This window comes from Hyaena hyaena, unplaced genomic scaffold (genome assembly GCF_003009895.1).
Source record: "Hyaena hyaena isolate Hyena2069 unplaced genomic scaffold, ASM300989v1 scaffold_1053, whole genome shotgun sequence".
Taxonomy (NCBI): Eukaryota; Metazoa; Chordata; class Mammalia; order Carnivora; family Hyaenidae; genus Hyaena; species Hyaena hyaena.
This window is the reverse complement of record NW_024081687.1, coordinates 442,733-514,821: the sequence shown is the minus strand read 5'-3', so window position 1 is coordinate 514,821 and position 72,089 is coordinate 442,733. Positions and strand designations below refer to the sequence as shown.

The 72,089-nt window shown below is 48.1% G+C and overlaps 1 long non-coding RNA gene and 1 pseudogene across 1 annotated transcript; one reads left to right on the top strand and one right to left on the bottom strand.

Moving 5' to 3' along the window:
* Positions 1 to 24,660: 24,660 nt before the first annotated feature.
* LOC120223846 lies at positions 24,661 to 46,998 on the bottom strand (annotated as a pseudogene).
* A 5,176-nt stretch (positions 46,999 to 52,174) lies between these two features.
* Positions 52,175 to 54,917, top strand: LOC120223850. The gene is made up of 3 exons (XR_005526386.1): positions 52,175 to 52,273; positions 53,225 to 53,379; positions 54,700 to 54,917. It is a non-coding gene; the product is annotated as an uncharacterized LOC120223850 (long non-coding RNA).
* Positions 54,918 to 72,089: the final 17,172 nt, after the last annotated feature.

The following is a 72,089-nucleotide window of genomic DNA, read 5'->3' as shown; positions in this document are numbered from 1 at the left end:
CCACCCCCACAGAGCACTCACACTGCAACAAATCCTAAGTAGGGCCCAGCAAAGGCCTGGTGCGTTGGCATGACTGCTAGTGGAATAACTGAGTGATGAATTTAAGTGTTTCCTCTTTTTTTCTAAACAAACACACCAAGCAAGACTTGAAAGGTATAGAAATGGTTCAGAAGGTTCTCCTCACCGCATTTGTCCTCAGGTCCTCCGCACGCGTGACCAGAGTGGGGTCAGCGGACCCAGAAAGGGAGCCTTGGACAACATGACCGACCGAGCCACACCCCTTGTTCAGACGTCACCAGGTTTTCCGCTCGTGTCCTTCTCTGCCCCAGGACCCCATTGGGACCCCCCGTTGCTTTATTTTTAGCGGGCTCACCTGGTCCCTTCCTGTCTGGAAGGGCTTCTTGTACTTTCCCTGTCTCTCACACCCTTGGTGCTTTTGGAAAGTGCCCATTAGTTATTTTGTAGAATGCCCCGCAGTTTGGGTTTGTCTGAGGTTTCGTCAGGAGTGGCCCAAAAGTGTGCCTTCGGGGCAAGAACCCCACAGAGGTGATGCTGTACCTTGTTCATGCCTCGTGCTGGGGGTTCACGGTGTCCATGTCCTGTCACGGTGACGATGCCCTTGACGGCTGGCCGACGAGGCCTCTGCCAGGCTCCTCCACCGTCAAGTTCCCATCTTTTCTACACAGTCCTTGGGGGAGGTACTTTGAGACTCTGCGAATCCTGTTTCTTCTTAAACTTCCACCTGTTAGTTTTATTTTTATTTTTTTATCATTTATTTGTTATTGAGAGACAGAGCATGAGCTGGGGAGGGGCAGAGAGAGGGGGAGACACAGAATTCGAAGCAGGCTCCAGGCTCCGAGCTGTCACACAGAGCCCGACGCAGAGTTTGAACTCACGAACTGCAAGATCGTGACCTGAGCCGAAGTCGGATGCTTAGCCGACTGAGCCACCCAGGCGCCCCTGCTTTTCTTTAGTTTTAGCATCTGTCAGTGGATCTTGTCTCCGGCAGTTACTGCTGTGAAGTTTGCCTAATGGTGATTTTCTTAATTCCTGCTTTCCTCCCGCATTTACTACTTGGAAATTATACCGTAAGAAAGAACTAGTCCTTCTCCCCCATGTGTGTATGCATGCGATTATTTATTTCTATCAGTATAGACTCCTAGGTATTTCATTTCTTCTGTGAATTCCAGTCTGATAACAGTGATTATTTTCCATCTCAGATTGTTTCAGACTTAGCCTAATATTAGGATCTTTTTCAGATTTGTGCTGCTGTCTCTGGCCAGCCCATGCCCTCTGGTCTTTCTGGGGGCATATTCTTGCTTTCTCGAATCACAAGGTGTTCAAGGCTCATCTTTTGTATTCCTTTCCCCAGCCCTGCAATCAGCCACTTCTCCAAGGAGCCCTGGAGCACTGAAGCGTGGTGCATAGAAACCAAAGCCTGGGAGCTGAGTGTGCTCATTGCTCCTGGGGCATCCCTGCTTCTAGGCCCCTTTAGGGGACAGAGCTGGGATGACATGGACGTGCACCAACACATCATGTGTGTTTCTGCATCTGCCGACCTAAGTGTACATTGACAACCAGGAGTCAGCTCTGAGCTCTCAAATTCTAGTCCCAACAGCAGCAGCCCCACGTTACCCTTCTCCACCTTTCTTATTTGTAACTTCTTTCTCCAATTGGGAGAGACTGTTCTCAGTAGCTAAAATGTATTTTCTTAATTCAAGAATGCGTGAGTTCCGAATTGCTAACCCATACCCCTGTGGTAAACACTTTCCCAGTCGGTGACCAGGTGACAGTATCTGTGTTCAGTGTTTTGTCTTTGGCTCTCCACTGTTTGGTCAGGATACTGTTTTCCAGAGTCTCTTTGGAAGTGAGTGTTTTTTCTCCCCCTCCCCTTCTGTGTGGGTAAGCTACGTATTTGTACTGGTTTGGTCCATTCATTGGTATGTGTACTTCGCATTGGGTTTCCCTCACGTTTTGGGTGGTTATAATCATTTTTTGTGTGCTGGGTGTATGAAGGCCACATGGAACAGTACAGTGCTTTGAAGGCAGATCTGTACTGAAAGATCTACTCCAAGGGAGGTCACTCGGATGTCCTCTGCCATCCCGATCCCATCCCCAATCCTCCACCCCTTTATTTCCCTACCCCCGTAGATCTTCCATATCTGACTCCTGCCCTCTAAAGAGCAGGTTATGTATTTTGTAACCCTTTCTTATGTGAAGGGTAACATATCATGAGTACTCTTTCACTCTTTGCTTTTCTGACCAGATGGTATATTGTGGAATTCTCTCCACATCTGTTCACATCACGCTTCCTTTCTTTACAGCAGCACGGTGTTCCATTGTGTGTGGGTACCAGAGTTTATTGAGCCACTCCCCTATGTTTGGGCAGTTAGGTTGCTTCTATTTTTGCGTTTACAAATGATGCTTAGATAAATAAATTTGCATGTGTATTTTTTGTCGAGCTGGGGGGTTAACTTCATGGTAGAGTCCAAGGAGTGGAGCTGCTATGTTGGCCAGCCAGTGCGTATGGACTTTTGTTAGGTGTTGCTCAGTTGCCTTTCTGGTAAGTTTTTTGCTCAACTGTTGGAAAGCATGTGTTTCTTGTTATAAGTCAACGGTTCGTGTCCATCCTGAGTCCATTACAGATGAGGACTGGAGGGGGCGGGCCATGTGCTTCAGTGACACACTCACTGGGGGCCAGTCAGGAACCCAGAGCTAGATGTCTAGAGTCCCAGGCTCCTTCCCTATTTCCTGCTGGTCCTGGATAATGGGGGTGGAGTCTACTGGCAGGTGGGGTCCATGGCCAAGTGGATGCTTGGTAGATGCGATGTTGCTGGTGGGGCTGGTGGGCTATACCACTAGCCTGAGTTCTCGTTTTCACCGCTTGGTTTAAGCCAGCTCATTGCAGAATTACCTCATGACTTGGGCTCCATGGGGAAGTCTAGGCTTATATAATTAATTTTCCCCAAAACTAAAAAATGTGCTCTCATCTGAGCATGGGAAATAGTGATTAATTTACTTTTAAGTGTTAGTACAGGGAGCTGGTTTTTCTCTTTGTAATCAGTGTTTAAACTTTCCTTACTCCACACGCAGTAAACCAAGCCTCTTTAGTGAGGGAAGAAAGAGGTCTGCCGAGGGCCCTTGTACCTTAGCATCTGCTCTCCTTGGTCACATGACCAAACTGAGCCCAGGGAGATGTACCCGGGCTCTTTCCCACATAGGAGCAGAGCGGGAGGGCAGGTTCCACTCTGTCCGGGGCTCTGAGTGTGACCTGCTAGGGCCGGAGTGGCCCCTCTGACCTGGCCTCAGAGCAGAGGACCCCTTCCTTGGTCTCCCCACCAGGAGTCCACAATCAGCACCCCCAGCACATACACACTAGCCCAGCCTGCCTACCCTGGCGGACCCCTGCTTGGAGAGCCAGGTAAGAGGGCATGCCCATTTGCCCACAGATTCTTCTCACTGGCCGTCTCTTTCTAGTAAGGGCCAGCTGGCTGGGCTGGACCATCCCTGTCCTCCATTCAGCTGCCTCCCATGACTTTCCCTCCCCCGACCTGAAAGCTGGGCCTCCCCAGGCTCACTTGAGGTCCATCTTTTCATTCACCCAGTACACTGGGCACCATCACTGCTCCAGGCATAGGGGCAGGGGCGGGGGGACAGGGAGATGAATCGGATCCGGGCCTGTCCCTCCTGAGGAACTCACAGTTCAATGGGGAAGACTCCAGATAAAGGGAGAGTTACAGGCTCGAGCAGGAGATGCTCAGATGGAGTCCGCAGCAGGCCTCCTGACATCAAGAGGGGGTCCCTGGAGATGCTTCCAAGCGAGCTGAGCCTGGAAGGACGAGCATAGTTGTCCAAGCCAAGGAGGGAGTGTGAGCAAAGGCACTGTGGCAGGAGCTCAGCATTGGTAGGGGGCGGGGACACAGTAAGATGGGATGCGGGTGCACCTGAGGGCAGGCAGGAGATGGGCAGCTTTGGGCAGCAGAACCAGCTCCTGGGTCTGAACCTGACTCTGTTGTTTGAGTTCTTTGTTTTATTCACTGCAGTATCCCCGCTGCCTATCACGGGGCCTGGCGCCTTGTAGGTGTTGAGTAATTCATTTGAGTCTCAATTCCTTATCTCTGAAATAGGAATACCACTTATTTTTGTCTGCATCCCAATGTTCTAGAAAAGGACCCAGAGTGGAGCAGGTGCTGGATAAAGCTCTGTTGCGTGGGTGGCTGGCCGAACGGCACGGGGCTTGGCCCATGCGGTGTGCTTACTAATTAGCAGCTATGATTGGCATGGCCGTGTGTGGCTGGAGGAGCATCTGCGGGCCACAGCGTGACAGAGACGGGCCTCGTGTGCAAAGGCAGACCCGGCAACATCTTGGCAGTTAATGACGGACAGCGCTCTACTTGTTCAGAAGAAGAAGAAGAATCGTGAACTTTTGTTGAGCTGATTAAATGCTTTACAGATGTTCTTTCTCTTCAGTGACTCTTGGGGACTCGGAGTTAATTTCAGTACCCGGGGCTGTCCTGTCTGCCACTCCATTGAGTGGCCATCCGTGGCCCCCAGGCCATTCTGTGGCCCCCAGGCTGGCATGGGCATATGTGGAGGGATTCACCCTCCCGACACATGCCCAGCCCCTCCAGGACCTCACCTGGGGGAGGGGTTCCTGTCCCTTGGAGAGAGGTTCTTGGCAGATTTCCTGAGGCCCAGGAAGGCAAAGAGCAAGACCTCAAATGGTGGCAGATCTAGGAGCCACTGGATGGAAACGTTCCATCTAGAACGTTCCATCTGACCTGGAAAGCAGGTCACCAGCTTCCACTTAATGTAATCTGATTTTAGGAGCCAAATGGGTTTTTTTAAATTGACGATGAGATATCTCAAGCATCCAAAAGAGTATACATGCATACACGTACCGTTGAGAAAGTAAATACGAATTGAACATCACGGATGCATTGCATCTGTTGAATCCCAAAATTCTTTTGCGTCGTTTGCAAGAGCTCCCATGCTGGCCTCTTCTCCACCTGCAGCCTCAGCTCTTCCCACGCTCACCAGGAAGCCTCATCACCCCGACGCGCTGTAGCCTTCCACACTTCTGCTTTTCCCCTGAACCTGCTCGTCTCCTGAGTGCACGCCCCTCCTCTGCCCCCATCGCCGAGCTGGTCCCACTGGACTTGCACGTGTCAGTTTCATCGCTGCCCATCTTCAGGGACACTTCCTTATGTGCCCTTCCAGGCGGGTGGGGACTCCTGCATTCTTTGTGCCCGCCAGTGCCCGCCGCTAGCATTGCCACAGTGATTTGCCTGTCTTATCCCCTCTCTGGGCTGTGAGGTTCTTGAACGCCAAAGGCCTCGTCTGTTGGTGTTTCCCTGTGGCTTAGTCCGGAGCTTGGCTCAGCATGGGCGCTCCGGGCATATCTGTTGGAAGCACGGCCCTAGGTTCCCCAGGGGCGCTGTGTTTAGGCAGCCACGGAGATTTCTCTCTGGGGCGAGGTTCCCGCCGCATCCCTTCAATGGGCCACCCCAGTGATTTTGAATTTCCAGGCAGGAGTGGATCAGAGTGACTCTTTTCTTCATCCCAAAATACGGAAATCTTCTCGAGACCGAGAAGCACTTGGAGTGGTGACTGAGCCTGTGTCACACCAGGAAGAACACGGTCAGCGAGCTGTGGAAAGAATTTGGATGACACGGTACCTCCCCTTGTCTTGACTATGTGGTACCTTTCAGTGCAGATGAAGTTCCCAGACTGGCATCGTTTTGAAAAACAAGTTTCTCCTAGAATTCGATGAAACCAAAGCCGACTCCTTCCTGCAGGTCTCTGCTAAGTTCTGCAAAGGCTGTCGGGAACTTTATCACTTTGCCTTCTCATACACAGCCACCACCGCCCCCTTTCCAGCTCAGATGCCCACGGCTGCAGCAGAGATGTCCCCTAGCATGCTGCATTGGACGGTTTTTTCTTTTTTGTGTGTTTATTTATTTTGAGAGAGAGAGAGAGGGAGGGAGAATCCCAAGCAGCCTCCATGTTCCACTTTGAGCCTGATGTGGGGCTTGATCTCACGACCTGAGTCAAAACCAAGAGTCGGACACTTAACCAACTGAGTCACCCAGGCCCCCCCCTGGATGCTCTGTTCTTGTCCCTGGGGCGGTGAGGTTTTTCCAAAGATTGTAGGAGAGCAGGAGCATCTGGAATCTTCCAATTTTTATTTACGTAAATGTGTGCTTTGAACGTCAGGAAAGTAAAATAACACCAGTGGCTGCATTCCAGATAATTTCTGGATTTTCTCCCGTACAAGTGAGGTTTTGACAGTAATATTTGCAAACCCTAAGTGGACCTGAATGTTATCCTGGGTTTTTTTTCCCCTTCTCAGAGCGTGGGCATCTTCCTATGTGCTGTGTGGTTTCTGTTACCATCATTTTTAACTGCTGTGCAGTGTTCAGTAAGTAGGTCATAATTCCATGATTTTTTTGTCTATTCCTTTTAACTTTTTTAAATGTTTATTAATTTTTGAGAGAGACAGACAGAATGTGAATGGGGAAGGGGCAGAGAGAGAAGAAGATGCAGAATCCAAAGCAGGCTCCAGGCTCGAAGCTCCAGGCTCCACAGAGCGGAGCTTGAACTCACAAACTGCGAGATCATGACTGGAGCTGAAGTCGGGTGCTCAACCGACTGAGCCACCCAGGCGCCCCTCATCTGTTTCTTATTGATCATGAAGTAGCTTGTCGAAGGAAGCTCTTTGACTCCTAGTAAGCGTGGCTCTGGGAAGTAGGTGTAGAGAAGTAGCAAATAGGGACCCACAAGCCCACAGAAGGTGCAGAGTGTGCCAGGACCCTGCGTGGATTCCTGAGCCGGGACACCTCTCAGCCATGTCTCTTTATGGCAAAGTCAACCACCCAGTGGACCTAGAAGGCCTAGCCGGACTTCACAGCACCTTGTAGAAAAGACGGCGGAATGTGGACAGGAGGAGCAGGCAGACAATGGAGTGACGACATCAGGAGCTTGCTAATTGATGAGTTTGTATTAACTGGATTCTGGGTCAAAAGTGAGGAGGGAGTCAGCCAGACAGAAATACAGACGGTATGTGCACCCAGCTGGTGAAAGGAGGGGATTTTCAGCAGACATGTTCGGCTAGCAGCCAAGATGAACTAACGGGCTGCCAGGGAGCAGAAGTCACCGGCTGGCTGGCCCAGGGGTCGCTGGGTGGCTCAGTTGGTGAAGCGTCCAACTTCGGCTCAGGTCATGATCTCACAGTTCCTGAGTTTGAGCCCCTTGTCTGGCTCTGTGCTGACAGCCCTGAGCCTGGAACCTGCTTCTGATTCTGTGCCTCCATCTCTCTCTGCCCTTCCCCTTGCTTATGCCCGTGCTTGCTCTCTCTCTCTCTCTCTCTCTCAAAAATGAATAAATAAAAACTTAAAAAAAAAGTCAGCCTGCTGAAATGTAACATGATCCAAATACACACTCCTGTTCTGGGGTTCAAAACACGCTCCCTTTTGTCCACCAGGAAGGGAGCAAGGTGGCTTTGTAGTGTCGTGAATCCTCAGTGTGGCGTGGTGGCCCCAGGGCCCACGTGCTTCCTGGCAGCCTCAGTGGGTGGGCTACAGTGGGTTGGGGGGGAGATGGCCTGTCCCCTTTGGGGTGGGGACCCCTTTCCTGCAGTAACGTTTTCCTGATGTATGCTGGGGTTGTAGAAGGGGCCCTTCATTGGGAAGGGGGGTGCATGGCTGGTGGAAAGAAGGCTCGTGGGACCGTGAGATGACATTCTGTCAATTGAGCAGGGCAGTTTACAGGCAGTATCTCTAATCCTACAAGCTAATTATTTACTCCTACTTTACAGATGAGGAAACTGAGTCTCAGAGAGCTGAAGCAGCTTGCCCGAGTCACACATCTAGTGACCCACAGGGTCAGGGCTGATGTATTTGAAGCCATTTCTTCACACTGCTCAGTGTTTCAAAACCTAAGTGTTGCCTTTCAGAAAATGAGGATTTGTTTTTGTTTAGTTACCAGTTATACCCGTGATTCCAGTGGATGTCGGTTACAGCGAGGATGTGCCATTAAAAATTTTTTAAATGTTTGTTTATTTGAGAGAGAGAGAATGAGAATGAGTGGGGAGGGGCAGAGAGAGAGGGAGACACAGAATGAAAGCAGGCTCCAGGCTCTGAGCTGTCAGCACAGAGCCCAATGTGGGGCTCAAACCCACGGGTTGTGAGATCATGACGAGCTGAAGTCAGATGCTTAACTGACTGAGCCACCCAGGCTCCCAGAGGATGTGCCGTTTGAAAGCCAAGTGAGAATGTTCCGGACTGAGCTGTGGGCGGGCAAAGTAAGCTGGCCTGACAGTGGTTAGTTCCAGAATGACAGGAGGTATTCAGAAAGTATGTGGAGCTCCTGCAGTGGGGATTCCAAGGTCAGAGGACGAAGCAAACAGAATGTACTTGATGCCTATTCTGTACGAGTGAAAAAGTTCCTTGGTCGTAAGTGGCAGATATGGGTAAGAAACGGGTTCTGACTACCTTCAGCAAAAACAGTATTTCTCGGGGTAGTTCTAGGAGGTCATTCATGGGACAGAGGAGACGGGCCACAGAACCTGAAAAAGGGCAGAAGTCAGGTTGGCTCCAGGCCCTCGGGCGGTGGCCGAGATGACCCAGCATCTACAGCAGACCCGCCCTTGGCGCCCTGCCCGGGTTTGGGCTCCGGGAGCTTCTGATGGGCTCAGCCTGGGTGGAGACGTGACCAAAAGAAGGGCATGGACGCCGAGCAGGCCAGGGGGCCAGCGACCTCAGTGCCTGCTGGCCTTGATGCTCTGCGGCTCCAGGGGACACAGGGAGCCCTTGACTTCTGTCCAGGCCCCCCCATGTGTGGCTCTGCACCCCCCATACCCGGGCCACACCCAGCACTCTGTACTCCTGTGGCCTCTCTTCCAAGGCCCTGTGGCCCTACTGGGCTGACTATGAGTGTGATTTTCAGAAGCAGCCCAGAGGTGCTGCTTCTGACATTTAGCGGAGCACTCATACCACCAGTCTTTAGACGACCATTGTTCTTGCTGTTGTTATTAATACTTTGTTATCAGTATTGTTTACTGTTAATCAGTTACTCCGCTATAATAACAACGAATTCATTGATTGGTTATTAGATAACAGAAGCATCCTTAGTGTGAAGCATAAAGAATAAACTCCCCTGTACCCACTCTCCAGCTTAGGAAGTATTACCTCTATTTCTGGGGTCCCTGAACACCCTTCCCCGACCCCATCCTCTGCCCCTCACTGCTCACTAGTCCTGGCTGCTTTCTTTGCCTTTGTGTTTGTGATTCTCTCGCGTTTCCTTGTAATTTGATCACATTTATGTCTCTGGATAATGTACGGTGGTTTCCAAACTTTCTATAAAGGGAAACACTTTTCGTGCGGTCTTTGGCCGCGAGCCTTTTCACACGCCCTGCGTTCGTGATCCACACACGGGCGTGATGGCATTTTCACTGCCGCTCGTCATTTCCGTGCATGAGATGGGACAGCGGGTCGAGGCCGCCATGGATGGGCGTTTGCATTGTCTCCTGCATGTTGCTCAGGCTGTCTGTGAGCGTTCGTGGCTGTGTCACCGGGTGCATAGCTGCAGGTGTATTCAGGGTGGGCGCCCCAAGGGCGATGGCGGGTCATCAGGGTCCGAGTACGTTCGGCTTTACGAGACGATGTCGTCCTGCTTTCCAGAGTGACAGCGTCCAGCTCACACTCCTGTGACTGGAGCCTCAGAACATGTGTTGTCAGTGTTGGGTGGATCTTAACGCTCTTGGGAAGCTGATGACTGTTGGGTAGTAGCTCGTTGTATTTTAACTTGCGTTTCTCTGATTACTGAGGTTTAACTTCTTTATTTGGGGAAGTTCCTGAACACGGTTTTTGCCCAGTTTTGTACTGGAAGTTTATCATCTTCTCACTGACTTGACTATAACATGATATGTGTGATATCCAGGGAATATAGGGTATATATAGGGTACATGTACATCCTGGTTTGTGATTTAGTAACGTCACTTTTTTATGGTCTTCTTTTGATAAACATGGAGTTTAATGTGGTTGCCTCTATTAGTATCCTCGCTTATAGCTTGAGCCTTTATGTCTTATTAAGATACCCCTACGAAAAGATCATAAAGATAGTCACATTGTCTTCTTTTTTTAAATTTTTATTAAAAATTTTTTTAAACATTTATTTATTATTGAGAAACAGAGAGAGACAGAGTATGAGCAGGGTAAGGGGCAGAGAGAAGGGAAGACACAGAATCCAAAGCAGATTCCAGGCTCTGAGCTGTCAGCACAGAGTCTTACGCAGAGCTCAAACCCACAAACTGTGAGATCATGACCTGAGCTAAAGTCAGACGCTTAACTAACTGAGCCACCCAGATGCCTCTTATACTGTCTTCTAAAAGTTAAGTTTCCCTTTCACAGCTATCTCTAATCCATTGGGAACTGATGAAATACTGGTTCAACTCTAATCTTCCCCCCTGACCCTAGCTGCTTAGTTATCGAGCACTGCTTATCAGAGGCCCATTCCCTCCCACTGATCAGCACTGCCCATGCACATGTAGCTCTGTTTATGTTCTCTTGGCGTAGATCTCTTAAGATTTTGTAACTAAAGCAGCAAAGTACTTCTTGAGGTCTTTTGAAGCAAATCCTCCTCCTCTATTCTTTAGAAAAGATCTTAGCTATTGTAAGATCTTCGCATTTTGATACATTTTAGAATCAGCCTATCAACTAGCACCAAAAACCCTGAGGAAATTTTGCCTGGAAGTGCAGCAGATCCATAGATCACATGGGGAAGAACTGATGCTTTTGCGATGTGGAATCTTGCACTCCATGAAGATGGTATATCTCCCTTTTTATGTTGGTCTAATTTTAAGTCTCTTAGTAAAGTCTGATAATCCTTTATAAAGATTTTACACGTTTGTTAGATTTACTTCTAGATGCTTTTTCTTTCAGATACAACTACCAATGCTAACCTTTCAAGATAGACTTCTGAGACATCTTTACATTTTAAATATTGTTTTAAGTAAGTCTTCATTAAGATACAGAAGGGGTGTCTGAGTGGCTCAGTTTGTTAAGTGTCTGACTCTTGATTTTCACTCAGGTCACCATCTCCCAGTTCGTGGGATGGAGCCCTGCATTGGGCTCTGTGCTGTCAGTGCAGAGCCTGCTTGGAATTCTCTCTCTTTCTCTCTCTCTCTCTGCCCCTCTCCCTTGCTCAAGCTCGCTCTCTCTCTCACACACACAATAAATAAATAAACTTAAAAAAAAAGATACACTCTATAAACCACAAAATTCACCTATTTAAAGCATACAATTCAGTGGTTTAAGTGTATACACAGAGTTGTGCAGCCATCACCAAAATCTGTTCTAGAACATTTTTCTCACCCCCAAAAGAAGTGGCTTTCTCATCCATCAGGCAGTCACTCCCCAATTCCCCTCCCACCCAGTCCCTGGCAGGGAGAAACAAGTGAATGACAGAGTGAATGAATGAATGTATACATGTGCAGCAAGCTTTATGTTTTGCATTGCTCAGCCTCAGACTTTGCTTTCTGTGTCATTTTGGTTTCGTTCCCCTTCCCACATCTATTAACTGCTGTGGCTTTCAAGCCAATCTTCCACTCTTCATCTTGCACACACTGGCCAGGCAGTGTTTTCCAAGGAAAAGAATGTTCCAACCCCTTCTCTCCTAGGAAGCCCTCCGTAGCTCCCCTGGGAATCCAGCTACACTTTCAACCTGGTTTCTGCAGAGAAATTCAGGCTGATGAGTCAAGCACTGTGGACACAGACTTTGGGGCGTAACTTTGGTGAGGTGGAGAAGGCTTCCGGGGCCTTGGTTGGCTGCAGAGCCCTCAGAAAGCAAACACGGTTGACCTGATTTTTCCCCACCACTTCCCTCTGAGCCGGAGTTATCTCGAGTTAACTCAGGGAAGAGGCTAAATTAAGCCTTGAGACCAAGCTGCCTCCTTGACAGGTGCTTTCTTTTGCTTGAGTGACTCTGATGATCGGACTTTGGTTTTAAGGACAGCACTAATTGCACCAACCACGGCGATCCATTCCCTGCCCTGCAGAGACTAGAAGATGCCTGTCCGTGCGCAGCACACACTCATTCATTCCGCACGCCTCTCCCAGCACCCGGCCCACGCCAGGCACCATGCTTGGAGTGGACATTCAGCAGCTCACCCTCTTGGGGCTCGAAGTCCAGCTAGAGAGACTACGAGAAACAAGAGACCCTCTAAGGAGATGACGGCTACTTACTGGCTAGAGGTCTGTCTAGAGCAGAGAAAAGGAGTGGATTTCTAAAGTTCTTGCACCTTCTTGTGACTTGGTGCAGAGGCTAGCCTGTGGAGTCACCAGAAGAAAAGAGGCGATCACTCTAGTATCCACAGACAAGCACGTGGACACAACCCTTTTGAGAAACTATGGAGCACTTTCTAGTAAACCAGAACGCACGCGCACCCTATACCCCATTTCCTCTCCTGGGCGTAGGTAGCCAGTAGGAAATGGCACCCATATGAGTTTTATGTCAAAAGAATTGGAAGCACGTATTGAATGCTAGTGAATGCTCGCATGCCGCGGTATTTAAGGGGAAGCGTAATCATATTTGCAGTTTATTTTGAAATACACCCAAAAAGGAAGATGGATGGGTAGACACACAGAAATTTGATAAAGCAAGTATAGTAACCTGTTAAAGGTAAATTTTGGTGGTGTGTGTATGGATGCTCACTGGAAATTTTCTTTTGGTGTATGTTGAAAAATTGTATATGAAACGTTGGGGGAAACGCATGCTTAACGTTTGCCAGCAGACGTGTACGAGAATGTTCTGAGCAGCATTAGGGTCTCAAACTGGAAGAAATCCAAATGTCCATCAGCAGTAAATAGAGACATAAATCATAGGTCTGTTTATATAATGGGATACTGTTCTCAGTAAGAACGAATGAGCCCCAGCTACACACAGCACAGGTGAACGTTACCAACGTAGGACTGAGGGGGGAAAAACCAGACTCAAAAAAGGACATGTTGTTATGATTCTATTTGTATAAAATTTACAAACCCACAAAACTAACCTAGGCTGTAGAAACCAGGGTAATGATTTTGGGGGGAGGAGAAGGCAGAAAAGATAGTAAATGGAATAGGGTGCCTCGGGGGCCTCCTAGAGTCCTAGAAGGTTCTGTGTCTCAATCTTGCTGCTAGCTAAACAGATGGGAACATTTATCAAGCTGTACATTTAAAGTCTGTGCACTTTTCTGTATGTGTATTATGCATCATTAAAAACTATACTAGGAAAAAGAAGAGAAAAGCAAATAGATCCAACCAGAAACTTTGCCTAGCTGAGCTGAAGTGCAAGGGTGGGAACCCCTCTGAGCCTGTCTGGTCTCCCAAAGCTGTGAACGAAATCAGACTTTGCTTTAGGACATTTGTTCATTCATGTGTGCATGCATTCATGCTGCATTAATTCCCCTGTCTTCACTCAGTGTCTGTCTGTCCTTTATGCAGACGTCTGCTCGCATGTACAGTGCTCCAAATCTAGGGATGCCTGAGTGGTTCAGTCGGTGGAGCGTCCGACTTCAGCTCAGGTCATGATCTCACGGTTCGTGGGTTCGAGCCCTGCATCAGGCTCTGTGCTGACAGCCAGCTCAGAGCCTGGAGCCTGTTTCGGATTTTGTGTCTCCTTCTCTCTCTGCCCCTTCCCCGCTCATGCTCTGTCTCACTGTGTCTCAAAAATAAATAAATGTAAAAAAAACCTCACAAAAATCCCCCACAAATCTAGACTTGATCTGCACGGCCTTACCCAGCCCTTTTGGGGGTTCACATGCCCAGAGGAAGAGATGCACAGATAATTCACTTTGCAGCCACATCCCCCACCTTCCTGGATAGTTGCCCTGAGATGTCTTTTGACCCCTGTATTAGTTCTCCAGAGAAACAGAAACAATAAGAAGGATGATAGGTCGATGATAGATAGACAGGTAGGTAGAGATAAAAGGAGACTTGTGAGAATTGGCCCATATCGTTATGAAGGCTGGCGAATTTCAAGATCTGCAGGGTGAGTCAGCAACCGGGAGGCACAGGAGAGCCAATGGGTTTAGTTTCAGCAAGAAAGCAAACAGGCTGAAGACCTAGGAAGAGCCAGTGTTTCCATCTGAATTCAAAGGCAGGGAATGTGATGTCCCAGCTTAAAGGCAGGCAGGCAGGCAGGCGAAATTCCTCCTACTTAGCCCTTTTGTTCTTTTTAGGTCTTCAACTGATTAGATGAGGCCCACCCACTTTAGGAAGAGCCATCGGCTTTACTCAGTCTATCAATTCACATGTTCATCTCATCCAGAAACACCTTCATGGAGACACCCCGAATAATGTTTGACAAATGTCAGGGCACCCTGTTACCCAGGCACATGGACACACAAAATTAACCATTGCCATGCTGGATTGTGAAACACTTGCTGGCTCTAAAGGAGGAAGTGCACCCGGGGTGGGGGTGGGGTGCTGGTCTGAGTCCCATCACTTCAGGTAGACAGGCTGCTACCACCACACACACCTTGATCATTTAGATAGTGACCAATGGAAAACCAGGCTCCAGCTGCCCCCCGGACCCCCCCTGTAACCATGTGTAGCATCTTAAAGAAAAGAAAGAAATGATTTCAGTTACTGCAAAATGCATTATACAGAAACAAAGTCTGAAGCCTATGAATACAGTTCAGAGGATAAGGAGAAAAATGAACACCCAGGTGTCCCCACCCAGCTTAACAAATGGAAAGTGACCAGTGTATTGGAGGCTCTTGGGGCTCCTTCCAAATGGCCTCCCTCATTGTCCTTTCCTGTGAGAAGCCTCTCTCCTGAATTTTGTGTTAATCATTCCCTTTTTTTTTCTAAAAACCAAATACGGTGAAACCTCCGATTGCGAGGAGCGTGTTCTGCGAGCGTTCCGCAAGACGACAAAAGGTTGCTGATAAATTTTAAGTGGATAAACGAGCGATGTTTTGCGATATGAATCCTACGTGATGTCAGACGTCACATGATCACACCTGAGCCAGTGGTTCTGGAAATTCGCTTTGATACACAAGTGCTTTGGATTACAGGCATGCTTCTGAGATGAATTTTGCTCAAAAACAAGACTTTGTACCTCACAGTTCTCTAAACCGTATCTTGTTTGTTTTTGCCTGTTCTAATCCTTGGTGAGTTGACTCCTGCTGTCCAAAGTCTTCTCCATCATGCTGTCACTGTGCATTCCATGTTAGGACTTCCTCCACATTGTCATACGGACCCTCAGCTCGTTCACTTCACTGCTGTATAATATTCCATCGTGTCCGCACTTGTCTAGTGGACGGGCCACCACATGCCCATCTGTTCTCTACGTAGTGCACTTAGTTTGGGTGGCTTCTGGTCCTCTGATGTCACAAACGAAGCTTGTAGGAGGGTCCTGCCCACGCCCCCAAGTGCACAGGTGCTCAGCCCAGTTGACAGTATGTGTCCCTTCGCTTCTCTGGGTAATGCCAAGGAACTTTCCAGTTTGTACTCCTGCTAGAGTTTCTTGTGGTAGCCTCGTCACCTTGCCGTCCTCCTGGCCCCAGCGAATCACCTGGGTCCCGACCACCCTGCCCATAGGGCAGCCCAAGCTCCTGTAGCATGTAGGAGGCCTTCTTCATACACACGCAGCACAGGACATTTCTTGGGTGTGATCTAGTACGTGAACACACGTAAAACCCCTGCCGCCGTGGACACTGCTTGCGTTTTAGTTCAACTGCTACGCAGCGGCTTCTGTTTTCTACTTCGAGGAAGAGGAGAGAGAACAAGCTTGGTAGAAGAGGTGGCACCAGGCTGGAGTCCTGGGCTGAAATCTTCAAGCCAGTGTCAGGACAGCCATCCTTGACGTTGACAGGCTACGCCCTGCCTTTTCTCCGTGACTCAGAGCGGCATGTCCCTGGGTGGGATCTGTGGGTGAGTTTTCGCTCCCACGCGTGGTCTGGATAAATGATCTTCTTTTGTGCTGCCTCTTCCCATTACAGGTTAGCCTGGGGCGGAAGATAAAGACATTTGCCACCAAGATGGTAATCACGAGTGGAAGTGATGAAGACAGAGGAGGCCAGGAGAGAGAGAGTAAGGAAGAGAGTGTCTTGGCGGTGCTGGGCATAATTGGGACCGTTCTGAACCTGATTGTCATCATATTTGTATACATATACACCACTCTGTGAATGGCGCCGAGGGTGCCGAGGGGCCTCGGCGACGGCCGGATGACGGGAGTCCTGTGTGTCGGCAGGTGAGTGACCGGACGCTGCGCGCAAGCAAAGCAGGCTTGACCTGCACGCGCTGCGCAAGCAAAGGCACCTTCGAACTTTAGAAAGCGGTCATAAAAACAAGCCACTCCTGCTACGAAGAGCAGACACTAAAGCACAATGAATCCAACAAAACCCATTCATACAACAAGGAACTTAACGTCTTCGGCCCGGGGCCCGAAAGAACACTCCAGAGGCCAGGCTTTGACACCGTCGGTGAGCAGGTGGGCGCAGAAAGCCAGCGTCGCAGATCTCTGATGGATTTCACGCGTCGGAAAGGAGGAACGGGGCGGGCGAGGCTCGTCGGTGCGTCTCCCGGGTCATGCGCTTCACCTTAATGCGACGACCAGCTGTTGGGGATGAGAAACCACGGGGCAGCCCTTTGCCAGAATTCCATCCATCAAAAGTGTCTAACTATTTGATACTGGGGAGATAACTTATTTTTCTTTTTTTCATTGGCTTGACGTGTGTATCTGTTCATATCAAGGTTTATAAATGATATATTTTTAATAAATGTGCTCTATTTTTTAGCATGAACCAAATACCTGGAGAGGCGCTCCTCGAGTCCTAGAGCTTTCGTTGGTTTTAGCTGCTTTGCCCCGTAGACTGCAGGTGTTGTGTGGTATAGCCATTCTAGTCCTGCTTCGAACATCCTGAATCTTTTACCTTTCTTCTGTCTCTCTTTCTCTGTCTCTGTCTCTGTCTCTCTCTTTCTCTGGTCTGGAGGACATTTTTCTGTAGTGCCAGCCATGGCCCTGGTGGATGCATGTTTTAAGATTGTCCGTTGAGCGGCTTTTTGTTGTTATATGGGAGATCTAAAACGACTGTGGGCATGTGGACCTTAGTTGTACCATATCCTTACCGAGAACTTTGCATGAACAAGGGCTGAGCGATAGATCATCTTCGAAGAAATGTAAAAAGGACTATCTTTGAAGAGGGGAAGGCAGCTCTATTCACAGATCAACTCGAGGACGGAATATTCAGCTTCTTACTGTGGCCGCATTATTATTTCATTCTGGTGACCATTGATCAGAGTTTTATTTCAGTGGCCATGTACCGTGCACGTGAGAGAGAACGAGGGGGAAAGGCCGGCACAGATGCGTAATTCCTTCCTTAGTTAGCCAGCCACCTGGGACCTTTTTCAAAGTAGGTGGGGTGCAAATGGCACGTGGACTCCCAGCGTGAGAGAGAGAGAGGGCTCACCTGGCTCTTTCAGGCTGAGAAGACACCCACACGACAGGTGACTTTTCAAGGGCACTAGAAGGGGACGGAATGATCACCCTAAAGGTTGCTGTGCTTCTTCAAGCTCCTGGTTTACACCCCGGCAAAGCTACTTCCTCCCTGCTGGGGATGGGTGAGACTATATGTGAATTTGCCCTGTTCTCTCGGCTCCCCGAGATGGGCATGTGCCTGTCTGTGGGGGCGACATGCCCTGGCCAGAGAGTCACAGCTCCTTTTACCAGTGCCAATCTTGCCCGTGGACGAAACTTGCCTAGTTGGCTTCACATCATGCCCAGGAGGTCTCTACCGCCAGATCTCTCCCTCCCCTTGTTGTAGTGTCTGAAATTCACCATTAGAGAGTCACTTCTTGGACTCCGTTAAGGGACCAGGTTCTTTTATAAAACAAATGCCCCTGAGCACCTGACTCTGACATTATTCATCAGGTGTCTTCTTTTCCCTCCCAGAAGGAAGTAGACATGCATTTAGGGCACACTGTGTGCCAGACACTTTATATTCCTTAGGTCATTGAAGTCCCCCTGTAATCTTGTAATCCCCCTATGAGATTGGGGGGGGGGGCGCTCTTTTCCCACCATTTGTAGAAGAAAGGAGGGTTCAGAGAGATCAGGAAACTTGCCCAAGATCATATGGCAGAATCCCCAATCTGCCCGATTCCTTAGCCCAGTGAGGGCTGCTGGAGAAAGGAGATTCACAGGAGCGGAAGCCACAGGAAAGAAAGGGCCCTCAGAGTCAGTCCCAGACAAACCCGACGGCTTTGCGAAAGGCCAGCTGGGCACACCTCAGTCCCCCTCCTCCATAAAAACTAAATAACTCTTGGGAACTCCTTGGACACTGGCAGAATATCATACAAATAAGGATGAGAGACAAGAGGAGATTGGTTAGGAATAAAATGGGCTGTCAGGGGAGGGAGCCATCTACCAGGTGCTGTGTGATTCTAGAAAGACTGTATGAAAATTCTGAACAGTGAACAGAGTAAACAATAAAGGTGCAATGGATTAAAAAAAAAAACTATTGATGTCTTTTTTAACCCCGTGGTATTTTAAAACCTCACTGTCATTCCTTTGTCTATACTTATTTTTTATTTTATTAAAAAAAAAAGCCGAATGTTATTCTTTTAAACAGAACTTGTTTTGTTTGGGCCGTAGAAGCCCCAGTGATTTTTCAGGTATACGGATTTGAAATGTATTGAGGGGAGAAAACTGCCCGTCCCGCCCTCGGAACAGCCTGCTGGTGGCTCTTCTAGATTTTCTTCTTTAAAAATATTTTATATATTTCTGAGAGAGAGCGTGAGCTGGGGAGGGTCAGAGATAAAGGGAGACACAGAATCTGAAACAAGCTCCAGGCTTTGAGCTGTCAGCACACAGCCCAACACAGGGCTCGAACCCACGAACCGTGAGATAATGACCTGAGCCCAAGTCGGATGCTTAACCGACTGAGCCATCCAGGCACCCCTCTTCTAGATTTTCTTAATCCACAGCCTGGAAATAAAGCTGTCCATTCGGTGCCTGCTGGGCCACAGGGCAGCGCGCGCTCCCGCGTCACCGGCGTGCGTAGTCTTACTTGCACTCGCATGTTGCAGGACCCAAGAGCACACACTTGAGCAAACTCATAGCTTCCCGGGGATCTTGGGGCACCTTCAAGGAACAGGAAAGGGAGAGGCTGCCCATGGCCTTGGCTTTCAGTCTCACCAGCACGAGCCCAGCCTGGGGAAACAATGACAATAATCACGACCACACCCAGCACTTTGCGCCCATCCTTCTGGGGTGGGGGGGAGGGCCCCCCACAGCAACCCATGAGTGGTGTGTGCTTCTCCCCGTTTTACAGGATGAAGGCAGAGGCTCTCGAAAAGGCTAATCGATTTTTTCCAAGGTTGCACCACGGTTAGGAAAAGCAGAATCAGACCTTCTGGCTCTGTAGCCATGTGCTGTGAGCACCTCGCGTGGCCCGTTGTGTGGGGGGGTGAGCTTGCTGGAATCCGGCCAGTTCCGGCTCCGAGCACCCCGCTTCCCACCAGCCCTGCCTCTCTCTGAGCTCCCTGCAGCTGATCCAGGCCACAGGGCTGAATGGATGCCTTTCACTTTGACCCCTGGGGGCGGGGGTGGGGGGACTCCGAAAGCCCAAGCCCGATCCTGGAAGCAGAGGTTTGGAGCTGCAAGGTGCTTGCCTGTGGCCTGAATCCCATTTCTGGCTCTTATGATCTGGGTGACCGTGGGCAGGCCACACCAGCTCTGTGGTCCCTGGTTTTCCTCGCCTGGAAATGGGGGTGATGACAGCCCCCGAATCCCATCAGGTGGGTGTGTTTACTTCATTTAACAGATGCAGAAAGCATGACCTGCATGGTGAGTTGACTCGGCAAAGGCGCGAAGACTGACATCACTCTGAATTCTGGGGATTTCCATCTTCCCCTCTGCAGCGCAAGAACGGCATGAAGACACCCCCCCAAAGAAAGAGCCCTGGGGGAGCCTGAGGTTCAGTGGAGGGCACAGGAGGCCTCCAAGGCCGTCTTAAGTTCAGTGAGAGGGACCCAGACCCTGTGAAGGCAGAGGAGGCACTTGGGGTCCCTCTGAATCTTCGGAATTGGGGAAGGGCAGGGCAGAGAGACCCTTTCCCGAAGATTCCCCCCCCCTTTTTTTTTTAAACCAGTAAACCAACTGAAACCCAGCCAGGATCAAGTCCCCTCAAGTCATAGCTCGAGAGTCCAGAGATGTCAAGGGAAGTCTAAAGAAAATTTATATAGAGACTTTTTTTTTTTTCTTTTTAAAAGTGTCATGGATACCAAGTGAACCATAAGGCCTTTTCTCACTTCCTGTTTTTGTGATTTCTGTGCGAAGCAAATGGCTTTTCCTCGAACCCTGAGTTCTGCCCCCACCTTATCCAACATCCTACCCCAAGGAGCACAGTTTTGGGGATCCCTCCTTTATAGCGGGGGCTAAGAGAAACCTCTTTATGCAGCCGCAAAAGGGGCCCAGTTGCACCAGCAGCTCAGTCCTGTATTTCATCCTTGTCTGCCTTTCCATGAATCATACATGCATAGTCCCAGTTGAAAAGAATAAAATTTTTTTTAATTTTTAAAAAAATTAAAATAGTCTCCCGAGATCCCCACCCAGAATCAAGACGATGCTTAGTGTACACGTGAGACACCAGGTGGTCTGCACATCTGTTGGATGAGACCATTTTCCTTGAAATATTAAAATGGTGTCACTTGTAGGCAAAGCGCAGTCATTTGGTCATTGCCCCCACAGTCCTCGCTGTAATGGGCGGCTTCGCTTGTTTCTCATACTGACGGGGTCCAAAGGCGTTCTAGACGGCCATGCTCAACAGCCATCCAGACGCTTCCTCATGACGAGGTTGAAATTACAATCCACACACATGGCGCCATGCTATGAACCTTGCTCCCAAATATGGTGTCATTAACGACCTGGAATATGTTTGTGCATCAGTGAATCTTGGGATTCTGTTGTTGAGATGGACCTTCACCCATGTCCCTGTGTTCTTACCTTTGGACCTTTAGGTTGTCAACAGTGTTTGCTATGAACCAACCCCCACTAAGCCACCTCTTCAAAGCAGCCCACGCATTGCCCTTCCCCCGACCCCTTTGAGTGGTCTCAGTGGCATCCTTAACAGCTACAAGGACCGTATCTGGGGAAGTCACTTTCCCAAGCAAAAGAGATGGTGGGAATCCCCTGTGTGCTCAGGAAGCATACACCCCCTCTCAGATCCCAACTCCAGAGCGGAGTCTGGCCTGAGTCTTTACAAGGACTCGCCGGTATCAGGCATATTTGGAGGCGGTGAAGCATGCGGAACCCAGGAGGCTGACCTGTGCCAGGAGCACGGATGCAGGTGGTGGTACTGGTCTCATCTCTTCAGCGGGGTTCCCTCATCTATCCAAGGCTGACGATAACACCCCGATCCCAGGTCATGAGGAAAAGCAAATGAGACAGTGCAGATACAGCTCCCAGCAGAATGCCTGGGAGAACAAGCGCACTGTCTTGGCGCCAACTGTATACTACTTCACAGGAAGTCTTTCAGTTAGAGTGTCTCTCACTGTTGTCCTTTCCCCTTCTGCCCCTCTCTCTCCCTATTTCTCTTCCTCTCTCTTGTGTTCCTCTCTTCTTTCCTCCCTCGCCTCTAAGCACCTGGCCTCAGCCCACTTTCCTGTGAACGCTGCCATCAGCCATGCTTAGTCTTAGGGCTCTCTCTTCCAGCCAGCTGCCCGCAGAGCATCAGGAAGCCCACTGGCCTTCTTGTTTCCTGGTTCTCTGTGGAAACAATCCCATCCACCATGTAAGCACTTTCCTGATAGCTGCTTCAGGAGCCCAGACTGTCTTCAATACCGCTTGGGAAGAGAAAGTTCCAGAGGCCAAATTCCTGATTCCTCCTCTGACAGTGCTCTCCTAGAAGACTGTGTGGCTTTCACCTCCTTAAAGGAAGAATTTCTATTGTGAGACATCCCCAGAAAGACCCCCTTTGTGAGCGGTGGGGTGGGTGCTGTCTGACATCACTACATAATGACCTCTCTGTCATGGGAAGCAGATGGAATGAACAGACTGCTGATATTTTCCATCGTTCATAAACAAGTTACACAAAATTGCACCCACCCCTGGCAGAAGGGCCACATTGTTGCTATGAGAAACAAGATCACAAAATATCTGTAAACTTTTCCCTACGAGACCCCTTGTTAAGTGGCATACTTGTTAGACAATAATGAGGGAACTTTGCAAAATAAGAGATCAGATACTCCCACAGCAGGGTCATCAAGGGTTAGCACACCTCCCTGTCTGGGACTGCAGCCTGCCAAGTACGTAGACTTGGCCTTAAAGCCTGGGCTTTCAACTCTGTTGTCTGTCTTGGTCACTGGGAAGACAGCACCACTCAATGCCCTGTTCTGACAATAGGAGCATCTCACCTCTTAGCCAAGGGCAGGAAGCTACGAATAACGGCTGAACAGTCCTAAGCATTGCAGTTGGTAAACACATAAAAGAACAATGTCTTTAACTAGCATCTGTCTTATTGGGACTAAAGGAATCAAAGTTAGAACGCGCAGAGAGTTGGGTCAGCCTTAATTCTGGCAAGATCCAAAGATCACTCCTCAAATCTTCCCTACCCATGAGCCGCCATCTTTCTCTTAATCAGAATGGGGCTCCTTCTGTCATGAAAGGCCAAAGGCACAGAGTGATGATGATCCATCGATGGGGACCAACCACAAATCAAAGCTGCTGAGGTGCCTGTAGGTCACTTAACCTGTGGGAAATCCAGCCCAAGAAAGGTCACCTTCAAGTACTTCCTCGCATCCCTTCCTGCATATTCCAGATTACACTTGTAGGTACCACTGGAGTCCATACATGGTTGGCTTACCCAACCCGAGTCAGCTCCCAAAGAGACTCGCAATTATAATTATTGGAACAGAGGTCCAGCAATGTCCCACAAAGTGGTTGTCCTTTCTGTGGTGGTTATCACCCTCCCTGCTTCTCGCCTTCTGAGCCCCTGTTGTCCCAACCAAGGTCGTTATCTGAACTTGGTTGGCCATGTTTTTTCTTTGGTAGCTTTGCTTTTAGTTCTGAGGAGCCCACGTGAGTGTTTTTAGTTCTGAAGACTCTGCTGTAGAACTTTGGGTTCTGAAGTTCTAAGACTCTGCCTCAATATTAAAGAGATGTGTGAACTCAGCTTCATTGAGGCCTTCTGGTGTGATGTTGTCTCGGCCACCATAACTGGGCAATAGCTTTTTCTTATCTTACTTCTCTCTGGAAAACTCAGTGGGTAAGTCCATTGCTTTGGGTATTTGAACAATAAGCATGTGCAGAAAGCTGATTGCTCACGCCTCACCAATGACCACCCCCTGGCTTTACCTGAGAGCCAGGAAGTCATCCAGAAATGAAGGTAGGGTTCAGAACCTGACAAATCTGTGTTCAAGTCCCAAACATGCTACTGATCAATCATAGATCTTGGACCAGAATCTTGATGTTTTTGAACGTTGATTTTCTTGTCATGAATTTAATAAATCTGTTCTCTCAGTGTAATTGTGTAGATTACAGTGTTTATGTAATAAAAGGTACTTGAGACAAATGACTTGTTGGGGCACAGTTTTTAGAGGGGGCAATGTTACCTGAATAGAATCTTCAGGAATAGATAGTGGCACACCAAGATTTACTCTTGGTAGCCCATTCGCATTAGCTAGTTCCCATGCGACATAGATGAGTGCATATTTTATTTTTTTTTTAATGTTTTATTTTTTTCTGAGAGAGGGAAAAAAAGTGTGAGCAGGGGAGGGGCAGAGAGAGAGGGAGATACAGAATCTGAAAACAGGCTCCAGGCTCTGAGCTGGCTGTCAGCACACAGCTCGATACGGGGCTCGAACCCACGAACCACGAGATCATGACCTGAGCCAAAGTCGGACGCTAAACCGGATGAGTTGGTATTTTAAATATCACTGCCTCCATCTGTTGCCTTAGCCCTAAGCTCTCCACGAAGGACCAGTATACTCCACTCTTTGCTTTGTGCTCCACCACTATGCCCCCATCAGCACTCCTCATACTTCCTCGCAGGTGGAAGAATCTTTGAGAAAAGTCTGCTGCAGACATTATGATTTACCCAGCATTGGTTCCCTATCACAGGATATGCCAGTCATGGTGTCAACTGTGCCCAGCTTCCCCTTCTAGCCGAGGCTGCCTCCCCAATATTACTGTGTGATGTAGAGAGGGCTGGGAAAAACTTAGGGACCATATACACGACCTGAAGCCTTGAATACAGTGATCAGAACAGGCAAATGAAACATATGGACAGTGTGGTAGAGTGTGGACACAGAAGAGAATATACTCTGGGTATCTGCTGCCATTGCATCCTGGGTCTGAAAATGAACCTCCGAGATCAGTTTCTCTGGCCAGCCTGTAGCCAGAGCTACCCTTGTAAACCTGAAGACGCTGATGAGAAATATGATATTACTGCTGAACAGCACTGAGCTTCCGTGCTAATACAGGCTGAGCAAGGTGGATACGCCATGGCAGGGAGAAGCTTCTATTTCTGACCCTTCCGACTTGGAGTCTTCCTGAACCTGGCAGTGTGCTTATTCCTCCTCTTGGGTTTTCATGGAGCTCTTTTTTTGTATGTGTGCAATAAACTCTTTTTTAAAGGGTTTTATTAACACAAATACAACATGCACATAAGCTGCCTGTCTATTCATTTGCTTTGCTGCGCAGCCTGGCATCAGGATTGTTGACTCTGACAGCCAACTGGGCTGCTCTATCTGCAATGGCTTTGCGGTCCTTGGAGGAGGCACTGTGAGAAATCTCTGCATGGTAAGATTTGTTGCACATCAGTAGCACTTCAAGCTCCTTGATGTTGTGGACTAGAAACTTCTGGAAGCCACTGGGTGGCATGTGCTTTGTTTTCCTGTAGCTCCTGTAACCAATGATGTTGGGCATCAAGATTTGGCCCTTGAACTTCTGCACACCCTATTGTCAGTGCTTCTGGGTTTCTGCCAGTTGCACTTAATTTTGACATATCAGTCTCACTGGTGCCACATGAACTTCTTGATCCTCTTTTTAATGACCTTGAGCCTCACCAGAGGTCTGAGGGTGGCTGTGATGCCAAGTAAGAGATGGCTACCACTTCTGCAGGCAATGCCAAGGAGGAGAGTATAAACTCTTATTTTCATTCAAGAAAATAGTCTTTTAAAAAAAATGTTTTATTTTTGAAAGAGAGAGAGCATGCATGTGCAAGAATGGGGGAGGGGCAGAGAGAGTAGGGCAGAGGATCCAAAGCAGGCTTTGCACTGACAATAGAGAGCCTGATGCGGGTCTCAAACTCACAAACCATGAGATCATGACCTGAGCCGAAGTCGGGTGCTTAACCAACAGAGCCACCCAGGCTCCCCAAGATAATAGTCTTATGAGAGACAGATTCAGTTTTGAGAGTCTGCAGTTTCTATACTGCAGGACCCTCCTTTAGAAAAATAACACAGAATTACAAAGGCAAAATCAGGGGCTACAGTGAACCCTTATTTATAATGACAAAAACATCCCAACAAATTACTGGATTTTAAAAATTTGAGCAAACTTCCTACTTCTGGCCAGATGGAGTAACTGATATCAGACCAGCCTTCTTGCCATAAACAACTAAAAACTAGACAAAATATATAAGCCTGTTGTCTTCAACATCATCAAGCAACAAGCAACGCTCGGCTGATCCCCAAGAGAAGGGAAATACAGAGGATGGGCCCCTACCCACTATTACCTCTCGTAAACATAGACAAAAATCTTTCTAAAATTATCAAATCACATACAGCAAGATATGAAAAAAATAACATACTATGACAAAGTAAAGGTTTTTTTCAGAAACGCAAGGTTGGTTTAACATTTAAAAATCAATCAATGTAGTTCATCATATTAATGGAATAAAGGAGGAAAAACATATGATCATCTCAATAGATGCAGAAAATGCAGTTGGCAAAATTCAACACACGTTCATAATTTTTTTTAGAAAAAGTATTGGAAAATTAGGAATACAAGCAAACTTTCTTAATGTGTTAATGATGTGTATAATAAAAAACTATAAAATTATAAATAATGGTCAAAAACTGAATGTTTCTTCCTAAAATTAGGAGAAAGTGCCAGTGCAAAAAAATCTGAAGCAATTAAGACTAAATTTAAAACTAAGGTCAACATCTGCTCATTGAAATTATGGAGTTATGCTAAGAGACATCTAACTAAATGGAGATATTCCACATACATGGATTCAAAAACTAACATTGGTAAGATTTCAGTTTTCCCTAGATTTGACGTACTCATTCTCACAATCCTTATCAAAGTTCAGCAGCCTTTTTTGGTGGTAATGGACAAACTGATTCTAAAATGTAAATGGAAATTCAAAGGACATATAAAAGCCAAAATAATTTTTAAAAAGAAGAACAATTCTTAGGATTTAAACTAGTTAACTTCAAGACTGCTCAAAATGGCAGTTAACAAGATGTTGTGGTTTTGGTATAGAGTGAGACAAAGGGATCAACAGAAGGGACTAGAAAATCAGAAATAAACTCATACTTAATAGGCCAACCGATTATTTAGAGAGAGAGAGCATGAGCAGGGGAGAAGTAGAGAGAGAGGGAGAGAGAATCTCAAGCACAGAGCCTGACATCGACTGGAACCCACAAATCACGAGATCATGACCTTAGTCAAAACCAAGAGTTGGATGACTAATCAACTGAGCCACCCATGTGCCCTCAGGTGAACTGATTTTTGACAAAAGTACCAAAGCAGTTTCATGGGGAAATTAAAATCTTTTCATCAAGTACTTCTCTATCAATTGAAAATCCACATTGGCTGTTGATGAGAATGTAAACTGGTGCAGCCACTCTGGAAAACAGTATGAAGATTCCTCAAAAAGTTAAAAATAGAACTACCTGATGACCCAGCAATTGCACTATTGGGTATATAGCCAATGGATACAAAAATGCTGATTCAGAGGGGCACATACACCCCAATGTTTATAGCAGCACTATCAACAATAGCCAAATTGTGGGAAGAGCCCAAATGTCCATCAACTGATGAATGGATAAAGATGTGGTATGTATGTAGATGTGTATACATCTAGATATATACACAATGGAATACTATTTGGCGATAAAAGAATGAAATCATGTCATTTGCAACAACCTGGATGGAATTAGAATGTATCATATGTAGAATTTAAGAAACAACAGATGAACGTAGGGGAAGGGAAGGAAAAATATGATAAAAACAGAGAGGGAGACAAACTATAAGAGAATCTTTACAGAGAACAAACTGAGGATTGCTGGGGGGGGGGTGGATGGGCTTAATGGGTGATGGGTATTAAGGAGGGCACTTGTTGGGATGAGCACTCGGTGTCATATGTAAGTGATGAATCACTGGGTTTTGCTCCTAAAGCCAAGACTACACTGTATGTTAACTAACTTGAATTTAAATTTAAAAAAATAAATAAAGAAAATCCATATCAGAAAAAATTGAAATTTGACTCCCTAGCTCATACAAATAATACAAAATTCATTTGGAATGAGTCAAAGGCCAATGTAAAGACTAAATCTATAAAGTTTCTATAAGAAAGCATGGGGACTATCTACTCAACCTTAGAATAAGCAAAGATTTCCCAGAGAGGACACAGAATGCACTTATTAGAAAACAGTAAATTGATAAATTATACTTCATAAAATTTAAAACTTTTATTTATGAAAAAACATTATTAGAAAATGATAGTCAAGACACAGAGTAAAAGAAAATATTCAAGATACATTTATGTGGCAAAGGACTTGCAGTCAGAACATATGAAGACCTTAAACAACTCAATAATAAAAATTCATCATAGGAAAACTTCATTAATCATCAGGGAAATAAGAACTTAAAATAACAACTGTTGACCCATATTTTGGACAAAGCTTTTGCATCTTGTTTGTGTCCTCTGAGCCTCCAAAATGTTCACCAGGTCGACATGTCACCCACAGTGCAAAGGTGGATTTTTATCATGTGTGCTTGAAACCATCCAACTATGGGGCGCCTGGGTGGCTCAGTCAGTTGAACATCTGATTTTTGGTTTGGGCTCAGGTCATGATCTTGCAGTTTGTGGGTTCAAGCCCCACATCAGGCTCTGCACTGACAGCTTGGAGTTTGCCTGGGTTTCTCTCTCTCCTCTCTTTCTGTCCTTCCCCTGCTTGTGCTCTCTCTTTCTCTCAAAATAAATAAATAAACTTTAAAAAAGAAAGAAAGAAGAAAGAAGCCATCTCATTATGAGACTCTGAAAGCTTGAAAGGGTCAGAAATTTTGCAGATACGCTCCTTTCTTGTATATTTCAAACCTTATTTCTACTCCGTTAGCCATATACTTCTGGTGCTGGTGCCACAGATCATGTTCACATCAGGAATCCATCTGTGGCCTTGCACTTTGGGTCATAACGCCAGTTACATCAGTTGAATGAGTGGCAATTTTCCTCTCCTTACATCCTTACATTTTACTTTCCTTACTCATCAGTTAAATGAGTGGCAAGCTTTCCTCAAAGCTCTTCCTGCACTGGGCTAGCTATCTATGGAATCTAACTATATATGGAAATAACTGTGAATGGCATACATTTACTTCGCAAAACTAAAAATAAATCTGTCCTTAACTCAACATCCTTGTAGCCAGATACCAAAAATGTTCACAGCCACTCCGGTGTCACCTCTTGCAGAGACGAGTGTGACAGATAAGAAGTCAGATTGGCAAGAGACAGCAGTGTTAACCCATTGTGGTTAAAATACTTTACTTTTGTAAAGTACATATGACCCTGTGGAAACATTGTTAGCACCTTGCCAAGGGCCTATATGAAGCCCGTTCTGGTCTGAGAGGTCCTGAAATGTTGGCTTTGTTAGTTTCTGGTGAATCTGCTCCTGGATCTCATAACAGATGCCTACAGTGTTGGATGCAAACACAGACTCGTTCTCAACAGGGCTCTTCTACTTGATGTGGTTCTAGAAGGACCTACCATCTTCTTCCTGACCCCACCTCTCTGCACTCCCTCTTCCTCTTGATTGGCTCCTGGGTGAGCCAGTCAGAGCAACCTCCCACATGCCCAGCATTAAATGGCCTAAGGATAGTCACTTGACCCAAGCAGGGGCAATTAGAACTAAAGACTGGGAAGCGTATCAGTCCCTTCAATGCAAAGCTGTGAGATGACAGCAAACATCATTGTCGTCATCATCATCATCAACAAAATTTACTAACCACTCCATAGTATTTGCAATACTATTTGTAGTTTATGCGGTGAGCTCCAATATTATCCCCATTATACAGGTGGGAACACTGAGGCTTGAAGAGGTTAACAGACGTGCTAATGGAACAGAGCTAGTAAGTAGAAACGCTGCAACTTGAGCCTGGGGAAAATTGACGTGAGGGCTCCCATGGTTACCCTCTACTCTACATTGCCCATTTGATTTCTGCTGTGGGAGGAAGCTGATCTGAGAGAGTGGGGCCCATATGCAATAAGACACAAAGATGAGTAGGAAGCTTTCAGGCTCAGATGCATCATTCCCTTCCTGGCCTGTGGTTGGGAACTTAGAAAAAAATTTATGTTACCATTACTAGCAATCAAATCTCTTCCCATGATCTGTCAGGGTCTATATGCAGTAGGATAGGAGGAGGAAAAGATATGAGCCTATCCTAAGATCCCAATAACCCAAGCATTACCTTCCCTCCCCACCATGTTACACTTGACACATCTGATTACAAAATGCTGATTTCCATTTTGCTGGCATCCTGTGGACTTTCCTCAGCATCTGAACCCTTCACTGCCCAACCTGCATGGACCCATGAATTGACAATCATACATCCCTAGGGGACCTTCAGCAGCCTCTAGTCCAGCCCTTCTATTTTACAGATGGGGAGACAAACTCAGGCAGGGGAAATGACTAGCCCAGAGTCGCATTCTGAGTAGGTGGCATGACCAGATGTCGTAGCTCCCCAGTGACACCAGGTGGAAGGGCCAGGCTTGGTGTGGTTCCTACTGTGCGGGCTGCTTTGGGCTATAGGCTGGCTACATCTGAAGAGGACAGCTGGTGGAAAGAAGACACAACCCATTTTTCTGATGTCACTTGGAAATGTGGCACTCCTTCCTGCCAAGTAATGTGAAATATTTATCTTCTTAGTTAACAGCTGGCCACTAGGTTTTATGCCCTGGAATCCGTGTCTCAGTGAATAAATACTGGCTTTCTAAGTCTGGCATGCACACTGTCAGTTATATAAAGAACCAGATTTGTTCCAAAACCCAGATTTGTGCAAACTCCTCTAAATGTCCATCCATGGGCTATAACTCCAAGTTTTTTGGCACAATCAACCTCACAGGGCTATGTTGCTTGTCAAGCTACAATGAAGATAGAACTGGGTGTAGAAAATATGGCATGGAGGACTGGACAAAGCCGGGTGACCTCAATTCAAGGGGCAGGCAAATGGAGCTGTGACTGATTAGGAGATTGTAGAGGACAGTGAGACCAAGGTCTTGGAGTTCAACTCTTTGGTTCAGATCCTGTATTTACTACTTACTAACCAGAAAACCTTGGCAAATTACTGAACCTCTTTGTGCTTTAATGATCTTGCTTGTGAAGAGGGAGTATTAACAATAGAGCCTGCTATATAGGCATATTGTGAGAACCACATGAGTTTTCCTATGTGTCAATAACCAAGAACAGTGATTCACTGCTATGATCAAGGACCTGCCATGGCAGGTGCAACTCACAGCCTCCTTGAATCTTGATCACACTTCATGAAGTGTTTCTGAAGTCATATTGATGAGAAAACAAGATCTCAGGGATGAGGTGCCCTTGCCCCCAATCCCATGGGCAGACCTTCCAAATCTCCATCATTCACTACTATCCTTTCTAAGGTATCTCAGCTCTGAGATCACGCTATCTTACAGTTGGCTTCCATTTCCAAGTTTCCTCTATACACAAAAATTATATAATGGGATGTCTAATAGCTTTGACTGAGGCACCAAGGTGCAACCGATTTTAGATGTCAGTGGGCGCTGGAGATAGTTCCTTGGTCACATTGGGGAATGAAAGGGTCAAGCATGGAGTTTGGGAGATAGTGTTCAGGGAGTATGTCTTTGGAAAGGACAAGGGGCAGTGAATCCCGCTTGTCTGGAGAATGGGCAGTGTCTCCCCCTTCACTTCACTTCTAAAGACAGGCTTCAAGGAGGTGACTCAGATAGTAAGCAAGGGCTCTAGCAAGTTGTAAGTGGGTCACACAAAGGGCTGATATCTCAGGGACAGGGGTTTAACTGACTGACCATTAGCACACACCAACAGAGTATGGCTACGTTAGGACTGGCTGCACTTAGACTTTGTCAAAACATAGGAAACACAGAACATGGGAACATAGGAAACGCCAGGGGAGCCCATTTCCAATCCTGCCCAAGAAGACCACTTGGAGGGGCAGTGTACTTCTAAGAAGGGAGCCCTGTGCAGGACACCGCTAAAAAATAGAGGCTGGGGACAGCTGAAGGAAGGTGCTCTGGTCCAGAGAATGAGAGATAAGCGGGCCTTCGTTCTGGAATGGGATGGAGTCTCTGAAGAATTCATAGAAGTGTCTCCTGCGAGGAAGAACCAGCTTTAGGCATCTTTCAGGCTCAGCAAGCGTGAACCAGTTCTTTCGAAGGTCTGGGCCAGTTAAGAGAAACAAAACAGAATGGGGCAGTAGCTCAGGGCTAGTAAGAGTGAAGAGCTATTACTCCTGCTAAAACTGAAAGCACACAGGAGGGAGAAGTCTCCAGACCCCGGATGGAGTAGCTGCAGCGGGGGGATGTTGACGGGAGCTGTGGGGACTCGGCCAACCCAGGCAGTACGGCCAGGGGGGAGCTGGTGGGGAGGGGAGAGGCATCTCCTCTTGACTCCTCTCCCGCTCCCTGGCCTCCTGCTGGAAATTCCCATCGGGTGGACCAATTGGAAACCAGAGGCAGAAGACAAGGACACCTGTTGATGGTCCATGCAGGTCAGTGAGGGAGGTGGCTGGAGGATGGATCTAAGGGGCCAGTGGAAGATTCCAGCACACACAGCATCACCCTTGGCCTGGAGCTCCTTGGGCCCATCATTCTACCACCTTTGACCATAGCAGGTTTTGAAGGTCCTTTGACTGAAACAGAAGCACCAGAAAAGCAGAGACTTTATTTTTTTTTATTTAAAAAAAAATCTTTTTTTACAAATAGTTTATTGTCAAGTTGGTTTCCATATAACACCCAGTGCTCATCCCCACAAGTGCCCTCCTCCATGCCCATCGCTTCCCTTCCCCTCCCCCCCCCCCATCAGTCCTCAGTTTGTTCTCAGCATTCAAGAGTCTCTCATGGTTTGCCTTCCTCCCTCTCCCCCACTATTTCCCCCCTTCTTTTCCCCCACGGTCCTCCGTTAAGTTCCTCCTAATCCTCCTATACGTGCAAACATATGGTATTTGTTCCTCTCTGCCTGACTTATTTCGCTCAGCATAACACCCTCAAGGTCCATCCATGTTGCTACACATGGCCAGATTTCATTCTTTCTCATTGCCATGTAGTATTCCATCATATAGATAAACCACATCTTCTTGATCCATTCGTCTGTTGATGGACATTAGGCTCTTTCCATGTTTTGGCTATTGTTGAGAGTGCTGCTATGAACATTGGGGTCCATGTGCCCCTGTGCATCAGCACTCCTGTATCCCTTGGGTAAATTCCTAGCAGTGCTATTGCTGGGGAGTTCAATTGTTAATTTTTTGAGGAACCTCCACACCATTTTCCAGAGGGGCTGCACCAGTTTACATTCCCACCAACAGGGTAGGAGGGTGCCCGTTTCTCCACATCCTCACCAGCATCTAGAGTTCTCTGATTTGCTCATTTTAGCCCCTCTGACTGGTGTGAGGTGGCATCTCAGTGTGGTTTTGATTTGTATTTCCCTGATGAGGAGGGATGCTGAGCATCGTTTCATGTGTCTGTTGGCCATGTGGATGTCCTCTTTGGAGAGGTGTCTGTTCATGTCTTCTGCCCATTTCTTCACTGGGTTGTTTGTTTTTCGGGTGCGAAGTTTGGTGAGTTCCTTATAGATTCTGGATATCAACCCTTTATCTGATGAAAAGCAGAGACTTTAAATGTCTGGTGTATACTGTGTCCCCAGCACCAGGAACAGTGTTTAGCATATAGTAACCATTGATTGATTGAGGGAGTGAGTGACAGATTGAATATTCTCCCTCATATATGGAAAATACCTCCCAAGCTGAGGGGATATGGAATCTACTGCAAATAATATCCATTAATAAAAAACATGCTTTGTCATTTCAGGAGAGAGGAGGGCCATTATGGTGCTTCTGGGGGATAAAATATTCAACAAGCACTTGCCAAGCACAAGAGGACAGAAGTTTGGCTAAAAGGAGCCAGAACATGGATGGATGTCCCATCAGAGCTTATAGGAAGCTCTTTACATAGAGTATCACCTTCTTTTGGTAACTATTGTCTCTTCAATTCAACAAATACTTGCACAGCCCCATTTGGCCCTGCCAAGCACTGGAGATAGAGTAATGAACAAGGTAGTGCAGAATCTGGGTCCTCTGGGAAGCAGGTGCCAAAGTCAGGTTAGGAATTTAAAAGGCTTATTGGGGTGGAATGTCATGAAAGGTAGAGGAGAGGAAGCAGGAATGGGCAGGGAGAGCCTTGGACCCAGTACAGATCTGAACGTCAGCAGTGGGCTCCAGCGCAGGCTGCCCACTGGGGGAGCTCCTGGGTGGGTAGGAAAGGCAAGACCCGAGTACCCTTACCGAGTTCCGTCACAGGCTGTGTCTCAGATCAAAAGCTGAGGTGGAGCCTAAAGGCACTGGAGCAGGAGGCTGTCAGTTTCCTGCACCCCTCCCCAACCCCCCACCTCCCTGCAGTGGAATGAGAGCTCTGTCCTACAGAGTGATGCAAATGGCACCCCTCCATGGCTTCCCCAAACAGATGTGGCACCACCCTCATGTTCTGGTTTGTACTCCACTTCACAGAGCTGGCTGTGGGGTCCTTGGAAGAGCAAGGGCCATGCCCTTTCCTCCTTTGCGGTCTTCCATGCTAATCCTACAGTACCTAGATAGCCTTGAATCAGTGACTCACAAACTCATTCCTTCATTCATTCACTCACTCACTCAGTGCACGTTTCCTGGACACACACCCTGTGATGGATATAGGTTGGGCTTTGGGATTGGATACAAAGACCACACAGATTTAACTCTGCCCTCAAGGTGAGGGCATTCAGCCAGGAATGACAGAAAGGATGTATTAAAATAATCGTAAGAAGGGATGTCTGGGTGGCTCAGTCGGCTAAGCCTCTGACTTCTGCTCAAATCATGATCTCACAGTTCGTGGGTTTGAGCCCCGCATCGGGCTCTGTGCTGGCAGCTAGCTCAGAGCTTGGAGCCTGCTTCTGATTCTGTGTCTCCCTCTCTCTCTGACCCTTCCCTGCTCATGCTGTGTCTCTCTCTCAGAAATAAATAAAACATTAAAAAACAAAATAAAAATAAAATGATAGTAAGAAGTAAAGAGAGAAGCAATGATGATGATTGATGGTGCTGCTGCTGTGGTGGTGATTGTCTAAATCACTTCAAACTGCTGTAACTGAGCGCTTAACTAAGAGAAATTTATTTTTCACAGTTCTGGAGGTTGGGAAATACAAGACCAGGTGTTGGCAGATTTGATGTCTGGTAAGAGCCTGCATCCTATTTTTAAGACTGCATCCTCTGGGGGATGAAGAAAGCCAGGGATGTCCCAGGGGCCTTTTTTATAAGGCACTAATCCTAACACCAAGACTCCACCCTCATGACCTAATTACCTTCCAAAAGCACCACATCCAGATACTGTCAGGATTGGGGGTCAGGTGACTATAGACATTTTCTGGGGGACACAGGCATTCAGATGGTAGTGGTGGTGGTGACGCTGGCGGTGGCGTGTGAGTCACAGGGAGCAACACAGAACCACTTGATAGGGCCAGAGGAGGGCAAGGTGACTTCTGTTTCTAACTCTTAGATAGTGGTTTCTTGAAGACCAAGTTGCTCTGAGAATCCCGTGAAGAGCAGAACAGGGAGACACAATTCTCCAGAGCACTGGGTGAGCGAGAAATTAGTGCGAAGCAAGGGAAATCGGAGCCAGGGGTCAGCAAGAGTGGAATGTCATCTTAGGGGGCCTGGGCTCAGCTCAGCTGGGATCATGGAGCCATGGATGGATTTTAAGCACAGAATAGTGGCTTGGTTTGAGTTGTGCTCTGGGAACATAATTCTTGCTGGAATTGTGGAGATGGGTTGAGGTGGTAGGAATCAGGCCCAGGGAGGTAATGCAGTCTGGGACTTGGTTGAGGTCAAAGGCACTGGGGACGTAGACCAGGTACAGAGCAATGAGAATGAAACACACTGAGGGAAGAGTGAGAGACATGTAATAGCCTGTTGACCAGCTCTCCGGTAATTCTTAGACAGCCCTCTGCACACTGTCCGGGTGTGTAGCAACAGTACCGTGCAGAGTCCTGCACTTGATGTTCCTGACTTCAGGTAAAACAGCCTGAAGAGGGAAAGAGGAAACCCTATTCGTTGTTGAATATGTGCCCAGTATATTGGCATATATAACATCGTTTAAACCTTGCAGTAGCCCAGAGGGCTAGGAATGGTCAGCCTGATGTTACAGACCAGGAAACAGAGGCACAAAGAGAGCGAGTCAGTTACCAAGTGAGCGACAAGGCTGGAACTTGAACCAGAATGGTCTGATACCAAAGGCTTTGGGGCTTCAGGCACTTTGGCTTCATGTTGCTAAAAGATTCCACTAGTTGTTCCTTGAAATGAAGACTAGGGCCAGAATGAGCCCCTGGGACTGGAATCATATGCACGTTCCAGGAAAGAGCCCAGTTGCTCAGTGCACATATCTCTTGCATTACTTTTTGCCTTTTTTAGACACTTGGAATTCTGGCAGGTGCCCCACTACCCCCCGTGGCCCCCGCAGAACAAACACAGCAGTGTTCAGTGGGATTTCTTTTTTTTTTTTTTATGTTTTATTTATTTCTAGGAGAGAGAGAGAGACAGCGTGAGCAGGGTAGGGTCAGAGAGAGAGGGAGTCACAGACTCTGAAACAGGCTCCAGGCTCCGAGCTGGCAGTCAGCACAGAGCCCGACGTGGGGCTCGAACCCACGAACCGCGAGATCATGACCTAAGCGAAAGTCGGATGCTTAACCGACTAAGCCACCCAGGTGCCCCTTAAGTTTTTCTTTTAAGTAAGCTATATACCCAATGTGGGGCTTGAGCTCACCACTCCAAGATCAAGAGTCCCACGCTCTACCATCAGGTGCCCCGATGATCTTACAATTCTGTACATTATATTATGCTCCCCACGATAAATCTAGTTACCACTGTCCCCATACAATGTTATTCCAATGTTATTGACTATGTTTGCTATGCTGTATATTTTTTTTTTATCTCCATGACTTATTTATTTTATAACCGGAAGTCTGTACCTCTTAATCCTCTTCACCTATTTGCTCCATCCCCTCACCTCTGGCCATCACCAGTTTGTTCTTTGTTTTTAATGTCAAAATTTTCTCAAAGCTTGGGCTTTTAAGTTCCAGGCTTTCCAGAGTCCATGTTCGATGGTCTGAGTGAGCTACCTTCAGATGCCATCCTTGTTCATAAATGTGCCACCATCTTGACAGTCAGCCTCAACTTTTAAAACATTTATGAAACATGCAATAGGCCCTTATCCACCCTCTAAAATATTTAACAGCCAAAGGTGAAGCAGACTTGTGAAGGGTGGGCTATAGCCCTGGGCTCAGACTGGCTCCATTCTGCACCAAGACACTCTTGAAATCAGCTATTTTGTTAGAAATCAAATATTCATATGAATGGCGAATAATTTATTATTGAGGCTGAGTCCCTGAGAAACTCAGTAGAAATCCCTAAGAGGAACTTTTGGTGTCCCAGTGACTATAGATCCAACTCTTTCTACCAAGTTCAGAGTGAGAGGCATTGGGTCCAAGCATGGGCCCTGGCGCCAGGCTGCCCGGAACTGCCCACTAGCTCCCTCACGGATCAGCAGTGCTGAATACCTCCCATTTGCTTCTCTAAACCACCCTCTATCCTTCCCCATTCTGCTCTGTGTTCCAAGAGGCTGAGCTCCATGGACAACAGGTGCCCTTGACCTCCGGCTTCCAGTTGGGTTCAGCCAATAGGGAGCCCCAGTGGAGAATGGAGGAATTGAGGAGGGGCAGGTTCAGGAATCGACTCCTTCAGCTCCTCCCTGATGGATCACTATGGGGTCATGGGAAGGCCACATCTTCTCTAGGGCAGCTTCTCTAGAAGCCCTCTCCAGGCCATGGTACCCACTCTCTCCTCTTGCTTCTTCAGATGGTGGTTACTGCTCCTTGAGATGTACGGCACCATCCCTCGTTATTGCCTTAAACTCTGCTCTTAGATTTGTATTTGGTTTAATCTTATAAAATTACCATTTTGAAGATCAAAAATGATCAAGTACTGGCAATCTCATATGTGTCAACCTAATAAATTGTTTGTATTAAACCTGCCTCAATATACCAAGGTGTATGTGCTATTTCCTACCATAACCCTGGCTGAAACAGAAGATATATGACCTTTTGCTAATTACTTAACCTTTGCATGCCTCAGTTTCCTCATCTGTCAGATGAAGACAACTCTAGTACTAGTACCTACTTCAGAGAGTTGTTCTAAGAATCAAATAAGCTAATGTACATCAGGGAGTAAAACAGTACTTGGCAAGTAATATCTCTGTTCAGTAGATGTTGAGGAAGGCAATACCCATTCTACGGATATTAATTGCATGAGACAGAAGAGTCAGAAGAATGGACTCATGACTATCTGAGCAGGAAGGGGATAGGATCCTTTGTAATCTTCAGTGGAGAAGCATGGAAATAATTTAGGTTTATGTGGTTGCCATCACTGGAAACTACATTCATTGATTAGCTTCTTTAGCTAATCAATTGAAAATCTATTGAGTGTCTGCAATATGGCTGCCAGGCGCCATGGGAATACAACAGGGAGCACATCAGGGACCCTTATCCTTCCCCAGGACATCTCCTGAGAGGGATCCAGACAAGGAAGCCAAAAACTACATTGCAGGGTACTTAGAAATGCAATAAGTAGGGAGTTCAGGGGCAACACAGAACCCTAGGGAGCCTGGCGCCCGATTTAGGAAGTCAGAGCATTGCTTCCCACAGAAGGAACCGTCTGATCCCTGACCCAAAGGAAGAGTACGAGACATCCAGGCCAAAGATCCAGGCAGTGAAGGAACAGCATTCCCACAGACAGAACATGATGTCAGAAACCCCAAAAATGAGAAACTATGGTGTCTATATAGGGGAGTAAAAAAAAAAAAAAAAGGTTCAGTGAGGCTGGAGCGTGTCCTTGGTGCCTAGGTCAGTCCCTGGTACACAGCAGGGACTTAACAATTAATGCAGAAACACGGGGTACAGCCGCGTCTCTAATACATTGATACATGGAGGAGAATATTCTCCAGTATACTACTTTCTCTGTCTGCCAGTTTACTGAGCGCTGGTGTTCATCTCTGTGAAGACAGCTCACTGGGCCCCTTGAAAACCCCTTCTCGGGGCGCCTGGGTGGCTCAGTTGGTTAAGCGTCCAACTTCGGCTCAGGTCAGATCTCATGGTTCGTGGGTTCGAGCTCCACATCAGGCTCTGTGCTGACAGCTCAGAGCCTGGAGCCTGCTTCCGACTCTGTGTCTCCCTCTCTCTCTGCCCCTCTCCCCGCTCGTGCTCTGTCTCTCTCTGTCTCAAAAATAAATAAACTATAAAAAAAAAAGAAAACCACCTTCTCCCTGTTCACTCACTCTTTATCAGAATGTCAGAAACAAAGAGTCAAGATCTCTGCAACTCAGAGAGCAGGAGAAGGAGGTGGCAAGTGGCCGGGAGCCAAGCTGTTGGGAAAGTGCCTTTGAAGGCAATTCAATGTATGTCAACATCTCAAAACAAAGGAAGATTTTTCTTTTCTCATCCCAGCTACCTCTTGCTACAAAACATAGGCCCTCCCTGGTTGGTTTGCTTCAATCGTACTCCGTTGTGGTTCACTTCCCTCCAACACACTGCTGCTGTCGATTCCCGAATCAATCCATTGAGGAGTTGGAACAAAATATAAATTCCTGTGCATGAGTATTGAATGTGATGTATATCACACACACGAATGCTGCTGCAATAGTAAATGTACGTGATGTGCAAATCAGTTGTACATGTGTCAGACACAAAGAAAGGGGATCCAACACTTGGGGACTCCGAGTAAGGGGCTCTGGACCCAGGCAGTCTGAGTTCTGTTCCCACGGCTGCCGTGTACTTGACCAAGTTGTTGAATCTCTCTGCGCATTTGTTTATCCATAAAACAGCAATAATAAATGTCACCACACATAGGGGTGCTATGAGAGTTAGATGATTATAGAAATGTGAAACACTTAGGGTGGAATTTGAAACATAATAAGCGGTCTGTATTTGTTCCTTTTACTATTATATAGTCCATGCATGGGCTGCAGGGGGTGACAAGTAGTTTAGGTTTTTGGGGTTATTCCTTCCCCTGAAATACCGTTTCTAACCCCTTCTTGGATGCTAGGCATCCTCTCCTCCAGGAAGCCTTCCTTTCCTGCCCCTGCCCTGCCCAGTGGACATGCACAACCCCACACCCACCCCGTAGTGGGCTTGCCCGTGTCTGGATTATCAGCACCTTCTCCTAACTGACAGCTGACCTTGGGACAGACAGGACCTTTCCAGGATGCATAATGAAGGTTCCTGGCACTGGATGCTTTCAGTACGTGAGCATTAAAAGGAACTGAATTTATCTGAATTAGAAACAAAACTGCTTTCAAATCCAAAGCAATTTACCAGCACAGCCCACGTGCCTAGGGAGGGAACCTTTGCCAGCCACACAAGAAAGAAAATGAGCAAGATGTACCCCACCCCCCACCTCCATTCCCTCCGGAAGAGGCAATGGAGATTCTTCTCTCTAAAGAGAAATTAATTCTACCCAGAAATAAATCCCCAGTGAGCCTCCCAAGGAGGCCATTAGCGAATCACAGTTATCCACTGGCAGGAGTCTCTTCCTGTGCAAGTCCCACTGAGTCACCACCGAATTCGCTTCTGCTAGCAGCTGGCCCGAGCCTGAGGGATGGCCAACAATTACAGGAGAGTAAATATTTCAGCACCATGGAGTGAGGTTCTCAACGGCCAACAGGAAGCTATTTCTCTTTCCTTTAAACCGTTTATTAAAACCCAAGGTTAACTCCAGCAAGGCAATACATTTTTCTGCTTCCTCCTCCAATTAGCTAGCTCCTTCAGAGCTGAGGGATTTTTGTTTGTTTGTTTGTTTGTTTGTTTTTGCTTTAGCAAGGCCTGTGCATGAACTGCAGGTACAGCGCTTTCCCCCTCGGGGGGCCTCGGGCCTTCCAGACTTGCAATCAGATTCAGATCCCATCTCTCCCAGGAACCAGCTCTGAGACCTTAAGGCAAATCACTGTGCAGCCTCCTGGGCTCCAAGTCCAAGAATATGGGGGTAGAAACACCTACCTGCATGTTGCAGAGAGGGTTCATGATTTAAAGAATATGGCAGGGGCGCCTGGGTGGCTTAGTCGGTTAAGCATCCGACTTTCGCTTAGGTCATGGTCTCGCGGTTCGTGGGTTCGAGCCCCGCGTCGGGCTCTGTGCTGACTGCCAGCTCAGAGCCTGGAGCCTGTTTCAGAGTCTGTGACTCCCTCTCTCTCTGACCCTCCCCTGCTCACGCTGTCTCTCTCTCTCTCTCTCTCCTGGAAATAAATAAAACATTTAAAAAAAAAAAAAAAAAAAAGAATATGGCGGAGGCCAGCTCCAGGGCTGGCACACTGAAGGCAACCAGCAAACCTGATATCTACCCAAGAGCCACTCCCCTCTTCTCTGTTAACAAAGCTCCCATTTGTTAAATGGATAAAAGAAGCTATAGCCTTCCCAGCCCGGGACGTGGTATTCCTATCCCCTTTCCACAACTGGTTTAAGAAAGACTCTGAGACGCGACACATTGGTCAACGAGACACGAAGGGGAAACGTGCTGGGGGGAGGGCCTCCTGGCAAACATATCTTCACTTCCAAAAGGGATACTTTAGGGAGTGACATCGGCAAGAAGGGCGATCACCAATTTCCCGCCTCCGCAACAACAATTTGGCAGCCTCTGTGGGAGCTCTGCGGGGGTCCAGGGAGGAGACTGCGCAACCCTGGTGGAGCCCAAGACCAGGAAGGTCTATGCTGCAAAGACAGACTCACTGACGGTGGTCCTGGCTATAGACCCGCTGCGGCTCAATTGGTCTTGGTCTTGCCGCCACCATCCACCAAAGGGCCCTGCGGTAGTGACGCCTGCCTGTGCCCCATGTAATAGTCCTGCTGAACTCAGTCCTGGCTGTGGGCCTTGAAGCAGCCCATGACCTGGCTCTAGCCCCTCTTAGTCACCAGGCCTGCCCACCTGGTGACAAGACAGGAGACACACCCATCCATGCCCCTAAGATAGGCACAGATCCATGGTCTGACACAGATCCTGAAACGACCGTGTAATCTGGCTCTAACCCTTCTTCACTGTGGGTGAGGAACACTCCTGCCTGCTGAGGGACCCGCTGGGAGGTGTGACCTTCTATGCCCCCTAGACACAGACCTGCAGGCCATCATCCCAGCTTGGGCCCTGAATCGGCCCTGTGACTCGGCTCCAACTCTTCTTGGCCATCATCCAGGACCATTCTGCCTGCCGAGGGACCTTCTCAGTGACCTCCCAGGAGCCCTCCCAGGGTCCCAGGGGGAGCCATACCCATGTGTGTACCTAGAACAGGTCCGCAGTCTATAGACCCTGAAATAGACCGTGTCCCAGTGCAAACCCTACTTATCAATGTCCTGAAGCCTGGCCATTCCATTCACCGAGGGATCAGACAGAATACATGTTCACTTAAGCTGCTGGTGACAGGCCTACCAACCACAGACCCCACTGCAGACCCAGTTGCAGCCATGTGAGCCGGGTCCACCCCCAGTCAACTGCAATCCCAGAGACAAGGCCATCAGCCTGAGTACCTGACACAAGACGTCTTTACCTCATGAAACCAGTCTATAAATATTGGAAGCGATGTTTACTCCTTCAAGTGCAGACACCAGTGCCAGGCTACGCGGAACACGATGAATCAAAAAAACGAGGACATGACAGAAGGAAACTCACAAAACGCCAGGAACCAACCCCCAAGAAATGGAGGTCCACAAATTGCCTGACAATTCAAAATAATCATCTTCAAGAAGCTCAATGACATGCAAGAGAACACAGATACACAACTAAATGAGATCAGGAACAAGGCTTGAACAAAATGAGTTGAATAAAGAAAGAGAAACCCTAGAGAAGAACCCAACAGCATCCCTGGAACTGAAGACCACGGAGACAGACACAGACTCAGCAGAGGGCTTCCACAGCAGACTTGAACATGCAGGAGAAAGAAACTGCTATGGTTTTGTCAAATTAACATTGGGTACATGGAGCTCAGGGTGCCAGATGATGATTCGTGGTTCCACAAAAGGCCTCAGGAGAAATTGAAATAGAGAATTTATTACACTCAGGTCCTGGAGGAAGCACACGGCCTTCCTTCCAAGACCACACAGGACATCGAGTTAGAGTGCAGGCAGACAGAGAGTAATGGGGCCCCGGGCCATGCCTTCTAGGGTCTGTGGGTGAAGAACTTTGGGGTTCCCAGGCTAAGTCTGGACTGGTCAAGTCAAACGAAAAAGAGCAGAATTTTGGTAAACTCCAGGGAGGTCTTATCTAAGGGATGCACGGAGGGAAGTGGGGGGAGACTGTTTAGCACAAGTGCTGCTGGGAAGTCATATCAGGTACTTCCATTTACTTGTGACTCTGCAACTGTTATCAAGGACATGTGCTTGCATGAGGGGCTGGTGTCGCTTTAAGGTCCCTGCAGGCTGCCCAGCCAAGCAAAATGGATGTCAAGACAGCAATACCATGGGGTGGCTTGGCTAAACTCAGGAGCAAAAAGAATAAAGAATGAAAAAAGAGTGAAAGCATGCAGGCAGGATCTATGCGACATCAGCAATGAACTAACCTAGCACACATGAGGAGAAAAGGGAGGGACAGAAAGCTTACTTAAGCAAATAATGGCTGAAAATGTCTCAACTCCTGGGAGGGATAGGGACATCCAGATACGTGAAGTTCAAAGGACCCCATGTAAGATCAACCCAAAGAAAATTACCATAGACACATTCCGATCAAATTGTCAAAAGGTAAAAAAGATACCTCAGAAGGAAATATATAAATTAATAAGTAGGTGTTTTGCATTGTCAGAGGTTGGTGTCTAATTGTGATGTCTGGAAGTGCTGCAGCCATTTTGTGACTGTGAGCTGAGGAGCTTGAAAACAAAAGTGACCACACAGAGGTACAGAGTAGAGGTTGGGAGGCCATGATGCTATCATTGAGCCTCTCAATTAAGCAGTGCTGACTCTACCCTTTTTCTGGCCATTCTAATTTCAGATTACTGCCGAAACAGATTACTACTGAACGGGATTACTGTCCTTTATTGTTTAGGCAACTTTTAATGGCATCATCTATTGAGTTGTGTCCCTCACATGCAGTTGAAATGATGCTAATAAGAAAACCCACCCAGAATAAAAGTGGTAGATTTCATCATGGAAACTTTATCACTCTACTCACTAGCCAGCAGCCAGCCAAGCATTAATGAGCACCTACTGTGCATATATAACTTGCGATCTCAAAGTCTGCAATTGTCATATAAAGTTAAGGAAAAAAATACCAAGACATTTTTTCTCTTGAGTCATCTTAAATCCAAAATATAAATCATAGCCATGGTGGTGATGATGATATCTGTGCTGATTAGCATTTTTTAAAAATTATGTTTATTTATTTTTGAGAGAGAGAGAGACAGAGCATGATCAGGGGAGGGGTAGAAAGAGAGGGAGACAGAATCTGAAGCAGGCTCCAGGCTCTGAGCTGTTAGCACAGAGCCTGACGTGAGGCTCAAACCCCAGAACTGTGAGATCATGACCTGAGCTGAAGCTGGATGCTTAACCAACTGAAACACCCAGGTGCCCTTGATTAGGATTTTTAGTGGCAGACAGTAGGGCCCAATCTAGCTAGTGTAGATGGAAGCAGAATTTATGATAGTTGTTAGGAGCTCACACAATCTCCAGGAGAGCCAGAGACAGGGCCTGGAGGCAACAAGTCCAGGAACAGCATCCAAATCACCCTGTGCACTGTTCCCAGCACTCTCAGAACTCACAGCCTCTGGGTACAGGCCCCCCCAGATGCTGCTCACAGGACAGAGCTGCTATGTCCTTGGGCCCGGCTGGCTCTGAGATCTTGAAGCTCCCCCATCCTCACCGGGAAAGGAGTCCATGTGGGCTCTGTTTCCGATGCTTCTTTTTTTTCAAATCAATGCCTTGCATGGAGGCTTCTGATGGTCTGACGGTGGCCCGCATTCTCAGCCTCAAGAAAGCCTAGGAATTGATGTCTTGTCTCCCCTCGGGAAAGGGGGACTCAAAATGAGGGAGTTTCTACAAATACAGATAAAGTGTCCCTAAGTGAGAAGCGACATGACAGAAGTCCATTATACCATCTGTTCAGAGCTTTGGTTTCTTTAGAAAACTCTTTTTGGACAAGCTAACAGTTGGGGAGGCTTACGTGACAACTTTGGGGATAATAATGGTTGGGTTCCTTGACTGGAAATCGAAAGACCTGGGTTCGTGTCTTCGCTTCAACACCAGTCTGCTGGGATAAGTAACTTCCCAGACTGTTAATGAGGATCTGGTGAGCACCTTCCACCCCGAGACTTCTGCATCTGGAGCCTCAGACCCTCATGCTTCCTTGTTGAGGGCTCAGAGTCAAGGAGGCTGGGTTTTAGTCTTGGGTTGGCTGCTAACTGGCTTGGTGACCTTGAGAATGTCATAGAGCCCTTTGTGGCCTCAGTGTCCATGTTCTGTGATGGTGAGTCAGACCAGCTGGTGTCTACATGTCTTTCCTGTCCTATCCCATGCCCCTATAAGCGTGTTGTCACATCCAACAACTCTTTAAGATAATTGTAGTTTCTGTCCATTTTGCAGGAATCACCAAAAAAGCAACTTCCCCAAGGAAATCTGATGTCCAAGCATTAGTAAACTTGCTTCAAATATCTCCTGAGTTAAAAGTGACCAAGGAGTGTTTTGCAAACAGAGCACCACGTCAACACCTTCTAATAATACAACAATCTCTCCCCAAAGACGGGCCACCAAGCCCAGCTGCCCAGCTGACTCATCCACCTTGGGAAGACAGACGGCTTGGCCTTGAACGCAAGCCTCTGCCAGCCCCTGTGGTCCCTGCTGGCCTACGTGCAACACTCCACTCCACTTTCCTCCAACAAGCCCACAGACTGCTGTGTACACCGGCTCCCTGCGAAGGAGTGACTTCCTTATCTCTCACCCCTGAAAACTCACGCACTGTAAACACAGCGGTCTGGATCCCTGGAGACCTGGTCCAGCAGCCTGTCATGCGTATACCACACTCACACCTCTGCTCACTCCTGCAGGCGAGGCCCCAGTCTTCCTAGAGTGTGGGAGTTACCACTGACATGCCTCTTTATGGACAAGCCGCTGGGTCTCTTCCCAAACTAGCTCTCTGTCTCCATCCTGAAAACCGGAGCCAAAACTACCCGCCACAAAGAATTAGCAAGTGATTGCGCGCAAAAATCGTAGCCAGTGACGGGCACTTAGGAACTCAGTATAAGCTCCCTTTCTTCCTTCAACGCCCACTTATTACCTGGATCCCCCCCATCTTTTTTCCAGGGGGCTCCCAAATGAGCCTCCATCCCTCCCTTCAGACCTGCCTCTCGGAGCCTTTGGGGGTCCTTCTCACACCAGTGTTCCCAGAATCGTGCTTTACCCTCACACTTATCTTCTGTTCTGACTGCCTCCCCCTCTCCCTGCTCCGAGAAGCCTCACCCTGCCTGAAACCATAGCAGCGACCTGCTTAAATGAACTAAAAGGACGGTCCAGTCTGATAACTAGTTATGGCAGTGTGAATGACATACTGAACCAATCACAACAACTTGTGTTACAAAACCTGAACCGGAGAGAGATGGCGCCGCAGGTGCTGTAACCAGGCTTCTTGGGCTAATGGTTCCCGTTGTTCAGCCCCATCCCCGGTTGGGAGCTCCCAGAGAGCTGGTGCTGTGTCCCTTGTGCTCTTGTTATACCTGTGACCGAAGCTGGGCTCCCTGTGGGTGAGGGTCTGGGTGCACCGGACGTGGGAGGCAGCGCTCTACTGTGTGCCAGGAGTCACACTGCCACCCGGAGAGCCCAGAGGCCACTGGCCTGCCCTAACTTGTGTGACATCATGAGGAATCACCCCTCCTCTTAGCTTCCCTCCCTGCTCCTCTGAAATGAGTGTGTTTGGTAAAATGGCTGATGGGTGTTGAGCGCGAGCTTTGGGTCAGATGCCCCAGCAGATGCTCCGGCGGGTTCTATACACATTAGCACATTCAGTCGTTGCTACAGCCCTATGGAAGGGTTCATGACCATCCCCACTGAGTGGAGAGGAAACTGAGGCATGGTCCCAGGTCACATAACTGCTAAGTGGTAGGGAGGGGCAGGATTTGACCTTCAGAGCCTGTGCACTGCCCACCCTGCTGATCCCGCCTCTCCGCACCATGAGGTGACCTCACGAACTCTGGGAGAAGAGGACATTCCTGGCGCTCCAGTCCAGGAAGCAAAAGTCTTCACGTGTCACGGGTCCAGGGACACCCCCGAAAGAGAGGAGAGGAGTCACTGTGGCTTGCCTTCACCTTTGCTGGGTTATGCCATGGTGACGTGGCAGAAGGTATAAGTCACAGGCTCTGTAGCCAGACGGACCCGAGTGCCAACCCTACTCTGTTGCTGTGCTGTGCGAGGGTGTGGGCACTCACCGTCTCTGAAGCTCAGTCTCCCCACCTGTAAAGTGGGCCTGATCCTCTACCTCGATGGCAACCATGGTGAGGCCTGAACGAATCACGCACATGAAGGGCCAAGCAAGAAGCCCGCCACACAGAGCTGTTGAGGAACCGCTATGATTGTGGAAAATGACTATTGCCTTCCGATCGTAAAATCAGTTCAGCTGCTCTTCTTAAAAGCCACTGAGTTTCCACACAGGCTCAAAGGTGAGTTCTGTCCCCGCCCTAACTCTCCCTGGTTTGTCCCCCCTTCCCCATTACCTCTCCTCCTCTATCTCTCTTGCAGAAATAAAGCTGGTCATTTAAAACAAGAAGGGGGAAACAAGCTGCTTGGCATCCTGTCTTCCTTTCCCACCAGCTGCTGTTACCATGGTAACCCACAGGCATCTGCATGTTTGTGTCTCAGCTGTGTCTCCCTGGCGCTCTGGGTATGTGGCCAGTCTTTCCCCTGCCCTGGGAGGCTCCAGAAAGCCACACCCGGGGCTCCCTGTTTGTCCCTAAATGCCCCAGCCAGCACCCCATCCTTGCTGCTTTCTCTGTGCCTTACACTCAAGAGGCAGGAAAGGCTGTTCCAAACAGCTGCCCCCTAACCGGTGACAGCCTTCATTCATCCATCCCCAGATGTGTACAGCTGGCCTGCTGAGTGGGGGAACGGTGCCAAATAGAAATCTGCTGGCTCCGAAATGGACGAAGAGGACACTTCCCTTCTACCAGTGGGGAAACTGAGGCCCAGAAAGAGGAGGACACTACCAGATCCGATCGACGGCAGCCATGCCTGTCTCAGAACCTGGTGGTCTGAACCCAGGTGAGTACCACGCTTTCATTCCCATTGGCCTTTGCCATTAGCCAGCCACACGCAGGCCCACGCTTTCCATCTGCAAGGGCAATGGCACCTTGGAGCCATCGGTGACGGGCAGAGCTGGCCAGTCTTCACAAGGCTCCATCTCCAGCTGCAGCTGGCAGGGTTAGTTAGTGCCCTGACCTCCTTGGGAATGTCCTGGCACGGCCAAGGCAGGCCTTCCCCGCTGTGGCCCGTCCACTGCAGCAGACTTCCAGGTGTGCGTGGAACCTCTCCTGCACACCTGGCTCTATACCATGGGCACAGCTGGAGCAGTTGTGGCCACAGCCAGCTCTGCTCCACTTACCTGTCAGCTCCATCTGTGAACTGACGTCACCCGAGCTGTACGCGATTCCCCCCGACGGGCTCTGCTCATGAAAATGCACACGCCATCCTTCTTTCTGGCACCATAGAGAACTGTGCTCGGCAGTACAGATGCAGCCCGCTCTGGAAAGGGAGGGCATCCACGGAGTCTAAAAATGAATGTGCAGTGAAACATCAGCACCGGCTCCCCATTAGGTGACTGGTTTCAGGGGCAGATGGCTACTCAAGGGCTCTAATCACTTTATAAGGAATCCTTAAAAGCGAGCACCCCTTGCTGAGTGCTCCCCCTTCAAGGAAGGGTGGGCAAATAGTAAGTGAAGGCCTCCAAGGGTCAGGGAGCCAGTGCGGGAATCCACGTCGTTGTCATGCTCACAACTCAGTGAGCACTCTCTGTGTGCCAGGTGCCTGACCAGCCTTCCTGCTCCTAGCTTTCCGTCACACATGCTTCCAGCCGAGGCACCTGTTCTGCCTTCTCTGCTGCCCTGCTCCTTGGGGGCACCCGCTTTCAATTCCCTCCGCTGCTCCATTACACATTCATGTCCACAGGGACATGCTTGGTTTCGGGCACCGTCTATTCACTTTCTGCTATGGCACGTGGCTCTCTTTTACCACCTCCCACACTGTCCCCCAGCCCTCGGCCACCGTACACACTTCCTGCCTTCATCCTCTCTACATGGCTTGTTCATCGTCTTGTTTAGAGCAGCAGCCAGTTTTGCGTTATTATGATTATGTGGAGGCAAAACCAAGCCGAGCCACGCAGTGCGTTTTGTTTTCCTGGGCGTGGCGGCCACAGAAACGCACTGTCCGATCTCTTGCTGAGGGAGTTTGCTTTAGGCGCTGCCCCTCTGGGCCCATTGCCACGTTCGCTCCAGGCCACATTCCTACAGCCCAGGAACTGAGCACAGGCTTGCTCTTGCAAAACTCAAAGCTCTTCCAATGTGCATCATTGGCTGGAGAACTTTCCATCCTTCCAGACGCCCCTTTGAGGGAACTGCACCAGAGACCAGATTCTCTGGTCAGCCCTGCATGCGGTCTGAGGGCTGAGGGCTCTCCTGACTCCTCTTCACCCTTTGTCATTCACGGCGTCGCCCCGTCAATCTCTTGAACATCTCATTCCATGTCTGTGTCCTTCTCCTCAAACCTGGACTGTCAGCCACTGTTTCTCACCCACACCCTTTGTCTAGATCTTTCATGTGCTCATCGCTGATTCAACCCTGGACTGTCCTGGTATGTCACTCTCTCCTGATGTGTCCCAACACACCAGGTGATCGATCGCTTTCATCACGAAGTAGCCCCTCCTGGAGTCTCTCTCGTGCCCACAGCTGGACTGACCTCCCTCCACCTCTTGGGGTGTCCCTTCACCTGTCCCTTTACCAGGATCCCGGGGATCCCACTCCCCTCTCCCTTTTGTTCGCCCCCCTCCCCCAGTCTGCATGCCCTGCTCTCCCATGACTTACCCCCTCCTGTGGTGCTCCACATTCTGCAGAAGCTTCCCAAGGACGGGTGCAAGGGCCGCACACTGTACGACTGTCTTTAGTCCAGCCTCGCAGTACGATGAGGGTCTGGCCAGGCTCACCATTCTGGGTGGGGCTCCTTCTGGAAGGCTTCACTCCACGGTCCCCTCACATCCAGTGCGGGCGTTCGGAAGTCTGAAGTCACTGCAATTCCTCGTTCTCCATGTGACATTGGTCCCCCTCTGAAAGCCTGCCAGATTCCTCCTCGACCACCGCTTTCTACAACCTCCCGCCCCGTGCCTTAGTGTGGGCAGGTCTATTTCCTCCATTGGCTTGGGCCTCAGTGGGTCTCTAAAGGTAAGAAATTCCGTTCCTTCAAACCTAGGAAAAGAACCTGGATTTTTAATTTTTTTTTATGGATGACTTCCTCCTGTCTGTTTCCTTTTCCTTCTTTGCAACTGTTTTTGTCTAGATATCGGACCTCCTAAACCAGTCCTCACATTTCTTACCATTGAACCTACTCTGCTTTCTAGATTTTTCACTTTTACCATGCTACCCCAGAATGGAATCTTTATTTCTGCAATCATATCTTTTAATTTCTGAGAGTTCCCTCTCGGTCTTGGAATGGTCCTTTCGACAGCATTTTCTTCTGTTTAAAGCATTCTTCACCACAAGAGAAGATGTTAATGATACTAATTGTTAAGGCCAGGGAGGATAATTTATTTGAAGTTTACTTGTCTCTGATAGCTTCTGTTTCTTCTAAGTGACTTTGGTTCATTTGTTTTGATAGCTTTTATATAGTAAGCATGTCTTCAGATTTTCTTGGCTGATTGGTAGTATTTACAAGTAGTCATTAAAAAGCTAACTGGAAGTCCAGCTAAGGTAGTGGGTGAATTCTTGATGGTGCTCATACTGGGTAATCCGGCTGGGCATTTTCCTTAGAGGATCCCAGATTTTAGTATATGTGGTTCTTTCCTATCAGGCTGGTTAAATTTCCCAGACAGACTCCTGATATCCTTCTGGATGCCAGTGGAGGAAGATAACCATTGTTTTCAATCGTGTTAGCAGAACCATACCCAGCCTATTTCCAGACATATTGTATTTATGACCCCCTCCTCTATAGGAAAAATTATTTTCAGTAATAATCATGTAAAGGGTCCAATTTCTCTACATCCTTGCCAACACTTAATATTTTCTGTTGGTTTTCTTTTTTTTTTTTTTACAACAGCCATCCTAACGTATGTAAGGTACACCAACTTTTAATCAGTTTTATCATTTTTGTGAGGTTCTCTACAGATGATGTGTGTCCTTGCCCATACCCAAGGCAGACCCTTCTACTGCCTGTTCTTATACTTGGCTGACTTCGAGCACGTAGCGTTCTCCAGCAAATCCACCCATCTTCCAACACAGCACCCTGGACATCCTAAACCCAGAGCCCCACATTTAACCTCCCCAGAGAATAAGGCTGGAATGGGACAGGGGCATGCCCAGTGAGGCGGCAGGAGGAAGCTGGAGATCTAACCACTTTTTGAACTTTCAACCAATTCTCCTGTTTCTAGCCCCAAATCGCCCCTACTTCCAGCACACCACTTCCGGTCTTTGGGGGTTCTGCCATGTCATCTGTTGTTTCCCAGGTCCAGATGGCTCAGGATTTCATGCCTCTGGGCTGCTCAGCCATTTCCTCTCACCCACCTTCTTTCCAGCTCAACATTCCAGTTCTCGAATGTGCTGTCTCCTCTCCTTCCTTCTTTGGCCTCGAGAGGCTAAGGCTTCTTAAAAACCCCTTTGCTGTGATTTTGATGAGATTTCAGAAGGGAGCAAAGCCGAACCCATCTGTCCCATCTGCCATTGTTAACTAGCCTTTATTAGGCCTTACTAGGCATTATTTAATTTAAATTTTACTAGTAAAGATGAGGAAACAGACTCACAGCCAAAGAACAGTAAGAAAGAAGACAGGGATTCAAAACCGAGTCAGGACTCCGTCCCCTGTGCCTTACTGTCTGGGATCCACAGCTGAGAGGGAGTTCTGGCAGCCAAGCCATGCCCTGAAGGTCATGGGCATATGGCTGCATGAAGGATGAGGCCAGACGGGCCAGCTGGGATCAAAACAGCCAGATGAGGGCTCGCGGCAGTCAGGGTCCAGAGCCCAGGACTTCGGGGAGAAAAATACCATGATCATGTGTTCAATTGCTTAGAGTCGAGGCTTTTTGGCTCCTGCTACCATCCAGTAGCGGTCGCCCGGGGCTGTAATGATTTCAGTGGCCAAGAAGGAGACCCACAGCTTCACACCCTGTCCTGTGCAGACAGTGCCGAAAGCCATTGCACCCCAGGTAACAGAGGCCCCCATACAGCCACAACTTCCTCGGCTCTGCCCTTGCCCATCTCCCACTGAATGTATTGGCCTAACTCTGCCTTGTGGGAGGAGAGGACTCCTCTCTGCTTCTCTCTGACCTCCACTCACTGAGCCCACTAGGCCTACCCTTTCAGGGTCCCTCGGGCTCTGCTAAGAATTTTTCCTGTTTGCACACGCATGTATTCACCACTGCTCTACACTCAGTTACCTCTTTTTTTTTTTTTGTTTCTAATTCCCAGGTTCCTTCACTTGCTCAGCAAATACTTGCACACCTATTATGTGCTGAGTCCTAAGGGAACCCCAGGGATGCTGCCCACAGGAGCTGACAGTCCCTGGAAGAGAGGCAGGTAAACAGACAGTCTCCGGGCAGTGTGGTCCGAGCTGGGATGGAAGGGAAGGGGGAATCTGGAAGTCCAGGAAGCACGTCTAATGCAGAAAAAGAGGTTGTTGAAAGCCCTCCCCACGAGGAAGCATGTGAACTGAATCATAAAGGGGGAGCAAGAGTTTGATTCCACTGATCAGTGCTCGGCACTGAGGACTGAGGGCCATGAAGTTTGAATGTGCTTATTCATCCATTGATCCAAATTAACATCTAGGAGCCCCCACCGTATGCCGGTCCCCACATAAGCGCTGGTGAGTCTCCGTCATGTCACTTCCGCCCGGGGATCCTCGCTTGTGCTCTTGGGCCTCTGAAACTGCCCCACCGAGAACTCACTTGCTTTTGCTTTCTGAGGCCAGCCTCAGACCCTGATGAGGTTTCCATCTGCACCCCCTCACTCCACTCCCAAATCCTGTGACTCTCCCGGACCCATCCAGATGATCTGTGTGTAACAACACCACAACTCGACTTCCATAAAATCACTGGGAAGTCCCCCCTTCCCCCACTGAGTGTGGAAGGTTTCACAAGGCCACACAGAAGATGCTCTGATGAAATAGGTGAGATTGTGCAGAATTCACCGTTGATGACAGCCATGCCAGGAACAGATAATCCTGGAGGAAGCCTCAGAGCTGACTTGGATCTCTGCCCACAGAGAGGGGATCCAGAATTCAGCATGACCTTGAACAGAACTCCAACCTGCTCCGGGACTGAGCACCGACTCTGCATAATTAATCGGAAGTGCTGTCCTTATGAGTGACAGTCTGGCCGCGATTAATTGTCTTAATGTTTGCTCGGGGTTCTGAGGGCATGCAAAGTGATTAAGGAGGGGTTTGGAAACACGGACTTGTTTGTTCCTGTCCCTTAATTGTTTGCCAAATGATACGCGGTAATTACATGGAACATCTCCATGCCTCTCCAGGTAATCCATGCAGAATTTAGAAGCAAAACTGAAATTCCTTAGGCACAGACACAGTAGGGGTGAGGAGTGGGCTGAGAAATTCCAGAAGGCATCACTCATGTGACCGGCCAATCCAGAGCCCCCGCCTCATGTCCTGTCCCCATTCGTAGACTAAGGTGAGAAGGGCTCCCACGGGGCTCTGGAGCTGGACTGTCTGACCGCAGGTTATCCACGGGTGGCTAAGCTGGTGGCATGTGACAGGAGGTGGAGCAGTGAGTTAACTTCATCCCACTGGAGAACGAGGTTCTAAACCTGGTGTTGCCATATTGTCTCTGAGTGTTGGAAAAGAACCGGAGACGGACAGGGTCCAACTGAGCCACCATGGGTCTCATGGACCCAGGTGTTCTGACCCATTCCCCAGGCCCCACAGCTGTGGAAGCCCAGGCTAAGGTGCACAAAGAGGGGGATTGAGTCCTGGACCAGCTCTTCTCTTCTGATAGGCAGGTGAAGCCACACCACAGCCAGCCCATCTCCACAGGGCTCACAAGAGGTCAATTGGTTGGGGTGGGCAGAAACAGAGAACATCTTAGATGCTTAGACACTGGGGCTCCCCAATCCCCAGAAACCCCCCTTCCCAATTCCAGTGTTCTTTACTCATCAGACCATGGACAGCGACAGTTATTTCTGGTTGCAGAAAACCGAAATCATGGTATAGATAAACCACATCTTCTTGATCCACTCATCTGTTGATGGACACTTAGGCTCTTTCCATGTTTTAGCTATTGTGGAGAGTGCTGCTATGAACATTGGGGTATGAGAAAGAATGAAACCTGGCCATGTGTAGCAACATGGATGGACCTTGAGGGTGTTATGCTGAGCGAAATAAGTCAGGCAGAGAAGGACAAATATCATATGTTTGCACGTATAGGAGGATTAGGAGGAACTTGACGGAAGAACAAGGGGGAGAAGAAGGGCGGAAATGGTGGGGGAAAGGGAGAGAGGCAAACCATGAGAGACTCTTGAATGCTGACAAAAACTGAGGACTGATGGATGTGGGGGGGAGGGGGGATGGGCATGGAGGAGGACACTTGTGGGGATGAGCACTGAGTGTTATGTGGAAACTAATTTGACAATAAACTATTTGTAAAAAAAAAAACAAAAAAAACCCAAAAGAAATGTAAATTAAAAATAAATAAATAAATAAATAAATAAATAAATAAAAGAAAATTAAAAAAAAAGAAAACCGAAATCAAAGGCTCAGAGATACTAGATGTGAGACGGTCTGCAAGGTCATGGGGTCCAGGCTGTCTGCTTGCACATGAGGACTCTGAGGCCCAGGGACAGGGGTTGGGGTACTGGCATCCAGCTTGGATCAGCCACTTGGGACCAGCAGACCTGGCTGCTCCTGCTGCATGCCACGCCTGGGTATCTGTCCGTTGGCCTGGACCCAGGTTCCCTGAAGGCGGGAGCTTCACTTCACTCATCTGTATCCCCAGGAGCCAGCAGAGGCCGACCACAGAGGAGGGGCTCAGTGGACACAGTCTTGACTTCTGCCAATGCAAACCCCTCCCTGCCGCTGCCTGAGTATATCCCCATAGGCCCAGCCGTGGTCAATCAGCCTATGCTTAGAGCTGGCATCCTCATGCTTCTGTGTGCTATCATGGCTTTTCCCCAGCTATGTAAGTTGTCTCCACAATAAAACTGGGAATTATGATTTCACAGTCTCTGAATCCTTAATAATATCTGTCACAGATGGATAGGTTATCCATGTGAAACGCTGGGGGTGGAGAAAAAGAAGAGGAGAGGAGAGGCGAGGCAAGGCAAGAAGAGAAGACAGAAGAGAGGAAAGGAAGGGAGACAGAGGAAAGGGAGGGAAGGGGAGGGGAGGGAAGGGAAGGGAGAAGGAAAGGGAGAGGAGGGGAGTGGAGGAGGGGAAGGGAAGGGAGTAGGGGAGGGGAGGAGGGGAAGGGAAGGGAGGAGGGGAGGGAAGGAAGGGAGGGGAAACAGAGGGGAGGGAAGGAGGTGGAGGAGGGAAGGGGAGGGAAGGGGAAGGAAGGGAAAGGGAGGGAAGGGGAGGAGAAGAAAAGGGAGGGAGGGAATTGGGGGAAAGGGAAGGGAGGGGGGAGGGGAGGGGAAGGAGAGGGAAAAGGAAGGAAGGGGAGGAGAAGGAAAGGGAGGGGAGAGGAGTGGAGGAAGGGAAGGGAAAGGAGGAGGGGAGGGGAGGGAAGGGGATGGAGGATGGAAGAGGAGGGGAGGGGGAGGGGAGAGGAGGGAAGGGAAGGGAAGGGAGGGGGAGGGAAGGGAAAGCAGAGATAGAGAAGGAAACAGCTGGAGGCACAGAAACTTAGCGACACAGATGCCAGGAAGAAAGCAAGAACACTCTGTGTCACTCAGTCATCACTACAATTCAATGGCCCCACAAGCAAAGGAGGGGCCCTCAGAGCAGGCGGGCTCAGCGGCCTGAATCCAGACTGTGCCTTATGTAGTCTGAGCAGAAGGTGAGAGTAAACACCATGACTCACTGTTGCTTTACAATCAGCTCCCCCACCCCTAGCCCCCAAATGCCGGACGATTATTGATTCTATTCATCTTCCCTCCGGCGCGTGCTCTGGGCAACACCTCCGCGTCCACACATTAGTCACCAGCTGTCACTGACTCTGTGGAGGGACACGCTGCTACGTCACATTTCACAGCAGGCAGCTTCGTATTGGGCTTGCCGAAGCATCCATGTGCGTCACAGCCCGGGGGCCCGGGCTCTCCTGGGGACAGGCTACTTTGTGGACACGTGTACAAGCCAACCAGCCAAAGGGCAGTGAAGTCGGAGAGACAGGCCTCCCCTCACCCTCGGGAGAGCCCTGCCCGGAGGGCTGAATAAGACTCTCTGGCTCCGAAGAGGAAGTGTGGTTTGCAAGGGCGCTATCTGATCATACCTGGGTACCACCGAAACCACCGCGGCTCCGCCCACCTCGCCAGCTGGGCACCGAGGTCTGGTCATCCATGCTCCAGACTTGCCTTCTAACCCCCGTCCTTCGCTCCAGCTCCACCAGGCTGCTCAGCTAAGCACCATGTGGCCCTTTCAAACCTCTAACTTTGCCTCTGTGCCTCTCTACCTTTCCCTGCCCGTCAGCTGGGGACCCCCGGTCATCTTTCAGGGTCGCAGGCCGAGTCACCCATCACTTCCTCTGCACCCTGGAGGTGAGCCTTGTGTGTCCCTCCACTAGCTCCTGTATCAGATGATGGGCTTACTCCCTCCATTAAGCCGTGAGTCCTGAGGATGGAGAGCCTGTGTGATGGGCACTGATGGCCCAGTATTTCCCCACTCCATCGCCCCACTGCAGAGCAGAATGAAAATTGAGGAACTGATCCTGGTGTGAGGGTGACCATGTAGTAGTCCAAGCTCTTGAAGTAACCTCATCCTTATCAATGGTGATTGTCAAGCACGCAGGGCTGAGCCAGTCAGTGCGTGGCATTTCAGTTGAGTTGGTTGCTGGGTCAGGTGCAGGTGTGAGATCTGGTCCAGCCAGAGGAAGCCAAGAGCTTTGCCTGTAGAGTGGTGAAAAAGATTTCTCTCTCTCTCTCCCTCTCTCTGTCTCTTCCTCCCTCCTACTTCCTCCCACTGGCCATGAATGAAGAAGAACATTGGTCCAATGGTTCCTTGACCACGAGGAAAACCAGCCTCCATGCAGATCTAGCCTTGAGCATGCCAGAAGAGAGAGATGGGACATCTCTATGTCCCAGTGACACCTCGGACCCTTTGGATCCTCCATCCATGTTCTGGTTTCCATGTCTGCCAGCACAGCATTTCTCTTCTGTGCGAGCCAGTCTGGGTTGGGCCCTCTGTCTCTTACATGTGAAATCCCTGCACCGATACCATAGCACCTCTGTATCCCAGTGGCCAGCACCTTTCAGGAAACATGATAGCTGCTCAGAAATGGAAGTGTCAGCACTGGGTGTTCAAGTCCCATCTGATAAAGGAATGTAATGTGTGAGGACGAAGACAGAAATCAGCTGAGTATGGGGGGGTCCCTCACCCACCAGGTTGGGATAGACCAAGGGCAGGTAATATCAATGATCACACACAGCTGTAACGGGGGAGCCGGCAGGCACCCTGGGTCTCCCTGGCTCCACCCCCCGTCCCCCACTCTTCTCTCCCATCCATCCTGCCTGGTGGCACAGACCCCATGGGGGGCATTCTTAGGTCACACCGTGTACTCCATACTCAAGGTGTTTTATCAGGAACTGCTTTAAAGGTGCATTTTCACAGTGGCCTAGAAAATATTATTTCATATCTTCTTTGTGCATCAGCATTACATAAAAATATAAAATTCTGTTTTCTTAACGAAACCACCAGTCATATCTCTCCATGGCCTCCACTGATCATTATCAATATGTCAGCATTGTTTTTATGTTTTTGTAATCAATATCTCTTCCCGCTTCGTACAGTTTTTCACTTAACTCCTTCAGTGACCACCAGGTCTCTCATCGTCGGCATAATCATTACATTGATCACGTTAAATGACTGCATCCCCTTCTACCACGGGGGGTAGCTGGGCTCTGCAGCCTCCGATGGCTGGGTGTGTGGATGGCCTCTGAGTTTTCACTGGAATAATCCAACTGTATTGATTGAATAGCTACTCAGGATGCTAACTGGACAGTACTTTTTTTTTTTTTTAAGTAACTGCCAGAAGGTAGAAAGAGAAACGGTGATCCTGGGTCCCTACAACCCATTGGCTTCAATCAGGGTGCATTTATTTGCAAGGGCTGAAACTGTTTAGTGTAGTGACAGAGGAGAACATTTGGGGACCTAGAGACAATCAGCCACGGGGAGAAGCTAGGGATGATCTTTATCTTTTTTTCTGTTCTATGTCTCTCTCTCTCTCTCTCTCTCCCCCCACCCCCTTCTTCTCTTCTCCTCCCCTTCTCCTCTCTCTGCCTATCTGTCTTTGTCTATCTCTCTCTTCTCTCTGTCTGCCTATCTCCTTCTGTATCTGTCTCTGTTTCTCTCTGTCTCTGTTTCTCTCTGTCTCTGCTTGTCTCTTGACAAGTCTCCACTACCAATGGGTCCCAAATCCACACCGTACTTCTGGTTCAGTGCCCATCATTAGTTGCCTCTGGGCTGAAATTCCCAGGGCACTTGAGCTCATGTGTGACCAGATGGGGGATGTCAGAGGGTGTCATGTATTGCAACCCTACCTACTGACTTCTGTCTCATCAATCAGGACAAAAGTCAGGGCATGTCCTTCAAAAGCAGGTCTCCCAGATTTGAACTTGGGTCCAGCACCCAATGTTCTCTGACTCTGGGTAAATGGTGCCTTCATAGTGAGCTTCCTGTCACAGGATATATTCAAGCTGGAAAATGTGGACTCCTCACTGTACTTAGCTGACACTAATCAAGCATTTACTTTATGCCAAGCATTGTATAAGCACTTTATAGAAGTTAACTTGTGAGACTTCACAACCTCCTAAGATGAGGAAACTGAGACACAAAAGGTCAAGTCCATCTCCGGACCAGACAGCCAGCGATCAGTTGTCAGGGAAATGCACATCACAAGGAACTAGCACTCTGCATCCGTCAGAGCAGCAAAAAGAAAACATTGGTTTCTGCAAGCGCGAGCCCGGATGTGAGCCAAGTGGGGTCTCATGCAGTGCAGATGCCCGTGGACTTGGAGGAGCCTTTCAGCCAGAGGGTGCCTGTGCTGGGTATGTTTGTACTTAACGACCAGCAGCTCCCCCTTCAGGCTCAGGCCCCCGAGAAGTTCTCACCACTGCCCCGAGGAGACAAATTCAAAGACATTCATCGAACGGTAATTTACATAGTGCTTCGTTCACACAGCAGCAAACACGGGAAGGAGCCTAGGCCTCCACCAGCAGGGGTGTGGGTGTGGGTGTGGGTGTGGATAGGGATGTGTACACAACCAGATAGCTGTCAGCTTGCTTTCTAACCCAAACGTGGAGTGGAAAACGTGAAGCAAGTGGAAGATAATCTATTACCCATTTTATAAATGATGCGCACATATTCCCCAAATGATGCGGTACATTTCCTGGAGACACCCAGGTAAGGACATGTCCGGAGGACACATCGCCATTTGCGAGCGGGTGTGTGTGGGGGGGGGACAAGTGGATCAGGAATAACAGATAAGAGAGAAACAAACATGGAGATGGAAGAAACAAAACCAGAACCCCCCCCTTTGCCAACCCCACTTTCCAAGCCGCTGGGGATGGTGCGGGGTCGGGGCAGCGCCCTGCCTCCTTCCAACCCCTCTGAAGGAGGCAACTCCAGACCTCTGCTGGGCTTGGGTCCCGCACCCCAATATCCCTCTGCTTTTACCCATTGGCAATCTTTAACAAGCACTAAAAATCTAGTTGGTATTTCGGAAGGGTGGAAGGAGCATATTTTGCACATTTTATTTCTCCCCAGGTCTGGTGGGGATCGAAGTTTGAGGGGGAAATGAGACCAGTGGAAGAAGCATCTTTAGAAGGTTTCAGGCTGCTCACACCCAGGGGACCTCTAACACTCCGCAGAGCACTGCTTTTCACACGCACCCAGTTCTCCTCCCCAGGATGGAAGCGGGGACCCCTCACTGTGTCAGTAGGGAGAGTACTGGTCCCGCCCCACCGCGGGCTGGCACAAACTAAGGTTCTGATGGGGACTGTGGTGAGCTGAATGGTGGCCCCCTCCCTCAGAACACAGGGGGTGGCCGTGATGCCACCTGACTATCCACCAGTGCACAGACCTCACTCCGTCCCCTCCCTCAGATCCCTGCGTGCAGCTAAGCTGTGGGGGCTGCCACCCGAGGGTCCCCTGATGCACTCCCAAGGAAGGCTCCATCCAGGACAGTGCAGATACTCACCCGATGTTTGCTGAACAGATGAATAATCAATGAGGATTAAGTGAGATGCTGTTTTGAACATTCTGGAACGCCAGAGTGTTCTTATCTGTGAGCTGATGGTATCAGTCGCCCCAATCTGGTTGTCTGTAAAGATGAGAGGAATCACACATGAGCTGCCATGGGGCGGTCAGTGTCAGGCACGGAGGCAATGCTCAAGGAAATAGCATTATGTTTTCATTTTCTAAAAATCTGGTTAAAAATAACCCCACATAAATAAAAGCTGCCATCGTAACCATATGTAGGTATATAGTTCAGTGATGTTGTGTACACACACAGTGTTGAGCAACAATTCTCCAGGACAGTTTTTTATGTTGCTGAACTGAAGCTCTGGCTCCATTTACGTCCTCCCCAACCCTCCCCAGGCCCTACTTTCTTTTTTTCTTATTTTTTCAGTGTTTTTATTTATTTTTGAGAGAGAGAGAGAAACAAAGGACAAGCAGTGGAGGGGCAGAGAGAGAGGAAATCACAGAATCCGAAGGAGGCTCCAGACTCTGAGCTGTCAGCACAGAACCCAATGCAGGGCTCGAACCCACAAACTGTGAGATCATGACCTGAGCCGAAGTTGGATGTTTAACCAACTGAGCCACGCAGGCGCCCCAGCCCAGGCCCTACTTTCTGTCTCTAGGAGTCTGCCGCCTCTAGGCATCTCATGTATGGTTGTCCTTTTCCGTCTGGTTTATTCCACTTAGCATGATGCCCTCAAGGTTCACTAATGTTGTTGCAAGTGTCAGAATCTTCTCACTTGTTAACGCTGAGTACTAATCCACTGCACGTATATACCACATTTTCCTGAACCACTCATCTGTCAGTGGCCATGGGCTTGCTTCCCCCTCTTGGCCATCGGGAGCGGCGCTGCAGTGAACGTGGGTGTGCCCACAGTATTTATGGCAAGCACCTCATGACACCTCTCAGTCTAGCCCCGAGTTACATGACAGTCTGGATCGAGAAGCCCTTTGAATGTCCGCCTAGATTTGGGGGCCCTGTCTCTCAAAACCTGGTCTGCAGACATTCTGCATCCCAGCCTCTTGGGACGCACACCCTCTAGCCTACCCCCCGACTTTCTGACCCAAACTCTCGGTGGGCAGGACTTGGGTGTTGATGTGCTGATCAGCCCTCAGGGAGCCCTGTGTACACCTGAAGCTTGGGAACCAGCCTGCAAACGCCAGGATGGGGGTCAGACTACTCCCTGCTGTTTCTTAGATCGGGCTCTGCCACCTTAGCAGGCAGGCTACTCCCATACCAGGAAATGGAAAACTGGAATGTGCACGGGGTGGGGGGACCCCAGAGTCCTCTGTTTAAACAGAAAGCCCCTAATGCTGGGGAAGAGCCTCCCAACACAGGGCAGGTCATTAGCCCATGACTGTGGATTAATTTTTCCAAAGAAAAGAGTACTGCCTTAAAATAGTCATTCTTAACAGTTGGGGGGGGGATGGGAGGGGGTACAGACTCTCATGAGATCCCAAATGAAAATAGTAACATTGTCCCCAGGAAAACCCACCTGCAGACTTACACCATACATCTGTATCTAAGGGTGGCTGTGGGTCTTCATGGTCTGGTGTCACCAGTGAGAAGCAGCTTGGAAAGCAGAGAACAAAATGCCAGGGCGCGTGGTCTCCCGGAGTTCAGCCCTTCCTTCCTTCTGAGATGAGAGTGTGGCTTTCATCACCGGGGCATGGGAACGCGCTGCCTGCAGACACAGTTCAATCCTCAGCCCAAATGCAAGGCCTGGTTGGCCCAGAGACCCCCGAGCCAACGCCCACCTCCCTGCAGCTTACCCCAAGAGGAGCTCTCTCTCCCTCTCTGCTACCCTGTTGCAAGGGCAAATGCCCCAAGGAAAAGACACTGGCCAAGGGTAGCCCGAATACCAGTGCCGAGTGTTACCTGATTTTACAAGTGTTAGGACCATACAACTGACTGATTACAGGGAGAATAGACATCTGCCTAATTCCAGTTGTTTTGGGGCCCTGCGAACAATGTGGTAACAGACATCTTTGTCCACATGAGAGACCACGTAAGGCTTCATTTCTGTGTGATATATTCCCAGGAATGGGATCGCTCAGTCAAGGTTCATATGAATTTTTAATTTTCACAGATGTTGGCAGATTGCTTTCCTGGAAGGTTGTAACAACTCACACTTGCACCCATGCTGTAGGAGCCTTTTTTCCCCCTACATTCCCTCTTGCAACAGTTATCCCTCTTAAATTTTTCTGGGCTTTGGGGGAAAGAGTGATATATCGTCGTAGCTTTAACTTGCATATTCTTGACTGCTAGTGAATTTCCATGTAGTTTTTGCCCCTTTGGATTTGCTGCTGTATATGCTGCCTCTTCATGCAAGTGGCTCTGTTTCTACCTTGTTTGTTGTTTGTTCTTATCAAATTTTAAAACACTGTGTATAAATTGTATATATGTTGACCTTCACCTCTGCCACAGATTTTTTTCCCAATACTACTATGTGTATGATTACTTTGTTCATGAGAGCATTTTTGCCATATATGCTTAAATTTCTTTTAAATGTTTATTTATTTTTGAGAGAGAGAGAGTGAGAGCAGGGGAGGAGCAGAGAGAGAAAAACAAAGAATCCAAAGCAGGCTCCAGGCTCTGAGCTGTCAGCACAGAGCACGACCCAGGGCTTGAACCTATAAACTGTGAGATCGTGACCTGAGCCGAAGTCGGACGCTTAACCAACTGAGCCACCCAGGCGCCCCTGTCATATACATTTTAAAGTCTTAAATACACAAATATGTCTGTCTACCTTTCCTTTGATAGCATCCAGGTTCGGAAAGTTTCTCCCATCCTTTGATTATACACACAGTTTATCTTGCAAAGTTTTCATTTTATCTTTTTTAATCCGGTCTGTAATCCACTGGATTTGCTTGTATGTCCTAAAATTCACTTGTGTTTCCTTCTGAATGTATGGTCAGTGTGAGACATCATTCCCTGGACAATGAAGTTTCCCACCACACTGTGCCCCCATTTTCTCATGCTAAGTGGGCCCTGCATGCCCTACCCTTGTGCCCTGATCTATTTCTGCAGTCCTCACCAGTACCAGATTGACGTGGCTGCAAGGGCTTTGTGAGATATTCTGATTATCAGGTAGCAGGAGTCATTCTTCTTCCATATCTTCCATGTATCTGGCGGATGGCCTCCTTCCAGATCTGTACCCATCTTGTCTATATGGAGTGTGAAGCCTGATGTGGGCCTTGATCCTGAGGCCTTGGGATCATGACCTGAGCTGAAATCAAGAGTCAGACACTCAGCCAACTCAGCCACCCAGGTGCCGCTCAATTAGAGTTTTCTAAAGATCTTCGTACAGACCTGGCTTATTATATTTATTTTTAAATACTCTAGAGTTTTTATCATTACACGAATGAAATACCTCTCCCTGTTTCTATATGTTTATTATTGGAAGTGACAAAAATCTATTGATTCTTGCCCTTTTATCTTGTAACCATTCCATCTCTGTTGTTCTCTTCACTGGAAACATTTATGACTGGGTAAAAATTTTTTTAAAAACCCCAACATGAAAGCCTCTGCCTTTTAGTGGGAAAATACAGCCATTCACATTTAGTGTAAGTACTGATAGACTTTATCTGTTCTTTACAATTTATTTTACATTTATTATTTGTTTCACTCTGTGTCATTTTTCTGTCTTCCCATTTTGGGGTCACATGATCAACAAGCTATTATTCATTTTATTTTCTCCTTTTGTTAATCTGGAAACTCTCTTGGCTTTTTACATTCCATTACTGCCTACTTCCCCTTTACCTGCTGTTCTTATCAGGTGTATATTTTGTTAAAAATATTTGGAGCAGATACGACACCTGGGTGGCTCAGTTAGTTAAGCTTCCAACTTAGGCTCAGGTCATGATCCCATGTTTTGTGGGTTTGAGCCCTGCGCCAGGCTCTGTGCAGACAGCTCAGAGCCTAAAACCTGCTTCAGATTCTGTGTCTTCCTCTTTCTTTGCCCCTCCCCTGCTCAAGCTCTGTTTCTCTTTCTCTCAAAAATAAATAAACATTAAAAAGTTTTAAGAGCAATATTTGGAGCAGAGATGTTAGCTATACTTTTTCCCGCCAAAGATGTACTGCATCCCCACCAAGATGCTCTATGTCACCCACACTTCCTCCTCACCCAGGAAGATGCTTTTTCATGTTGGCGTTTCCTCTTCCTCTTTGTACCTCCTCCTTCTACCTCAGATAAGATGGTGAGGATGCTTCTACTTTCTCCCCTGAGCTCACCACTCCCCCAACTCTGAGGTATCACTGAGAAGGTTTAACATACTTTCAGTTTTGAACCATGTGGGATAGCAAGTCCTTTCTATTTCAAGCCTTTATTGAACAAACATATTACACAGCCCTAGATAGTTTAACATTATTCATTTATATTTATAAATGAATACATTTTTATGTACACACACATATTTATGTACACACACATATCTATATATCATGTATTTTGTTACACAGCACTGTTCACCATTGCTTCCCACCTCTTCGTCTCCCCCAACTCGAAGTCTCTCTTTAAGTTTCTTCATTTACTGTAAGCATCATTATTAAGCCATTTTTTCAGACAGATCATGGGGGTGTATACTTCTGACACCCTCGGTGGAATCGAGAATTTGGTGTCTTGGATCTGTTGGCCCAACTCTCTGTAGATTTTCACCACCTTCAGTCTTCTAGGTGAGGTAGAAGAAAAGTCCCACATCAGTTGGATTCTTTCTCCTTTGGAGGTAATTTGTTATTTCTACCAGGAAGTTTGTACGAACTTCTCTCCATCTTTAGAGTTTGAAGATTGCAGCAGGATGGGCCTAAGTCTGTGTCTTTTCTTATTCATCTAGTCTGAAACTTGGCAAACCCTTTCAATCCACAGCCTATGTTTTTCTTTGGCTCATAAAAGTTGTCTTCTATTCGTCCGTTGATGATCTTTCCTCCAACTACCCCCTTTTCCTGAAAGTGCTGCTGCTCCCCTGTTAACTTCCTGCATCTCCTTCTAGTCTCCCTTCTTTTCCCTCACAATTCCAAGTCTCTATAATTTGGTTCTCAGATTTCCGTTATCTTATACGCTCACCTCTCTGGGCTGCTAACTTGGGTCTCACCCATGACCAACATCTCCTGCTTGTTTCTGTTTTGCTTTTTTTTTTTTTTTTTTTAGCTCAGAGATAACATATCTCAGTCCCAGAGAGTGTTATTCACCCCATTACCTGAATCACTTTATTTACTCGTTTGTTTTAAAATTCAGGTTGTCATCTGTCTCCACCAGAGACAAGTACGCTACGTATTCTGACTTACCTCCCTCTCTCTGGCTCCAAAGCCCAAAGATTGGTCATTGTCACTTCTTGTGGGCTCCAGTTTAACTTGATTATTAATGTGCCCCATACAACAGAAGTTTTGCAGGTAAGAAGGTAGAGCTGGTGGCAGACCAATGGGCAGCACCCTGCTAAGGCTTCCCGCTGGGGGAGTCACCCAGCCCCCCAGTCTTCCTGGGCTACCTGGGCATCAAAGGGAGGGGGAAAACAGCCCATTGTTTCATCAATTCTTCAGCACTTAATGGCCCAACATGCAGGCAAATATTAGCTTTTCCTTTACCCTCCCAAAATCGTCAGGTGTCTAGGTCCAAGTTCTTACCACTGGGCATCTTGAAATGTCCGGTCCTTACCCTGGAATGCTCAGGAGGTAGGTGGTCTTTGGGTCTTTGCTCAGTCCCATAACGGATAATACTTGTAACTGCCACACAGCCCAGGGGCCCACCAGAACTCAGCTGTCCCTGGACCCCACAGTTGTGGCCAATAGAACAGAGAAGGGAGACAAGGACCTGTTCAGGTCACATGTTTCCAGATTCTCCCTCCTTATCATCACTTGTATTAGATATTAGAAGGAGAGGGGATGGCCCAGGAAGGTGAGCAGAAAGGAGAGCATTGTGAAATGTATGAAGATGTGAAGGAACTTGGGACTGATATTTATTGAACATCTACCCTATGCTTAGAGGCAGCATCAATGCTTTTGTATATTATGTCATTTTATCTTCCCATCAACCTTGAATTAGATACAGTTATCTCCAATTAGTGCCAGCTGCTATAACAAAACACTACTGACTGAGTGGCTTAAATAAGAGACATCTGGTTCACACATTCTACATGCTGGGAAGTCCAAGGTCAAGGTGCCAGCTGATGCGTTCCTGGTGAGCATCCTCTTCATGATCTGCAGGTGCTTGTCTTCTCTCTGTGTCCTCCCATAACAGGGAAAAGGAGCTCTGGTGTCCCTTCCTCTCCTTCTGAGGGCGTTAATCAAATCCCCATGATGTCATCTAAGCCTGATTACCTCCCAACAGCCCCACCTCTAAATACCATCACATTTAAGGGCAGGGTTTCACAAATTTGGTGGGGGTGGAGGAGGCACAAACATCAAGTTCACAACCTCAATCACAGATGAGAAAAGAGTTCTAGAGGAGAGACTCAAGGAGGTGAAATATTTTTCTCAAAGTCCAACAGCCAGAGTGGCAAGGATGAGATCTCCCTTATTCCAAAGGTCATAATCTTTGTGCTACACCATGCTGAACACAGGTATTCTTTTCAAATTTTTTCTTAGGAAAAAACCCACAACAATCACTCTGTCCAAGAGCGTCTGGTTATTTTATGAGGCTTTATAGCATTCACTTCTCCCCGTGGTGGCACTACTCATAATGTACATGCTGTTCCTGAGCAGGGGAGGAATTCATTTTCTTCCTCTAGGATCTGTCTGAACTAAGAATAGGCCAGGGACGATCAGCGTGTGACACTCAGAGCCAGGCACACCAGCCTGGGGAAGCATCACCCTCCAGGATGAGACTGGAGAGGTGAGGCAGGGAGTGGCCCATGTTCTCTCTGCAGAGGCAGGGCTGCGGATCTCAGAGACATTAGGCAGGCACATGCACACACGTACACACGTGCATGCATTTGCACACACAGGCATGCACATACAAGGCACACACTCACACGTACACGTGCGTGCACATGCATACACACAAAATGTGCATGCATCCATGTGCACAAATGCGTGCCTATACTTACACATATGTATATGCACACACGTGTGCATACAATGTACACACCACACCCACACATATGGTGCACGGTTTAAATACCTTTTCCAATTTGAATGTATGCTGGACTCATGAAACACCTTTAACACGACAGTGCAAGATGGCAACGTCCCAGTGAATGCTTTTGTATTTTAAAAAAACTAGTCTTTTTTCCCCCTCCTAATTTGTATAAATTGCACAAGCAGCTTTACCTTAGCAATAAAGGAAATGAGAAAGAAAGGGAAAGACTCAGTCAGAACCCCTCCAGTCCAGCCCGACACTTCGTCTTTGTTCCCCCACACTCCCTTCACGCCTTATTCAGATGAATATTTTTACAAAGCTCCAATCCCCTTTCACTTCATCTTTTCCTGTGTTGCAGATTATTTTCAGAGTTATGGTTGTTATCAGCCAGGGTTTATTCCATTGAGTGGAATTTCCTCATTTACTTTGTGGCGTAAATATCCCTACTGAGTTTTCTTTTTAGTTGTTTGTACATTTTTGCCACCATAAATAACAGCACAGAGCACATTTTCATGAAGACGGGGTTCTGTTATTTGGGGACTATTTCCTCAGGGTGGATGGCTGGGTTGCTGAGTGCATGGAAGGGAGAGGCTGAGCTAAACCTGGAAAATATTCGTGGGGCCCTCAGGGAAACCCAAAGATAGTGCTCGCTGCTCGTAGGAAAGTGGAAGGCGAGAGGAAGGCTGAGCTGGGAGGGTCTAGGCAGCCCCACCTTCCCTCAGTCAGGGCCTGGGTTAGCTTTCTGCAAACAATTTCATTTCATTTATTTTTTTAAACGATTTTAATTATTTTTGAAAGAGAGACAGAGCACCAGTGGGGGAGGGGCACAGAGAGAGGGAGACAGAATCCCAAGCAGGCTCCAGGCTCTGAGCTGTCAGCACAGAGCCTGACGCAGGGCTCGAACTCATGAACTGGGAGATCATGACCATGAACTGAACTCGGACGCTTAACCAACTGAGCCATCTATGCGCCCCAACGATTTCATTTCTATGAAGAGTGGCACTGCTGAACACATATTTGAACACCAGAGGTCAAAAATATTCCTAAAATCTTCCTCTCCAGCGCCATTTGTTCAGGGATGCATGTTTTCATTCATTTATTTGCCCATGAATGGGTATCTTCATCTATGTAAGCATTCCTTCAGCACCTTTGGAAGATCCGTTATGTGCTAGGCTAGACAGAAAAGGTAAAACCATGAGTATCAAGCCACTGCTCTACAGTCCCATAATTCAGGGGGAGAGAGAGAGACACCCAAATACCGATCATGGTATGGAAAGTTCTGGACTCACCAGGACATCATCTCAGTTAATTCTCACAAGAGCCTTCCAGACCATTTCCTGTAATAGCTCCATTTTATAGATGGGCAGACTGAGGCCTTAGTAACAAGCTAAATAAAGATCACACAGCGATTAAGCGCCATGTGGGACTCAAACCCACTGTCTCTGCCCAGAGTGTAAGCTCTCCACAGAGCGGCCCTCCTTCTCTTAGAGAGAGAGCTGGTCAAACCACATGACAACTACTATTCAATATAAACCATGGCTTGGGAGATACTCAAGAAGAAGGGGTTGGGTTGAAGAGGCCCAGAGAGGGTAAGTGCCTCCTCAAAATTGCGCAGCAAAGGCAGGAGAGAGCAGGGGCTGGACCTCAGCTTCCTTGACTCCCAGTCCAGTGCTCCAGGCTCATCAGCAAAGGACGGGTGCCCCAGATCTTTGCCCTTACGTGGGATCGGAAAGGACTGTGAGGCTTCCTGAGACATGGTGTGCTGTTCGGGGCAAGGACAGCAGAGACGACAATGAGGGGAAATTTCTTTGACAAGGGACACTGGAAATGCGGGATTTTGAGCACAGCAAATCCTCTCGGGTTCCTTGAGAAACTAGGTCAGCTCGCGATGCTGAACGCCCTCTCTGACTGGAGTTTTCTACCTGGAACAGCATTTCACGCACCACAGGCGTCATTATTGCCCCCCAGGGGACTGAACGGTCTGACAATGCTTCCCAAAGTTAATGACCAAAATTATGCAAAATCTCAAGGAAATGAGAATCAGGGAAAATGTCCCTCACTCTGCACTACCCTCCTTCCCTCTGGGGCTGAAGTTCTGAGACATGAAAACCAATCCTCTTTAACCCAAACCCCATTGCTTCTACACATAATGAAAGGGCTGTACTTGAAAGGAGATGAAAGACGGCAGTGCCGGGCTCAGCCTTCTCACTACTATAGAGCTCAGGAGGAGTTTTCTGGGGGCAGGAAAGGGCCTCTGTGGGCCGGGATATGTGGGATCTCGCTGCCAACTCAAAGTGTGACCTTGGGCATGTCATTTCCCTTTGCTGCTTAGCTGCTTAGTCTCTCACGCATCACTTGAAGGCATTAGACCAGTCAGGTTTTGCTGAAGAAACAAAACCAATAAGATTATATATATGTGTGTGTGTGTGTGTGTGCACGCGCGTGTGTATGTGTGAGTGGGTGTGTGTGTGTATGTATTTATATTTAATATATGTATTTCCTTATGTATAACCTTTTTATCTACATAGAGATATTATATATCCATCTATATATATATTTTTAATTTTTTTAAATGTTTTTTTATTTCTAGAAGAGAGAGAGAGACAACGTGAGCAGGGGAGGGTCAGAGAGAGAGGGAGTCACAGACTGAAACAGGCTCCAGGCTCTGAACTGGCAGTCAGCACAGAGCCCGACGCGGGGCTCAAACCCACGAACCGCGAGATCATGACCTAAGCAAAAGTCGGACGCTTAACCGACTAAGCCACCCAGGCGCCCCTCCATCTATATTTTTATATATCTAGAAGTGCTTACCCATATATACATCCACACATATATCCATGGGTCTAATGTCCTTATACATCTATCTGTACAGATACAGATGTATAAGGAGACTTGTTTTAAGGAACTGGCTTACATGGGTGTGGACATTGAAATCTGTAGGGCAGGTCAGTAGGCTAGAGACTCAGGCAGGAGTGGGTGCTGCAGTGAGAGCAGAATTTCTTCTTTAGGGAACTTCAGTTTTTACTCTGAAGGCTTTTGACTGGATGATGAAGATGAAGAGGGTGGGATGATGATGATGATGATGGTGATAATGATTGTGACGATGATGGTGATGGCGATGTCATGATGATGATGGTGGTGATGATGGTGGTGATGGTGGTGGTGATGGTGCTGATGGTGCTGGTGATGGTGCTGATGGTGGTAATGATAGCGACGATGATGGTGATGATGATGATGATGGTTGGTGGTGGTAATAATGATTGTGATGATGATGGTGGTGTTGATGATGATGATGGTGATGGTGCTGCTGATGGTGATGATGACGGTGGTGATGATAGTGACGATGATGGTGATGATGATGATAATGATGGTGATGAAGAGTGTAGGAGGAAGACAGTGACGGAATGAAGATGGCATGATGAAGGCAGGACATGCCCATTGGTGCAGCTCTAACAGCATCCAGTTAGGAGAGAGGGAAAGATATGCAGTGACAAGGACATACACTTGATGCCATCAGATCTGAGTTCTCATCCCACTTCCATTACATTGACCTACCTGAGCCTTGTTTGTCCAGGAGACTTAGATAATATGTATCCCAAGAACCAAGAGATGGTCAAATTCTGCCTCTGACTGGCTATCACTTCCCATTAAGTCCTCGGGAAAATTCAGGCTCAGAAAACAGGCAACAAAGATGCCTTTATGACCATCTGAGGCCCATGGACAAGGCTAGTAAGCCCATTTGCACCCAGGGAGCTCCTTTCTGGAGCCAAGCTGGCTTGACTGGCCTTTGAGCAGAGGTGGGTTGAAAGACCCGCTCGGCTCCCACACCCCACAGGCTGATTGCTGGTGTCTGGGCTCTCTGCTCTGCTCCCCTGACCTGCCCCCAGCCCCCTGAAAGAGGTCACCCCCCACTCCTTCTCTGATTCCTTCAGCCTCTCAGCTTCCAAAGACACTGCCCAGAGCCATTGGGGCTGCTGTCCTTTCCATTGCACTGCCCATCTGTTTCTCCTGCACATACACTTCAATTATCTTAGTCACAGTGAGCTTAAGACTTTGAATTCTGCTTTCCCGTCCAATACCATGTCCACTGAATATCATCAGTTGTATTTAGTTGCTGCTTGTTATTTTTAATACCCACGAAGGCCCAGCAAGTGGGCCGCGAGATTATCTGTCACACACTCATTGCATGTCAGAGTTGGGCTCTGTGCTAGGTCTGTCTTGGCTTTCAAAGAGATTGCAGCCTGGCTTCATGACTTCATGCTCATGCTCACTCAAATATCCCATCACCGGATGTTTGGTTTCGTTTAGATTTCCCCTTTTTAAATGATTCCAGAAATAGTATCTTTGGACATAAAGCTTTTCCCAAAGTTTGGATCATTCATGTCTTTGACCATTTATGGAACACACCTACACAGTCGGGGGGTCTGTTTCAGCTTGGCAGTAACATCATCATCTCCTACCTTCTCTCCTGCATTGCAGAAGAAATGCACAAAACCAAGTTTCCCAGCATCCTCTTTTAATATGGCTCCAATTTCGTTTTTGCAAATGAGAGACCCTCCACTGACAAACGGAAGGGAAAAGGGAAGGAGCCATTATTACTTAAGTGAAGCTGGGGGCAGGCAGCTGGGATTATCAGCATCAAATGCCCTTCACCTCGGTGTCCACTGGAGTCAGCCTGATCCCGTGCTGTGAGCAGCAAGGTCAGTGATGGGGCCTTCCCTATAACACCTACACCTTTGTATTATCTCAGATGGGCATGACAGTGTCCACTCTTCAGGGATGATATACACAATCCTGGCTGCTGACGGACAGCTCACAGCTACACCTCTCACTGGGAGCTACCTTCTGAGTGGGGTCAGGCCACATACAAGGTTATATCCTCTCTAAGGGTGTAGTCAGTGACTGGCTGATGGCTGGATAC